This window comes from Petromyzon marinus, chromosome 78 (genome assembly GCF_048934315.1).
Source record: "Petromyzon marinus isolate PM22_M1 ecotype Great Lakes invasive population chromosome 78, UKy_Petmar_22M1.pri1.0, whole genome shotgun sequence".
Classification (NCBI taxonomy): domain Eukaryota; kingdom Metazoa; phylum Chordata; class Hyperoartia; order Petromyzontiformes; family Petromyzontidae; genus Petromyzon; species Petromyzon marinus.
This window is the reverse complement of record NC_133744.1, coordinates 1,556,070-1,628,158: the sequence shown is the minus strand read 5'-3', so window position 1 is coordinate 1,628,158 and position 72,089 is coordinate 1,556,070. Positions and strand designations below refer to the sequence as shown.

The following is a 72,089-nucleotide window of genomic DNA, read 5'->3' as shown; positions in this document are numbered from 1 at the left end:
CACTACAGTGACACTACAGTGAGAGTGACACTACAGTGACACTACAGTGAGAGTGACACTACAGTGACACTACAGTGAGAGCGACACTACAGTGAGAGTGACACTACAGTGACACTACAGTGAGAGTGACACTACAGTGACACTACAGTGACACTACAGGGAGAGTGACACTACAGTGACACTACAGTGACACTACAGTGAGAGTGACACTACAGTGACACTACAGTGAGAGTGACACTACAGTGACACTACAGTGAGAGTGACACTACAGTGAGGGTGACACTACAGTGAGAGTGACACTACAGTGACACTACAGTGACAGTGACACTACAGTGAGTGACACTACAGTGACACTACAGTGACACTACAATGAGAGTGACACTACAGTGACAGTGACACTACAGTGAGAGTGACACTACAGTGAGAGTAACACTACAGTGACACTACAGTGAGAGTGACACTACAGTGAGAGTGACACTACAGTGACACTACAGTGAGAGTGACACTACAGTGACACTACAGTGACACTACAGGGAGAGTGACACTACAGTGACACTACAGTGACACTACAGTGAGATAGACACTACAGTGACACTACAGTGAGAGTGACACTACAGTGACACTACAGTGAGAGCGACACTACATTGAGAGTGACACTACAGTGACACTACAGTGAGAGTGACACTACAGTGACACTACAGTGAGAGTGACACTACAGTGACAGTGACACTACAGTGAGAGTGACACTACAGTGACACTACAGTGAGAGTGACACTACAGTGAGAGTGACACTACAGTGACAGTGACACTACAGTGAGAGTGACACTACAGTGACACTACAGGGAGAGTGACACTACAGTGACACTACAGTGACACTACAGTGAGATAGACACTACAGTGACACTACAGTGAGAGTGACACTACAGTGACACTACAGTGAGAGTGACACTACAGTGAGAGTGACACTACAGTGACACTACAGTGAGAGTGACACTACAGTGACACTACAGTGAGAGTGACACTACAGTGACAGTGACACTACAGTGAGAGTGACACTACAGTGACACTACAGTGAGAGTGACACTACAGTGAGAGTGACACTACAGTGACAGTGACACTACAGTGAGAGTGACACTACAGTGACACTACAGTGAGAGTGACACTACAGTGAGAGTGACACTACAGTGACACTACAGTGACACTACAGTGAGAGTGACACTACAGTGACACTACAGTGAGAGTGACACTACAGTGACACTACAGTGACAGTGACACTACAGTGAGAGTGACACTACAGTGACAATACAGTGACAGTGACACTACAGTGAGAGTGACACTACAGTGAGAGTGACACTACAGTGACACTACAGTGACAGTGACACTACAGTGACACTACAGTGAGAGTGACACTACAGTGAGAGTGACACTACAGTGACAGTGACACTACAGTGAGAGTGACACTACAGTGACACTACAGTGAGAGTGACACTACAGTGACACTACAGTGACAGTGACACTACAGTGACACTACAGTGAGAGTGACACTACAGTGACACTACAGTGAAAGTGACACTACAGTGATAGTGACACTACAGTGACAGTGACACTACAGTGAGAGTGACACTACAGTGACAGTGACACTACAGTGACAGTGACACTACAGTGACACTACAGAGTGACACTACAGTGACACTACAGTGAGAGTGACACTACAGTGATAGTGACACTACAGTGAGAGTGACACTACAGTGACACTACAGTGAGAGTGACACTACAGTGACACTACAGTGAGAGTGACACTACAGTGACACTACAGTGAGAGTGACACTACAGTGACACTACAGTGAGAGTGACACTACAGTGACACTACAGTGACACTACAGTGAGAGTGACACTACAGTGACACTACAGTGACACTACAGTGAGAGTGACACTACTGTAACAGTGACACTACAATGAGAGTGACACTACAGTGACACTACAGTGAGAGTGACACTACAGAGTGACACTACAGTGATAGTGACACTACAGTGACACTACAGTGACACTACAGTGAGAGTGACACTACAGTGAGAGTGACACTACAGTGACACTACAGTGAGAGTGACACTACAGTGACACTACAGTGAGAGTGACACTACAGTGACACTACAGGGAGAGTGACACTACAGTGAGAGTGACACTACAGTGACACTACAGTGAGAGTGACACTACAGTGACACTACAGTGACACTACAGTGAGAGTGACACTACAGTGACAGTGACACTACAGTGAGAGTGACACTACAGTGACACTACAGTGACACTACAGTGAGAGTGACACTACAGTGAGAGTGACACTATAGTGACACTACAGTGAGAGTGACACTACAGTGACACTACAGTGAGAGTGACACTACAGTGAGAGTGACACTACAGTGACACTACAGTGACACTACAGTGAGAGTGACACTACAGTGACACTACAGTGAGAGTGACACTACAGTGACACTACAGTGAGAGCGACACTACAGTGAGAGTGACACTACAGTGACACTACAGTGAGAGTGACACTACAGTGACACTACAGTGACACTACAGGGAGAGTGACACTACAGTGACACTACAGTGACACTACAGTGAGAGTGACACTACAGTGACACTACAGTGAGAGTGACACTACAGTGACACTACAGTGAGAGTGACACTACAGTGAGGGTGACACTACAGTGAGAGTGACACTACAGTGAGAGTGACACTACAGTGACACTACAGTGACAGTGACACTACAGTGAGTGACACTACAGTGACACTACAGTGACAGTGACACTACAGTGAGAGTGACACTACAGTGAGAGTAACACTACAGTGACACTACAGTGAGAGTGACACTACAGTGAGAGTGACACTACAGTGACACTACAGTGAGAGTGACACTACAGTGACACTACAGTGACGCTACAGGGAGAGTGACACTACAGTGACACTACAGTGACACTACAGTGAGATAGACACTACAGTGACACTACAGTGAGAGTGACACTACAGTGACACTACAGTGAGAGCGACACTACATTGAGAGTGACACTACAGTGACACTACAGTGAGAGTGACACTACAGTGACACTACAGTGAGAGTGACACTACAGTGACAGTGACACTACAGTGAGAGTGACACTACAGTGACACTACAGTGAGAGTGACACTACAGTGAGAGTGACACTACAGTGACAGTGACACTACAGTGAGAGTGACACTACAGTGACACTACAGGGAGAGTGACACTACAGTGACACTACAGTGACACTACAGTGAGATAGACACTACAGTGACACTACAGTGAGAGTGACACTACAGTGACACTACAGTGAGAGTGACACTACAGTGAGAGTGACACTACAGTGACACTACAGTGAGAGTGACACTACAGTGACACTACAGTGAGAGTGACACTACAGTGACAGTGACACTACAGTGAGAGTGACACTACAGTGACACTACAGTGAGAGTGACACTACAGTGAGAGTGACACTACAGTGACAGTGACACTACAGTGAGAGTGACACTACAGTGACACTACAGTGAGAGTGACACTACAGTGAGAGTGACACTACAGTGACACTACAGTGACACTACAGTGAGAGTGACACTACAGTGACAGTGACACTACAGTGAGAGTGACACTACAGTGACACTACAGTGACACTACAGTGAGAGTGACACTACAGTGAGAGTGACACTATAGTGACACTACAGTGAGAGTGACACTACAGTGACACTACAGTGAGAGTGACACTACAGTGAGAGTGACACTACAGTGACACTACAGTGACACTACAGTGAGAGTGACACTACAGTGACACTACAGTGAGAGTGACACTACAGTGACACTACAGTGAGAGCGACACTACAGTGAGAGTGACACTACAGTGACACTACAGTGAGAGTGACACTACAGTGACACTACAGTGACACTACAGGGAGAGTGACACTACAGTGACACTACAGTGACACTACAGTGAGAGTGACACTACAGTGACACTACAGTGAGAGTGACACTACAGTGACACTACAGTGAGAGTGACACTACAGTGAGGGTGACACTACAGTGAGAGTGACACTACAGTGAGAGTGACACTACAGTGACACTACAGTGACAGTGACACTACAGTGAGTGACACTACAGTGACACTACAGTGACAGTGACACTACAGTGAGAGTGACACTACAGTGAGAGTAACACTACAGTGACACTACAGTGAGAGTGACACTACAGTGACACTACAGTGAGAGTGACACTACAGTGACACTACAGTGACGCTACAGGGAGAGTGACACTACAGTGACACTACAGTGACACTACAGTGAGATAGACACTACAGTGACACTACAGTGAGAGTGACACTACAGTGACACTACAGTGAGAGCGACACTACATTGAGAGTGACACTACAGTGACACTACAGTGAGAGTGACACTACAGTGACACTACAGTGAGAGTGACACTACAGTGACAGTGACACTACAGTGAGAGTGACACTACAGTGACACTACAGTGAGAGTGACACTACAGTGAGAGTGACACTACAGTGACAGTGACACTACAGTGAGAGTGACACTACAGTGACACTACAGGGAGAGTGACACTACAGTGACACTACAGTGACACTACAGTGAGATAGACACTACAGTGACACTACAGTGAGAGTGACACTACAGTGACACTACAGTGAGAGTGACACTACAGTGAGAGTGACACTACAGTGACACTACAGTGAGAGTGACACTACAGTGACACTACAGTGAGAGTGACACTACAGTGACAGTGACACTACAGTGAGAGTGACACTACAGTGACACTACAGTGAGAGTGACACTACAGTGAGAGTGACACTACAGTGACAGTGACACTACAGTGAGAGTGACACTACAGTGACACTACAGTGAGAGTGACACTACAGTGAGAGTGACACTACAGTGACACTACAGTGACACTACAGTGAGAGTGACACTACAGTGACACTACAGTGAGAGTGACACTACAGTGACACTACAGTGACAGTGACACTACAGTGAGAGTGACACTACAGTGACAGTGACACTACAGTGAGAGTGACACTACAGTGACACTACAGTGAGAGTGACACTACAGTGACACTAGAGTGACAGTGACACTACAGTGAGAGTGACACTACAGTGAGAGTGACACTACAGTGACACTACAGTGACACTACAGTGAGAGTGACACTACAGTGACACTACAGTGAGAGTGACACTACAGTGACACTACAGTGAGAGTGACACAACAGTGACACTACAGTGAGGGTGACACTACAGTGAGAGTGACACTACAGTGAGAGTGACACTACAGTGACACTACAGTGACACTACAGTGAGAGTGACACTACAGTGAGAGTGACACTACAGTGACACTACAGTGAGAGTGACACTACAGTGACACTACAGTGAGAGTGACACTACAGTGAGACTGACACTACAGTGAGAGTGACACTACAGTGACACTACAGTGACAGTGACACTACAGTGAGAGTGACATTACAGTGACACTACAGTGAGAGTGACACTACAGTGAGAGTGACACTACAGTGAGAGTGACAGTGACACTACAGTGACAGTGACACTACAGTGTGAGTGACACTACAGTGACACTACAGTGAGAGTGACACTACAGTGACACTACAGTGAGAGTGACACTACAGTGACACTACAGTGACACTACAGTGAGAGTGACACTACAGTGACACTATAGTGAGTGTGACACTACAGTGACACTACAGTGACACTACAGTGAGAGTGAAACTACAGTGAGAGTGACACTACAGTGACAGTGACATTACAGTGACAGTGACACTACAGTGACACTACAGTGAGAGTGACACTACAGTGACACTACAGTGACAGTGACACTACAGTGACACTACAGTGACAGTGACACTACAGTGAGAGTGACACTACAGTGACACTACAGTGACAGTGACACTACAGTGACACTACAGTGATAGTGACACTACAGTGAGAGTGACACTACAGTGACACTACAGTGATAGTGACACTACAGTGACAGTGACACTACAGTGACAGTGACACTACAGTGAGAGTGACACTACAGTGACACTACAGTGACAGTGACACTACAGTGACACTACAGTGACAGTGACACTGCAGTGAGAGTGACACTACAGTGACACTACAGTGACACTACAGTGACAGTGACACTACAGTGAGGGTGACACTACAGTGAGTGACACTACAGTGACACTACAGTGACACTACAGTGAGAGTGACACTACAGTGAGAGTGACACTACAGTGACAGTGACACTACAGTGACACTACAGTGAGAGTGACACTACAGTGAGAGTGACACTACAGTGAGAGTGACACTACAGTGACACTACAGTGAGAGTGACACTACAGTGAGTGTGACACTACAGTGACACTACAGTGAGAGTGACACTACAGTGAGAGTGACACTACAGTGACACTACAGTGAGAGTGACACTACAGTGAGAGTGACACTACAGTGACACTACAGTGAGAGTGACACTACAGTGAGAGTGACACTACAGTGACACTACAGTGAGAGTGACACTACAGTGAGAGTGACACTACAGTGACACTACAGTGACACTACAGTGAGAGTGACACTATAGTGACAGTGACACTACAGTGAGAGTGACACTACAGTGACAGTGACACTACAGTGACACTACAGTGACAGTGACACTACAGTGAGAGTGACACTACAGTGACACTACAGTGAGAGTGACACTACAGTGAGAGTGACACTACAGTGACACTACAGTGACACTACAGTGAGAGTGACACTACAGTGACACTACAGTGAGAGTGACACTACAGTGACACTACAGTGCGAGTGACACTATAGTGACAGTGACACTACAGTGACAGTGACACTACAGTGAGAGTGACACTACAGTGACAGTGACACTACAGTGACAGTGACACTACAGTGAGAGTGACACTACAGTGACAGTGACACTACCGTGACAGTGACACTACAGTGAGAGTGACACTACAGTGAGAGTGACACTACAGTGACAGTGACACTACAGTGACACTACAGTGAGTGACACTACAGTGACACTACAGTGACACTACAGTGAGAGTGACACTACAGTGAGAGTGACACTACAGTGACACTACAGTGACACTACAGTGAGAGTGACACTACAGTGAGAGTGACACTACAGTGACACTACAGTGAGAGTGACACTACAGTGAGAGTGACACTACAGTGACACTACAGTGAGTGACACTATAGTGACACTACAGTGACACTACAGTGAGAGTGACACTACAGTGACACTACAGTGAGAGTGACACTACAGTGAGAGTGACACTACAGTGACACTACAGTGAGAGTGACACTACAGTGACACTACAGTGACAGTGACACTACAGTGACACTACAGTGAGAGTGACACTACAGTGACACTACAGTGACAGTGACACTACAGTGACAGTGACACTACAGTGACACTACAGTGATAGTGACACTACAGTGAGAGTGACACTACAGTGACACTACAGTGATAGTGACACTACAGTGACAGTGACACTACAGTGAGAGTGACACTACAGTGACAGTGACACTACAGTGAGAGTGACACTACAGTGACACTACAGTGACAGTGACACTAAAGTGAGAGTGACACTACAGTGACAGTGACACTACAGTGAGAGTGACACTACAGTGACACTACAGTGACACTACAGTGACACTACAGTGACAGTGACACTACAGTGACACTACAGTGACAGTGACACTACAGTGACACTACAGTGACAGTGACACTACAGTGACAGTGACACTACAGTGACACTACAGTGACTCTACAGTGAGAGTTACACTACAGTGACACTACAGTGACACTACAGTGACAGTGACACTACAGTGACAGTGACACTACAGTGACACTACAGTGAGAGTGACACTACAGTGAGAGTGACACTACAGTGAGAGTGACACTACAGTGCACTACAGTGACACTACAGTGACAGTGACACTACAGTGAGGGTGACACTACAGTGAGTGACACTACAGTGACACTACAGTGACACTACAGTGAGAGTGACACTACAGTGAGAGTGACACTACAGTGACACTACAGTGAGAGTGACACTACAGTGACACTACAGTGACACTACAGTGCGAGTGACACTACAGTGACACTACAGTGACACTACAGTGCGAGTGACACTACAGTGATAGTGACACTACAGTGACAGTGACACTACAGTGACAGTGACACTACAGTGACACTACAGTGAGAGTGACACTACAGTGACAGTGACACTACAGTGACAGTGACACTACAGTGAGAGTGACACTACAGTGACAGTGACACTACAGTGAGAGTGACACTACAGTGAGAGTGACACTACAGTGACAGTGACACTACAGTGACACTACAGTGACAGTGACACTACAGTGAGAGTGACACTACAGTGACAGTGACACTACAGTGACAGTGACACTACAGTGAGAGTGACACTACAGTGACACTACAGTGACAGTGACACTACAGTGAGAGTGACACTACAGTGACACTACAGTGACACTACAGTGACAGTGACACTACAGTGAGGGTGACACTACAGTGAGTGACACTACAGTGACACTACAGTGACACTACAGTGAGAGTGACACTACAGTGAGAGTGACACTACAGTGAGAGTGACACTACAGTGACACTACAGTGACACTACAGTGAGAGTGACACTACAGTGAGAGTGACACTACAGTGACACTACAGTGAGAGTGACACTACAGTGAGAGTGACACTACAGTGACACTACAGTGAGTGACACTATAGTGACACTACAGTGACACTACAGTGAGAGTGACACTACAGTGACACTACAGTGAGAGTGACACTACAGTGAGAGTGACACTACAGTGACACTACAGTGAGAGTGACAATACAGTGACACTACAGTGACAGTGACACTACAGTGAGAGTGACACTACAGTGACACTACAGTGACAGTGACACTACAGTGACAGTGACACTACAGTGACACTACAGTGATAGTGACACTACAGTGACAGTGACACTACAGTGAGAGTGACACTACAGTGACACTACAGTGAGAGTGACACTACAGTGACACTACAGTGACAGTGACACTACAGTGACACTACAGTGAGAGTGACACTACAGTGACACTACAGTGACAGTGACACTACAGTGACACTACAGTGACACTACAGTGATAGTGACACTACAGTGAGAGTGACACTACAGTGACACTACAGTGATAGTGACACTACAGTGACAGTGACACTACAGTGAGAGTGACACTACAGTGACAGTGACACTACAGTGAGAGTGACACTACAGTGACACTACAGTGACAGTGACACTAAAGTGAGAGTGACACTACAGTGACAGTGACACTACAGTGAGAGTGACACTACAGTGACACTACAGTGACACTACAGTGACAGTGACACTACAGTGACAGTGACACTACAGTGACACTACAGTGACAGTGACACTACAGTGACAGTGACACTACAGTGACACTACAGTGACTCTACAGTGAGAGTGACACTACAGTGACACTACAGTGACAGTGACACTACAGTGAGGGTGACACTACAGTGAGTGACACTACAGTGACACTACAGTGACACTACAGTGAGAGTGACACTACAGTGAGAGTGACACTACAATGAGAGTGACACTACAGTGACACTACAGTGAGAGTGACACTACAGTGAGAGTGACACTACAGTGACACTACAGTGAGAGTGACACTACAGTGAGAGTGACACTACAGTGACACTACAGTGACACTACAGTGAGAGTGACACTACAGTGACACTACAGTGAGAGTGACACTACAGTGAGAGTGACACTACAGTGACACTACAGTGCGAGTGACACTACAGTGACACTACAGTGACACTACAGTGCGAGTGACACTACAATGATAGTGACACTACAGTGACAGTGACACTACAGTGACAGTGACACTACAGTGACACTACAGTGACAGTGACACTACAGTGACAGTGACACTACAGTGACAGTGACACTACAGTGACACTACAGTGACAGTGACACTACAGTGAGAGTGACACTACAGTGACACTACAGTGACAGTGACACTACAGTGAGGGTGACACTACAGTGAGTGACACTACAGTGACACTACAGTGACACTACAGTGAGAGTGACACTACAGTGAGAGTGACACTACAGTGACACTACAGTGAGAGTGACACTACAGTGAGAGTGACACTACAGTGACACTTCAGTGAGAGTGACACTACAGTGAGAGTGACACTACAGTGACACTACAGTGAGTGACACTATAGTGACACTACAGTGACACTACAGTGAGAGTGACACTACAGTGACACTACAGTGAGAGTGACACTACAGTGAGAGTGACACTACAGTGACACTACAGTGAGAGTGACACTACAGTGACACTACAGTGACAGTGACACTACAGTGACACTACAGTGAGAGTGACACTACAGTGACACTACAGTGACAGTGACACTACAGTGACAGTGACACTACAGTGACACTACAGTGATAGTGACACTACAGTGAGAGTGACACGACAGTGACACTACAGTGAGAGTGACACTACAGTGACACTACAGTGACAGTGACACTACAGTGACAGTGACACTACAGTGACACTACAGTGACAGTGACACTACAGTGACAGTGACACTACAGTGAGAGTGACACTACAGTGACAGTGACACTACAGTGAGAGTGACACTACAGTGACACTACAGTGACAGTGACACTAAAGTGAGAGTGACACTACAGTGACAGTGACACTACAGTGAGAGTGACACTACAGTGACACTACAGTGACACTACAGTGACAGTGACACTACAGTGACAGTGACACTACAGTGACACTACAGTGAGAGTGACACTACAGTGAGAGTGACACTACAGTGACACTACAGTGACACTACAGTGAGAGTGACACTACAGTGAGAGTGACACTACAGTGAGAGTGACACTACAGTGACACTACAGTGACAGTGACACTACAGTGACACTACAGTGATAGTGACACTACAGTGAGAGTGACACTACAGTGACACTACAGTTATAGTGACACTACAGTGACAGTGACACTACAGTGACAGTGACACTACAGTGACACTACAGTGACAGTGACACTACAGTGACACTACAGTGACAGTGACACTACAGTGACAGTGACACTACAGTGACACTACAGTGACAGTGACACTACAGTGAGGGTGACACTACAGTGAGTGACACTACAGTGACACTACAGTGACACTACAGTGAGAGTGACACTACAGTGAGAGTGACACTACAGTGACACTACAGTGAGAGTGACACTACAGTGAGAGTGACACTACAGTGACACTACAGTGAGAGTGACACTACAGTGAGAGTGACACTACAGTGACACTACAGTGAGAGTGACACTACAGTGAGAGTGACACTACAGTGACACTACATTGAGAGTGACACTACAGTGACAGTGACACTACAGTGACACTACAGTGACATTACAGTGAGAGTGACACTACAGTGACACTACAGTGAGAGTGACACTACAGTGAGAGTGACACTACAGTGACACTACAGTGCGAGTGACACTATAGTGACACTACAGTGACACTACAGTGACACTACAGTGCGAGTGACACTACAGTGATAGTGACACTACAGTGACAGTGACACTACAGTGACAGTGACACTACAGTGACACTACAGTGAGAGTGACACTACAGTGATAGTGACACTAAAGTGACAGTGACTCTACAGTGACAGTGACACTACAGTGACAGTGACACTACCGTGACAGTGACACTACAGTGAGAGTGACACTACAGTGAGAGTGACACTACAGTGACAGTGACACTACAGTGACACTACAGTGACACTACAGTGAGAGTGACACTACAGTGAGAGTGACACTACAGTGAGAGTGACACTACAGTGACACTACAGTGAGAGTGACACTACAGTGAGAGTGACACTACAGTGACACTACAGTGAGAGTGACACTACAGTGAGAGTGACACTACAGTGACACTACAGTGAGAGTGACACTACAGTGAGAGTGACACTACAGTGACACTACAGTGAGAGTGACACTACAGTGAGAGTGACACTACAGTGACACTACAGTGAGAGTGACACTACAGTGACACTACAGTGACACTACAGTGAGAGTGACACTATAGTGACAGTGACACTACAGTGAGAGTGACACTACAGTGACAGTGACACTACAGTGACACTACAGTGACAGTGACACTACAGTGAGAGTGACACTACAGAGTGACACTACAGTGAGAGTGACACTACAGTGAGAGTGACACTACAGTGACACTACAGTGAGAGTGACACTACAGTGAGAGTGACACTACAGTGACACTACAGTGACACTACAGTGAGAGTGACACTACAGTGAGAGTGACACTACAGTGAGAGTGACACTACAGTGACACTACAGTGAGAGTGACACTACAGTGAGAGTGACACTACAGTGACACTACAGTGAGAGTGACACTACAGTGAGAGTGACACTACAGTGACACTACAGTGAGAGTGACACTACAGTGAGAGTGACACTACAGTGACACTACAGTGAGAGTGACACTACAGTGAGAGTGACACTACAGTGACACTACAGTGAGAGTGACACTACAGTGAGAGTGACACTACAGTGACACTACAGTGACACTACAGTGAGAGTGACACTATAGTGACAGTGACACTACAGTGAGAGTGACACTACAGTGACAGTGACACTACAGTGACACTACAGTGACAGTGACACTACAGTGAGAGTGACACTACAGAGTGACACTACAGTGAGAGTGACACTACAGTGAGAGTGACACTACAGTGACACTACAGTGAGAGTGACACTACAGTGAGAGTGACACTACAGTGACACTACAGTGAGAGTGACACTACAGTGAGAGTGACACTACAGTGACACTACATTGAGAGTGACACTACAGTGAGAGTGACACTACAGTGACACTACAGTGACATTACAGTGAGAGTGACACTACAGTGACACTACAGTGAGAGTGACACTACAGTGAGAGTGACACTACAGTGACACTACAGTGCGAGTGACACTATAGTGACACTACAGTGACACTACAGTGACACTACAGTGCGAGTGACACTACAGTGATAGTGACACTACAGTGACAGTGACACTACAGTGACAGTGACACTACAGTGACACTACAGTGAGAGTGACACTACAGTGATAGTGACACTAAAGTGACAGTGACTCTACAGTGACAGTGACACTACAGTGACAGTGACACTACCGTGACAGTGACACTACAGTGAGAGTGACACTACAGTGAGAGTGACACTACAGTGAGAGTGACACTACAGTGACACTACAGTGACACTACAGTGAGAGTGACACTACAGTGAGAGTGACACTACAGTGAGAGTGACACTACAGTGACACTACAGTGAGAGTGACACTACAGTGAGAGTGACACTACAGTGACACTACAGTGAGAGTGACACTACAGTGAGAGTGACACTACAGTGACACTTCAGTGAGAGTGACACTACAGTGAGAGTGACACTACAGTGACACTACAGTGAGAGTGACACTACAGTGAGAGTGACACTACAGTGACACTACAGTGAGAGTGACACTACAGTGAGAGTGACACTACAGTGACACTACAGTGAAACTACAGTGAGAGTGACACTATAGTGACAGTGACACTACAGTGAGAGTGACACTACAGTGACAGTGACACTACAGTGACACTACAGTGACAGTGACACTACAGTGAGAGTGACACTACAGAGTGACACTACAGTGAAAGTGACACTACAGTGAGAGTGACACTACAGTGACACTACAGTGACACTACAGTGAGAGTGACACTACAGTGACAGTGACACTACAGTGAGAGTGACACTACAGTGACACTACAGTGAGAGTGACACTACAGTGAGAGTGACACTACAGTGAGAGTGACACTACAGTGACACTACAGTGACACTACAGTGACAGTGACACTACAGTGACACTACAGTGAGAGTGAAACTACAGTGAGAGTGACACTACAGTGACAGTGACACTACAGTGAGAGTGACACTACAGTGACACTACAGTGACAGTGACACTACAGTGACACTACAGTGAGAGTGACACTACAGTGACACTACAGTGAGAGTGACACTACAGTGAGAGTGACACTACAGTGAGAGTGACACTACAGTGACACTACAGTGAGAGTGACACTACAGTGACACTACAGTGAGAGTGACACTACAGTGACACTACAGTGAGAGTGACACTACAGTGAGAGTGACACTACAGTGACAATACAGTGAGAGTGACACTACAGTGAGAGTGACACTACAGTGACACTACAGTGAGAGTGACACTACAGAGTGACACTACAGTGAGAGTGACACTACAGTGACACTACAGTGAGAGTGACACTACAGTGAGAGTGACACTACAGTGACAATACAGTGAGAGTGACACTACAGTGAGAGTGACACTACAGTGACACTACAGTGACACTACAGTGACAGTGACACTACAGTGAGAGTGACACTACAGTGACACTACAGTGAGAGTGACACTACAGTGACACTACCGTGAGAGTGACACTACAGTGAGAGTGACACTACAGTGACACTACAGTGAGAGTGACACTACAGTGAGAGTGACACTACAGTGACACTACAGTGAGAGTGACACTACAGTGACACTACAGTGACAGTGACACTACAGTGACACTACAGTGACAATACAGTGAGAGTGACACTACAGTGAGAGTGACACTACAGTGACACTACAGTGACACTACAGTGAGAGTGACACTACAGTGACACTACAGTGACACTACAGTGAGAGTGACACTACAGTGACACTACAGTGAGAGTGACACTACAGTGAGGGTGACACTACAGTGACACTACAGTGATAGTGACACTACAGTGAGAGTGACACTACAGTGAGAGTGACACTACAGTGACACTACAGTGAGAGTGACACTACAGTGAGGGTGACACTACAGTGACACTACAGTGACAGTGACACTACAGTGAGAGTGACACTACAGTGAGAGTGACACTACAGTGACACTACAGTGACAGTGACACTACAGTGAGAGTGACACTACAGTGACACTACAGTGAGAGTGACACTACAGTGAGGGTGACACTACAGTGAGAGTGACACTACAGTGACAGTGACACTACAGTGACACTACAGTGACACTACAGTGAGAGTGACACTACAGTGACACTACAGTGAGAGTGACACTACAGTGAGAGTGACACTACAGTGACAATACAGTGAGAGTGACACTACAGTGAGAGTGACACTACAGTGACACTACAGTGACACTACAGTGACAGTGACACTACAGTGAGAGTGACACTACAGTGACACTACAGTGAGAGTGACACTACAGTGACACTACCGTGAGAGTGACACTACAGTGAGAGTGACACTACAGTGACACTACAGTGAGAGTGACACTACAGTGAGAGTGACACTACAGTGACACTACAGTGAGAGTGACACTACAGTGACACTACAGTGACAGTGACACTACAGTGACACTACAGTGACAATACAGTGAGAGTGACACTACAGTGAGAGTGACACTACAGTGACACTACAGTGACACTACAGTGAGAGTGACACTACAGTGACACTACAGTGACACTACAGTGAGAGTGACACTACAGTGACACTACAGTGAGAGTGACACTACAGTGAGGGTGACACTACAGTGACACTACAGTGATAGTGACACTACAGTGAGAGTGACACTACAGTGAGAGTGACACTACAGTGACACTACAGTGAGAGTGACACTACAGTGAGGGTGACACTACAGTGACACTACAGTGACAGTGACACTACAGTGAGAGTGACACTACAGTGAGAGTGACACTACAGTGACACTACAGTGACAGTGACACTACAGTGAGAGTGACACTACAGTGACACTACAGTGAGAGTGACACTACAGTGAGGGTGACACTACAGTGAGAGTGACACTACAGTGACAGTGACACTACAGTGACACTACAGTGACACTACAGTGAGAGTGACACTACAGTGACACTACAGTGAGAGTGACACTACAGTGAGGGTGACACTACAGTGAGAGTGACACTACAGTGACATTGACACTACAGTGACACTACAGTGACACTACAGTGACAGTGACACTACAGTGACACTACAGGGAGAGTGACACTACAGTGACACTACAGTGAGAGTGACACTACAGTGACACTACAGTGAGAGTGACACTACAGTGACACTACAGTGACACTACAGTGAGAGTGACACTACAGTTACACTACAGTGATAGTGACACTACAGTGACAGTGACACTACAGTGAGGGTGACACTACATTGAGAGTGACACTACAGTGAGAGTGACACTACAGTGACACTACAGTAACACTACAGTGAGAGTGACACTACAGTGAGAGTGACATTACAGTGAGAGTGACACTACAGTGACACTACAGTGAGAGTGACACTACAGTGAGAGTGACACTACAGTGAGAGTGACACTACAGTGACACTACCGTGACAGTGACACTACAGTGAGAGTGACACTGCAGTGACACTACAGTGAGAGTGACACTACAGTGAGGGTGACACTACAGTGAGAGTGACACTACAGTGACAGTGACACTACAGTGACACTACAGTGACACTACAGTGAGAGTGACACTACAGTGACACTACAGTGAGAGTGACACTACAGTGAGGGTGACACTACAGTGAGAGTGACACTACAGTGACAGTGACACTACAGTGACACTACAGTGACACTACAGTGACAGTGACACTACAGTGACACTACAGGGAGAGTGACACTACAGTGACACTACAGTGAGAGTGACACTACAGTGACACTACAGTGAGACTGAAACTACAGTGACACTACAGTGAGAGTGACACTACAGTGACACTACAGTGATAGTGACACTACAGTGACAGTGACACTACAGTGAGGGTGACACTACATTGAGAGTGACACTACAGTGAGAGTGACACTACAGTGACACTACAGTGACACTACAGTGAGAGTGACACTACAGTGAGAGTGACATTACAGTGACACTACAGTGAGAGTGACACTACAGTGAGAGTGACACTACAGTGACACTACAGTGAGAGTGACACTACAGTGACACTACAGTGACACTACAGTGAGAGTGACACTACAGTGACAGTGACACCACAGTGAGAGTGACACTACAGTGACAGTGACACTACAGTGAGAGTGACACTACAGTGAGAGTGACACTACAGTGACACTACAGTGACACTACAGTGAGAGTGACACTACAGTGACACTACAGTGAGAGTGACACTACAGTGAGAGTGACACTACAGTGACACTACAGTGAGAGTGACACTACAGTGAGAGTGACACTACAGTGACACTACAGTGAGAGTGACACTACAGTGAGAGTGACACTACAGTGACACTACAGTGACAGTGACACTACAGTGAGAGTGACACTACAGTGACACTACAGTGATACAACAGTGAGGGTGACACTACAGTGAGAGTGACACTACAGTGACACTACAGTGACAGTGACACTACAGTGAGAGTGACACTACAGTGACACTACAGTGAGAGTGACACTACAGTGAGAGTGACACTACAGTGAGAGTGACAGTGACACTACAGTGACAGTGACACTACAGTGTGAGTGACACTACAGTGACACTACAGTGACACTACAGTGAGAGTGACACTACAGTGAGAGTGACACTACAGTGACACTACAGTGAGAGTGACACTACAGTGAGGGTGACACTACAGTGACACTACAGTGAGAGTGACACTACAGTGAGAGTGACACTACAGTGACACTACAGTGACAGTGACACTACAGTGACAGTGACACTACAGTGACACTACAGTGAGAGTGACACTACAGTGAGGGTGACACTACAGTGAGAGTGACACTACAGTGACAGTGACACTACAGTGACACTACAGTGACACTACAGTGAGAGTGACACTACAGTGAGGGTGACACTACAGTGAGAGTGACACTACAGTGACAGTGACACTACAGTGACACTACAGTGACACTACAGTGACAGTGACACTACAGTGACACTACAGGGAGAGTGACACTACAGTGACACTACAGTGAGAGTGACACTACAGTGACACTACAGTGAGAGTGACACTACAGTGACACTACAGTGACACTACAGTGAGAGTGACACTACAGTGACACTACAGTGATAGTGACACTACAGTGACAGTGACACTACAGTGAGGGTGACACTATATTGAGAGTGACACTACAGTGAGAGTGACACTACAGTGACACTACAGTAACACTACAGTGAGAGTGACACTACAGTGAGAGTGACATTACAGTGAGAGTGACACTACAGTGACACTACAGTGAGAGTGACACTACAGTGAGAGTGACACTACAGTGACACTACAGTGACAGTGACACTACAGTGAGAGTGACACTACAGTGACACTACAGTGAGAGTGACACTACAGTGAGGGTGACACTACAGTGAGAGTGACACTACAGTGACAGTGACACTACAGTGACACTACAGTGACACTACAGTGAGAGTGACACTACAGTGACACTACAGTGAGAGTGACACTACAGTGAGGGTGACACTACAGTGAGAGTGACACTACAGTGACAGTGACACTACAGTGACACTACAGTGACACTACAGTGACAGTGACACTACAGTGACACTACAGGGAGAGTGACACTACAGTGACACTACAGTGAGAGTGACACTACAGTGACACTACAGTGAGAGTGAAACTACAGTGACACTACAGTGACACTACAGTGAGAGTGACACTACAGTGACACTACAGTGATAGTGACACTACAGTGACAGTGACACTACAGTGAGGGTGACACTACATTGAGAGTGACACTACAGTGAGAGTGACACTACAGTGACACTACAGTGACACTACAGTGAGAGTGACACTACAGTGAGAGTGACATTACAGTGACACTACAGTGAGAGTGACACTACAGTGAGAGTGACACTACAGTGACACTACAGTGAGAGTGACACTACAGTGACACTACAGTGACACTACAGTGAGAGTGACACTACAGTGACAGTGACACCACAGTGAGAGTGACACTACAGTGACAGTGACACTACAGTGAGAGTGACACTACAGTGAGAGTGACACTACAGTGACACTACAGTGACACTACAGTGAGAGTGACACTACAGTGACACTACAGTGAGAGTGACACTACAGTGAGAGTGACACTACAGTGACACTACAGTGAGAGTGACACTACAGTGAGAGTGACACTACAGTGACACTACAGTGAGAGTGACACTACAGTGAGAGTGACACTACAGTGACACTACAGTGACAGTGACACTACAGTGAGAGTGACACTACAGTGACACTACAGTGATACAACAGTGAGGGTGACACTACAGTGAGAGTGACACTACAGTGACACTACAGTGACAGTGACACTACAGTGAGAGTGACACTACAGTGACACTACAGTGAGAGTGACACTACAGTGAGAGTGACACTACAGTGAGAGTGACAGTGACACTACAGTGACAGTGACACTACAGTGTGAGTGACACTACAGTGACACTACAGTGACACTACAGTGAGAGTGACACTACAGTGAGAGTGACACTACAGTGACACTACAGTGAGAGTGACACTACAGTGAGGGTGACACTACAGTGACACTACAGTGACAGTGACACTACAGTGAGAGTGACACTACAGTGAGAGTGACACTACAGTGACACTACAGTGACAGTGACACTACAGTGACAGTGACACTACAGTGACACTACAGTGAGAGTGACACTACAGTGAGGGTGACACTACAGTGAGAGTGACACTACAGTGACAGTGACACTACAGTGACACTACAGTGACACTACAGTGAGAGTGACACTACAGTGACACTACAGAGAGAGTGACACTACAGTGAGGGTGACACTACAGTGAGAGTGACACTACAGTGACAGTGACACTACAGTGACACTACAGTGACACTACAGTGACAGTGACACTACAGTGACACTACAGGGAGAGTGACACTACAGTGACACTACAGTGAGAGTGACACTACAGTGACACTACAGTGAGAGTAACACTACAGTGACACTACAGTGACACTACAGTGAGAGTGACACTACAGTGACACTACAGTGATAGTGACACTACAGTGACAGTGACACTACAGTGAGGGTGACACTACATTGAGAGTGACACTACAGTGAGAGTGACACTACAGTGACACTACAGTGACACTACAGTGAGAGTGACACTACAGTGAGAGTGACATTACAGTGAGAGTGACACTACAGTGACACTACAGTGAGAGTGACACTACAGTGACACTACAGTAACACTACAGTGAGAGTGACACTACAGTGAGAGTGACATTACAGTGAGAGTGACACTACAGTGACACTACAGTGAGAGTGACACTACAGTGAGAGTGACACTACAGTGACACTACAGTGACAGTGACACTACAGTGAGAGTGACACTACAGTGACACTACAGTGAGAGTGACACTACAGTGAGGGTGACACTACAGTGAGAGTGACACTACAGTGACACTACAGTGACACTACAGTGAGAGTGACACTACAGTGACACTACAGTGAGAGTGACACTACAGTGACAGTGAAACTACAGTGACACTACAGTGACACTACAGTGAGAGTGACACTACAGTGACACTACAGTGAGAGTGACACTACAGTGAGGGTGACACTACAGTGAGAGTGACACTACAGTGACAGTGACACTACAGTGACACTACAGTGACACTACAGTGACAGTGACACTACAGTGACACTACAGGGAGAGTGACACTACAGTGACACTACAGTGAGAGTGACACTACAGTGACACTACAGTGATAGTGACACTACAGTGACAGTGACACTACAGTGAGGGTGACACTACATTGAGAGTGACACTACAGTGAGAGTGACACTACAGTGACACTACAGTGAGAGTGACACTACAGTGAGAGTGACATTACAGTGACACTACAGTGAGAGTGACACTACAGTGAGAGTGACACTACAGTGACACTACAGTGAGAGTGACACTACAGTGACACTACAGTGAGAGTGACACTACAGTGACAGTGACACTACAGTGAGAGTGACACTACAGTGAAAGTGACACTACAGTGAGAGTGACACTACAGTGAGAGTGACACTACAGTGACACTACAGTGATACTACAGTGAGAGTGACACTACAGTGACACTACAGTGAGAGTGACACTACAGTGAGAGTGACACTACAGTGACACTACAGTGAGAGTGACACTAGAGTGAGATTACAGTGACACTACAGTGAGAGTGACACTACAGTGAGAGTGACACTACAGTGACACTACAGTGACAGTGACACTACAGTGAGAGTGACACTACAGTGACACTACAGTGATACAACAGTGAGGGTGACACTACAGTGAGAGTGACACTACAGTGACACTACAGTGACAGTGACACTACAGTGAGAGTGACACTACAGTGACACTACAGTGAGAGTGACACTACAGTGAGAGTGACAGTGACACTACAGTGACAGTGACACTACAGTGTGAGTGACACTACAGTGACACTACAGTGACACTACAGTGAGAGTGACACTACAGTGACACTACAGTGACACTACAGTGAGAGTGACACTACAGTGCGAGTGACACTATTGTTGACACTACAGTGAGGGTGACACTACAGTGACAGTGACACTACAGTGACACTACAGTGAGGGTGACACTACAGTGACAGTGACACTACAGTGACACTACAGTGAGAGTGACACTACAGTGACACTACAGTGACACTACAGTGACAGTGACACTACAGTGACACTACAGTGAGAGTGACACTACAGTGAGAGTGACACTACAGTGACAGTGACACTACAGTGACACTACAGTGAGGGTGACACTACAGTGACAGTGACACTACAGTGAGAGTGACACTACAGTGACACTACAGTGACAGTGACACTACAATGAGAGTGACACTACAGTGAGTGACACTACAGTAATAGTGACACTACAGTGAGAGTGACACTACAGTGACACTACAGTGAGAGTGACACTACAGTGACAGTGACCCTACAGTGAGAGTGACACGACAGTGACACTACAGTGAGAGTGACACTACAGTGACACTACAGTGACAGTGACACTACAGTGAGAGTGACACTACAGTGACACTACAGTGAGAGTGACACTACAGTGACAGTGACCCTACAGTGAGAGTGACACGACAGTGACAGTGACACTACAGTGACACTACAGTGACAGTGACACTACAATGAGAGTGACACTACAGTGACAGTGACACTACAGCGACACTACAGTGAGAGTGGCACTACAGTGAGAGTGACACTACAGTGACACTACAGTGACAGTGACACTACAGTGACAGTGACACTACAGTGACACTACAGTGAGAGTGACACTACAGTGAGAGTGACACTACAGTGACACTACAGTGACAGTGACACTACAGTGAGAGTGACACTACAGTGACACTACAGTGATACAACAGTGAGAGTGACACTACAGTGAGAGTGACATTACAGTGAGAGTGACACTACAGTGACACTACAGTGAGAGTGACACTACAGTGAGAGTGACACTACAGTGACACTACAGTGACAGTGACACTACAGTGAGAGTGACACTACAGTGACACTACAGTGAGAGTGACACTACAGTGAGGGTGACACTACAGTGAGAGTGACACTACAGTGACACTACAGTGACACTACAGTGAGAGTGACACTACAGTGACACTACAGTGAGAGTGACACTACAGTGAGGGTGACACTACAGTGAGAGTGACACTACAGTGACAGTGACACTACAGTGACACTACAGTGACACTACAGTGACAGTGACACTACAGTGACACTACAGGGAGAGTGACACTACAGTGACACTACAGTGAGAGTGACACTACAGTGACACTACAGTGATAGTGACACTACAGTGACAGTGACACTACAGTGAGGGTGACACTACATTGAGAGTGACACTACAGTGAGAGTGACACTACAGTGACACTACAGTGACACTACAGTGAGAGTGACACTACAGTGAGAGTGACATTACAGTGACACTACAGTGAGAGTGACACTACAGTGAGAGTGACACTACAGTGAGAGTGACATTACAGTGACACTACAGTGAGAGTGACACTACAGTGAGAGTGACACTACAGTGACGCTACAGTGAGAGTGACACTACAGTGACACTACAGTGACAGTACAGTGAGAGTGACACTACAGTGACAGTGACACTACAGTGAGAGTGACACTACAGTGACAGTGACACTACAGTGAGAGTGACACTACAGTGAGAGTGACACTACAGTGACACTACAGTGACACTACAGTGAGAGTGACACTACAGTGACACTACAGTGAGAGTGACACTACAGTGAGAGTGACACTACAGTGACACTACAGTGAGAGTGACACTACAGTGAGAGTGACACTACAGTGACACTACAGTGAGAGTGACACTACAGTGAGAGTGACACTACAGTGACACTACAGTGACAGTGACACTACAGTGAGAGTGACACTACAGTGACACTACAGTGATACAACAGTGAGGGTGACACTACAGTGAGAGTGACACTACAGTGACACTACAGTGACAGTGACACTACAGTGAGAGTGACACTACAGTGACACTACAGTGAGAGTGACACTACAGTGAGAGTGACACTACAGTGACACTACAGTGAGGGTGACACTACAGTGACAGTGACACTACAGTGACACTACAGTGAGAGTGACACTACAGTGACACTACAGTGACACTACAGTGACAGTGACACTACAGTGACACTACAGTGAGAGTGACACTACAGTGAGAGTGACACTACAGTGACAGTGACACTACAGTGACACTACAGTGAGGGTGACACTACAGTGACAGTGACACTACAGTGAGAGTGACACTACAGTGACACTACAGTGACAGTGACACTACAATGAGAGTGACACTACAGTGAGTGACACTACAGTAATAGTGACACTACAGTGAGAGTGACACTACAGTGACACTACAGTGAGAGTGACACTACAGTGACAGTGACCCTACAGTGAGAGTGACACGACAGTGACACTACAGTGAGAGTGACACTACAGTGACACTACAGTGACAGTGACACTACAGTGAGAGTGACACTACAGTGACACTACAGTGACAGTGACACTACAGTGAGAGTGACACTACAGTGACACTACAGTGAGAGTGACACTACAGTGACACTACAGTGAGAGTGACACTACAGTGACAGTGACCCTACAGTGAGAGTGACACGACAGTGACAGTGACACTACAGTGACAGTGACACTACTGTGACACTACAGTGAGAGTGACACTACAGTGACAGTGACACTACAGTGACACTACAGTGACAGTGACACTACAATGAGAGTGACACTACAGTGACAGTGACACTACAGTGACACTACAGTGAGAGTGGCACTACAGTGAGAGTGACACTACAGTGACACTACAGTGACAGTGACACTACAGTGACAGTGACACTACAGTGACACTACAGTGAGAGTGACACTACAGTGAGAGTGACACTACAGTGACACTACAGTGACAGTGACACTACAGTGAGAGTGACACTACAGTGACACTACAGTGATACAACAGTGAGAGTGACACTACAGTGAGAGTGACATTACAGTGAGAGTGACACTACAGTGACACTACAGTGAGAGTGACACTACAGTGAGAGTGACACTACAGTGACACTACAGTGACAGTGACACTACAGTGAGAGTGACACTACAGTGACACTACAGTGAGAGTGACACTACAGTGAGGGTGACACTACAGTGAGAGTGACACTACAGTGACACTACAGTGACACTACAGTGAGAGTGACACTACAGTGACACTACAGTGAGAGTGACACTACAGTGAGGGTGACACTACAGTGAGAGTGACACTACAGTGACAGTGACACTACAGTGACACTACAGTGACACTACAGTGACAGTGACACTACAGTGACACTACAGGGAGAGTGACACTACAGTGACACTACAGTGAGAGTGACACTACAGTGACACTACAGTGATAGTGACACTACAGTGACAGTGACACTACAGTGAGGGTGACACTACATTGAGAGTGACACTACAGTGAGAGTGACACTACAGTGACACTACAGTGACACTACAGTGAGAGTGACACTACAGTGAGAGTGACATTACAGTGACACTACAGTGAGAGTGACACTACAGTGAGAGTGACACTACAGTGAGAGTGACATTACAGTGACACTACAGTGAGAGTGACACTACAGTGAGAGTGACACTACAGTGACGCTACAGTGAGAGTGACACTACAGTGACACTACAGTGACAGTACAGTGAGAGTGACACTACAGTGACAGTGACACTACAGTGAGAGTGACACTACAGTGACAGTGACACTACAGTGAGAGTGACACTACAGTGAGAGTGACACTACAGTGACACTACAGTGACACTACAGTGAGAGTGACACTACAGTGACACTACAGTGAGAGTGACACTACAGTGAGAGTGACACTACAGTGACACTACAGTGAGAGTGACACTACAGTGAGAGTGACACTACAGTGACACTACAGTGAGAGTGACACTACAGTGAGAGTGACACTACAGTGACACTACAGTGACAGTGACACTACAGTGAGAGTGACACTACAGTGACACTACAGTGATACAACAGTGAGGGTGACACTACAGTGAGAGTGACACTACAGTGACACTACAGTGACAGTGACACTACAGTGAGAGTGACACTACAGTGACACTACAGTGAGAGTGACACTACAGTGAGAGTGACACTACAGTGACACTACAGTGAGGGTGACACTACAGTGACAGTGACACTACAGTGACACTACAGTGAGAGTGACACTACAGTGACACTACAGTGACACTACAGTGACAGTGACACTACAGTGACACTACAGTGAGAGTGACACTACAGTGAGAGTGACACTACAGTGACAGTGACACTACAGTGACACTACAGTGAGGGTGACACTACAGTGACAGTGACACTACAGTGAGAGTGACACTACAGTGACACTACAGTGACAGTGACACTACAATGAGAGTGACACTACAGTGAGTGACACTACAGTAATAGTGACACTACAGTGAGAGTGACACTACAGTGACACTACAGTGAGAGTGACACTACAGTGACAGTGACCCTACAGTGAGAGTGACACGACAGTGACACTACAGTGAGAGTGACACTACAGTGACACTACAGTGACAGTGACACTACAGTGAGAGTGACACTACAGTGACACTACAGTGACAGTGACACTACAGTGAGAGTGACACTACAGTGACACTACAGTGAGAGTGACACTACAGTGACACTACAGTGAGAGTGACACTACAGTGACAGTGACCCTACAGTGAGAGTGACACGACAGTGACAGTGACACTACAGTGACAGTGACACTACTGTGACACTACAGTGAGAGTGACACTACAGTGACAGTGACACTACAGTGACACTACAGTGACAGTGACACTACAATGAGAGTGACACTACAGTGACAGTGACACTACAGTGACACTACAGTGAGAGTGGCACTACAGTGAGAGTGACACTACAGTGACACTACAGTGACAGTGACACTACAGTGACAGTGACACTACAGTGACACTACAGTGAGAGTGACACTACAGTGAGAGTGACACTACAGTGACACTACAGTGACAGTGACACTACAGTGAGAGTGACACTACAGTGACACTACAGTGATACAACAGTGAGAGTGACACTACAGTGAGAGTGACATTACAGTGAGAGTGACACTACAGTGACACTACAGTGAGAGTGACACTACAGTGAGAGTGACACTACAGTGACACTACAGTGACAGTGACACTACAGTGAGAGTGACACTACAGTGACACTACAGTGAGAGTGACACTACAGTGAGGGTGACACTACAGTGAGAGTGACACTACAGTGACACTACAGTGACACTACAGTGAGAGTGACACTACAGTGACACTACAGTGAGAGTGACACTACAGTGAGGGTGACACTACAGTGAGAGTGACACTACAGTGACAGTGACACTACAGTGACACTACAGTGACACTACAGTGACAGTGACACTACAGTGACACTACAGGGAGAGTGACACTACAGTGACACTACAGTGAGAGTGACACTACAGTGACACTACAGTGATAGTGACACTACAGTGACAGTGACACTACAGTGAGGGTGACACTACATTGAGAGTGACACTACAGTGAGAGTGACACTACAGTGACACTACAGTGACACTACAGTGAGAGTGACACTACATTGAGAGTGACATTACAGTGACACTACAGTGAGAGTGACACTACAGTGAGAGTGACACTACAGTGAGAGTGACATTACAGTGACACTACAGTGAGAGTGACACTACAGTGAGAGTGACACTACAGTGACGCTACAGTGAGAGTGACACTACAGTGACACTACAGTGACACTACAGTGAGAGTGACACTACAGTGACAGTGACACTACAGTGAGAGTGACACTACAGTGACAGTGACACTACAGTGAGAGTGACACTACAGTGAGAGTGACACTACAGTGACACTACAGTGACACTACAGTGAGAGTGACACTACAGTGAGAGTGACACTACAGTGACACTACAGTGAGAGTGACACTACAGTGAGAGTGACACTACAGTGACACTACAGTGAGAGTGACACTACAGTGAGAGTGACACTACAGTGACACTACAGTGACAGTGACACTACAGTGAGAGTGACACTACAGTGACACTACAGTGATACAACAGTGAGGGTGACACTACAGTGAGAGTGACACTACAGTGACACTACAGTGACAGTGACACTACAGTGAGAGTGACACTACAGTGACACTACAGTGAGAGTGACACTACAGTGAGAGTGACACTACAGTGAGAGTGACAGTGACACTACAGTGACAGTGACACTACAGTGTGAGTGACACTACAGTGACACTACAGTGACACTACAGTGAGAGTGACACTACAGTGACACTACAGTGACACTACAGTGAGAGTGACACTACAGTGCGAGTGACACTATAGTGACACTACAGTGAGGGTGACACTACAGTGACAGTGACACTACAGTGAGGGTGACACTACAGTGACAGTGACACTACAGTGACACTACAGTGAGAGTGACACTACAGTGACACTACAGTGACACTACAGTGACAGTGACACTACAGTGACACTACATTGAGAGTGACACTACAGTGAGAGTGACACTACAGTGACAGTGACACTACAGTGACACTACAGTGAGGGTGACACTACAGTGACAGTGACACTACAGTGAGAGTGACACTACAGTGACACTACAGTGACAGTGACACTACAATGAGAGTGACACTACAGTGAGTGACACTACAGTAATAGTGACACTACAGTGAGAGTGACACTACAGTGACACTACAGTGAGAGTGACACTACAGTGACAGTGACCCTACAGTGAGAGTGACACGACAGTGACACTACAGTGAGAGTGACACTACAGTGACACTACAGTGACAGTGACACTACAGTGAGAGTGACACTACAGTGACACTACAGTGAGAGTGACACTACAGTGACAGTGACCCTACAGTGAGAGTGACACGACAGTGACAGTGACACTACAGTGACAGTGACACTACTGTGACACTACAGTGAGAGTGACACTACAGTGACAGTGGCACTACAGTGACACTACAGTGACAGTGACACTACAATGAGAGTGACACTACAGTGACAGTGACACTACAGTGACACTACAGTGAGAGTGGCACTACAGTGAGAGTGACACTACAGTGACACTACAGTGACAGTGACACTACAGTGACACTACAGTGAGAGTGACACTACAGTGAGAGTGACACTACAGTGACACTACAGTGACAGTGACACTACAGTGAGAGTGACACTACAGTGACACTACAGTGATACAACAGTGAGGGTGACACTACAGTGAGAGTGACACTACAGTGACACTACAGTGACAGTGACACTACAGTGAGAGTGACACTACAGTGACACTACAGTGAGAGTGACACTACAGTGAGAGTGACACTACAGTGAGAGTGACAGTGACACTACAGTGACAGTGACACTACAGTGTGAGTGACACTACAGTGACACTACAGTGACACTACAGTGAGAGTGACACTACAGTGAGAGTGACACTACAGTGACACTACAGTGAGAGTGACACTACAGTGAGGGTGACACTACAGTGACACTACAGTGAGAGTGACACTACAGTGAGAGTGACACTACAGTGACACTACAGTGACAGTGACACTACAGTGACAGTGACACTACAGTGACACTACAGTGAGAGTGACACTACAGTGACACTACAGTGACACTACAGTGAGAGTGACACTACAGTGCGAGTGACACTATAGTGACACTACAGTGAGGGTGACACTACAGTGACAGTGACACTACAGTGACACTACAGTGAGGGTGACACTACAGTGACAGTGACACTACAGTGACACTACAGTGAGAGTGACACTACAGTGACACTACAGTGACACTACAGTGACAGTGACACTACAGTGACACTAAAGTGAGAGTGACACTACAGTGAGAGTGACACTACAGTGACAGTGACACTACAGTGACACTACAGTGAGGGTGACACTACAGTGACAGTGACACTACAGTGAGAGTGACACTACAGTGACACTACAGTGACAGTGACACTACAATGAGAGTGACACTACAGTGAGTGACACTACAGTAATAGTGACACTACAGTGAGAGTGACACTACAGTGACACTACAGTGAGAGTGACACTACAGTGACAGTGACCCTACAGTGAGAGTGACACGACAGTGACACTACAGTGAGAGTGACACTACAGTGACACTACAGTGAGAGTGACACTACAGTGACAGTGACCCTACAGTGAGAGTGACACGACAGTGACAGTGACACTACAGTGACAGTGACACTACTGTGACACTACAGTGAGAGTGACACTACAGTGACAGTGACACTACAGTGACACTACAGTGACAGTGACACTACAATGAGAGTGACACTACAGTGACAGTGACACTACAGTGACACTACAGTGAGAGTGACACTACAGTGAGAGTGACACTACAGTGACACTACAGTGACAGTGACACTACAGTGACAGTGACACTACAGTGACACTACAGTGAGAGTGACACTACAGTGACACTACAGTGACACTACAGTGAGAGTGACACTACAGTGCGAGTGACACTACAGTGACACTACAGTGAGAGTGACACTACAGTGACACTACAGTGACACTACAGTGAGAGTGACACTACAGTGAGAGTGACACTACAGTGACACTACAGTGAGAGTGACACTACAGTGACACTACAGTGACACTACAGTGAGAGTGACACTACAGTGCGAGTGACACTATAGTGACACTACAGTGAGGGTGACACTACAGTGACAGTGACACTACAGTGACACTACAGTGAGGGTGACACTACAGTGACAGTGACACTACAGTGACACTACAGTGAGAGTGACACTACAGTGACACTACAGTGACACTACAGTGACAGTGACACAACAGTGACACTACAGTGAGAGTGACACTACAGTGAGAGTGACACTACAGTGACAGTGACACTACAGTGACACTACAGTGAGGGTGACACTACAGTGACAGTGACACTACAGTGAGAGTGACACTACAGTGACACTACAGTGACAGTGACACTACAATGAGAGTGACACTACAGTGAGTGACACTACAGTAATAGTGACACTACATTGAGAGTGACACTACAGTGACACTACAGTGAGAGTGACACTACAGTGACAGTGACCCTACAGTGAGAGTGACACGACAGTGACACTACAGTGAGAGTGACACTACAGTGACACTACAGTGACAGTGACACTACAGTGAGAGTGACACTACAGTGACACTACAGTGAGAGTGACACTACAGTGACAGTGACCCTACAGTGAGAGTGACACGACAGTGACACTACAGTGAGAGTGACACTACAGTGACACTACAGTGACAGTGACACTACAGTGACAGTGACACTACTGTGACACTACAGTGAGAGTGACACTACAGTGACAGTGACACTACAGTGACACTACAGTGACAGTGACACTACAATGAGAGTGACACTACAGTGACAGTGACACTACAGTGACACTACAGTGAGAGTGACACTACAGTGAGAGTGACACTACAGTGACACTACAGTGACAGTGACACTACAGTGACAGTGACACTACAGTGACACTACAGTGAGAGTGACACTACAGTGAGAGTGACACTACAGTGACACTACAGTGAGAGTGACACTACAGTGACACTACAGTGACAGTGACACTACAGTGACACTACAGTGACAATACAGTGAGAGTGACACTACAGTGAGAGTGACACTACAGTGACACTACAGTGACACTACAGTGAGAGTGACACTACAGTGACACTACAGTGACACTACAGTGAGAGTGACACTACAGTGACACTACAGTGAGAGTGACACTACAGTGAGGGTGACACTACAGTGACACTACAGTGATAGTGACACTACAGTGACACTACAGTGAGAGTGACACTACAGTGAGAGTGACACTACAGTGACACTACAGTGACAGTGACACTACAGTGAGAGTGACACTACAGTGACACTACAGTGAGAGTGACACTACAGTGAGGGTGACACTACAGTGAGAGTGACACTACAGTGACAGTGACACTACAGTGACACTACAGTGACACTACAGTGAGAGTGACACTACAGTGACACTACAGTGAGAGTGACACTACAGTGAGGGTGACACTACAGTGAGAGTGACACTACAGTGACAGTGACACTACAGTGACACTACAGTGACAGTGACACTACAGTGACACTACAGGGAGAGTGACACTACAGTGACACTACAGTGAGAGTGACACTACAGTGACACTACAGTGAGAGTGACACTACAGTGACACTACAGTGACACTACAGTGAGAGTGACACTACAGTGACACTACAGTGATAGTGACACTACAGTGACAGTGACACTACAGTGAGGGTGACACTACAGTGAGAGTGCCACTGCAGTGAGAGTGACACTACAGTGACACTACAGTGACACTACAGTGAGAGTGACACTACAGTGAGAGTGACATTACAGTGACACTACAGTGAGAGTGACACTACAGTGAGAGTGACACTACAGTGACACTACAGTGAGAGTGACACTACAGTGACACTACAGTGACACTACAGTGAGAGTGACACTACAGTGACAGTGACACTACAGTGAGAGTGACACTACAGTGACAGTGACACTACAGTGAGAGTGACACTACAGTGAGAGTGACACTACAGTGACACTACAGTGACACTACAGTGAGAGTGACACTACAGTGACACTACAGTGAGAGTGACACTACAGTGAGAGTGACACTACAGTGACACTACAGTGAGAGTGACACTACAGTGACACTACAGTGAGAGTGACACTACAGTGAGAGTGACACTACAGTGACACTACAGTGACAGTGACACTACAGTGAGAGTGACACTACAGTGACACTACAGTGAGAGTGACACTACAGTGACACTACAGTGAGAGTGACACTACAGTGAGAGTGACACTACAGTGACAGTGACACTACAGTGACACTACAGTGAGGGTGACACTACAGTGACAGTGACACTACAGTGACACTACAGTGACAGTGACACTACAGTGACAGTGACACTACAGTAACACTACAGTGACACTACAGTGAGAGTGACACTACAGTGACACTACAGTGAGAGTGACACTACAGTGACACTACAGTGACACTACAGTGAGAGTGACACTACAGTGAGGGTGACACTACAGTGACAGTGACACTACAGTGACACTACAGTGAGAGTGACACTACAGTGACAGTGACACTACAGTGACACTACAGTGAGAGTGACACTACAGTGACACTACAGTGAGAGTGACACTACAGTGACACTACAGTGACACTACAGTGACAGTGACACTACAGGGAGAGTGACACTACAGTGACACTACAGTGAGAGTGACACTACAGTAAGAGTGACACTACAGTGACACTACAGTGACAGTGACACTACAGTGAGAGTGACACTACAGTGACACTACAGTGAGGGTGACACTACAGTGACAGTGACACTACAGTGACACTACAGTGAGAGTGACACTACAGTGACAGTGACACTACAGTGACACTACAGTGAGAGTGACACTACAGTGAGAGTGACACTACAGTGACAGTGACACTACAGTGACACTACAGTGAGGGTGACACTACAGTGAGAGTGACACTACAGTGACACTACAGTGACAGTGACACTACAGTGACAGTGACACTACAGTGACACTACAGTGAGGGTGACACTACAGTGACACTACAGTGAGAGTGACACTACAGTGACAGTGACACTACAGTGACAGTGACACTATAGTGAGAGTGACACTTCAATGACACTACAGTGAGAGTGACACTACAGTGACACTACAGTGAGAGTGACACTACAGTGACACTACAGTAACAGTGACACTACAGTGACACTACAGTGAGGGTGACACTACAGTGACACTACAGTGAGAGTGACACTACAGTGACAGTGACACTACAGTGACAGTGACACTACAGTGACACTACAGTGACAGTGACACTATAGTGACACTACAGTGAGTGACACTACAGTGACACTACAGTGACACTACAGTGAGAGTGACACTACAGTGACACTACAGTGACAGTGACACTACAGTGACACTACAGTGAGAGTGACACTACAGTGACACTACAGTGAGAGTGACACTACAGTGACACTACAGTGACACTACAGTGACACTACAGTGAGAGTGACACTACAGTGACACTACAGTGAGAGTGACACTACAGTGACACTACAGTGAGAGTGACACTACAGTGACACTACAGTGAGAGTGACACTACAGTGAGTGACACTACAGTGAGAGTGACACTACAGTGAGAGTGACACTACAGTGACAGTGACACTACAGTGACACTACAGTGACAGTGACACTACAGTGACACTACAGTGAGAGTGACACTACAGTGACACTACAGTGACACTACAGTGACAGTGACACTACAGTGACACTACAGTGACACTACAGTGAGAGTGACACTACAGTGACACTACAGTGAGAGTGACACTACAGTGACACTACAGTGAGAGTGACACTACAGTGACACTACAGTGACAGTGACACTACAGTGAGAGTGACACTACAGTGACACTACAGTGAGGGTGACACTACAGTAACAGTGACACTACAGTGACAGTGACACTACAGTGAGAGTGACACTACAGTGACACTACAGTGAGAGTGACACTACAGTGAGAGTGACACTACAGTGAGAGTGACACTACAGTGACACTACAGTGAGAGTGACACTACAGTGACACTACAGTGAGAGTGACACTGCAGTGACACTACAGTGAGAGTGACACTACAGTGACACTACAGTGACACTACAGTGAGAGTGACACTACAGTGACACTACAGTGACACTACAGTGACAGTGACACTACAGTGACACTACAGTGAGAGTGACACTACAGTGACACTACAGTGACACTACAGTGACAGTGACACTACAGTGACAGTGACACTACAGTGACACTACAGTGAGAGTGACACTACAGTGACACTACAGTGACACTACAGTGACAGTGACACTACAGTGAGAGTGACACTACAGTGACACTACAGTGACACTACAGTGACAGTGACACTACAGTGAGGGTGACACTACAGTGAGAGTGACACTACAGTGACAGTGACACTACAGTGACACTGACACTACAGTGACACTACAGTGACACTACAGTGAGAGTGACACTACAGTGACACTACAGTGAGAGTGACACTACAGTGACACTACAGTGACACTACAGAGTGACACTACAGTGACACTACAGTGACACTACAGTGACAGTGACACTACAGTGACAGTGACACTACAGTGACACTACAGTGAGAGTGACACTACAGTGACAGTGACCCTACAGTGAGAGTGACACTACAGTGACAGTGACACTACTGTGACACTACAGTGACAGTGACACTACAGTGACACTACAGTGACAGTGACACTACAATGAGGGTGACACTACAGTGACAGTGACACTACAGTGACACTACAGTGACACTACAGTGAGAGTGACACTACAGTGAGAGTGACACTACAGTGACAGTGACACTACAGTGACACTACAGTGACAGTGACACTACAGTGACACTACAGTGAGAGTGACACTACAGTGACACTACAGTGACAGTGACACTACAGTGACAGTGATACTACAGTGACACTACAGTGAGAGTGACACTACAGTGAGAGTGACACTACAGTGAGAGTGACACTACAGTGACACTACAGTGAGAGTGACACTACAGTGACACTACAGTGACAGTGACACTACAGTGACACTACAGTGACACTACAGTGAGAGTGACACTACAGTGACACTACAGTGAGAGTGACACTACAGTGAGGGTGACACTACAGTGAGAGTGACACTACAGTGACACTACAGTGACACTACAGTGAGAGTGACACTACAGTGACACTACAGTGAGAGTGACACTACAGTGAGAGTGACACTACAGTGACACTACAGTGAGAGTGACACTACAGTGACACTACAGTGACAGTGACACTACAGTGACACTACAGTGAGAGTGACACTACAGTGAGAGTGACACTACAGTGACAGTGACACTACAGTGAGAGTGACACTACAGTGAGGGTGACACTACAGTGAGAGTGACACTACAGTGACACTACAGTGACAGTGACACTACAGTGACACTACAGTGAGAGTGACACTACAGTGACACTACAGTGAGAGTGACACTACAGTGACACTACAGTGACACTACAGTGAGAGTGACACTACAGTGACACTACAGTGAGAGTGACACTACAGTGAGGGTGACACTACAGTGAGAGTGACACTACAGTGACAGTGACACTACAGTGACACTACAGTGACACTACAGTGAGAGTGACACTACAGTGACACTACAGTGAGAGTGACACTACAGTGAGAGTGACACTACAGTGACACTACAGTGAGAGTGACACTACAGTGACACTACAGTGACAGTGACACTACAGTGACACTACAGTGAGAGTGACACTACAGTGAGAGTGACACTACAGTGACAGTGACACTACAGTGAGAGTGACACTACAGTGAGGGTGACACTACAGTGAGAGTGACACTACAGTGACACTACAGAGTGACACTACAGTGAGGGTGACACTACAGTGAGAGTGACACTACAGTGACACTACAGTGACAGTGACACTACAGTGAGAGTGACACTACAGTGAGAGTGACACTACAGTGACAGTGACACTACAGTGACAGTGACACTACAGTGACACTACAGTGACACTACAGTGAGAGTGACACTACAGTGAGGGTGACACTACAGTGAGAGTGACACTACAGTGACACTACAGTGACAGTGACACTACAGTGACACTACAGTGAGAGTGACACTACAGTGAGAGTGACACTACAGTGACACTACAGTGAGAGTGACACTACAGTGAGGGTGACACTACAGTGAGAGTGACACTACAGTGACAGTGACACTACAGTGACACTACAGTGACACTACAGTGAGAGTGACACTACAGTGACACTACAGTGAGAGTGACACTACAGTGAGAGTGACACTACAGTGACACTACAGTGAGAGTGACACTACAGTGACACTACAGTGACAGTGACACTACAGTGACACTACAGTGAGAGTGACACTACAGTGAGAGTGACACTACAGTGACAGTGACACTACAGTGAGAGTGACACTACAGTGAGGGTGACACTACAGTGAGAGTGACACTACAGTGACACTACAGAGTGACACTACAGTGAGGGTGACACTACAGTGAGAGTGACACTACAGTGACACTACAGTGACAGTGACACTACAGTGAGAGTGACACTACAGTGACAGTGACACTACAGTGAGGGTGACCGGGTTTGACACCGATTCGGCCAGCCGTGACGGAAATCAGCGTGCGCGGTGACTGCACGCGATGACGTCATCTCGCTTGTCGTTCACTCTGACGTCACCGAGCAGCGTGGGGCCTATCCGCGCGTGGGGACGTCACGCGCGTTGCGAGCGAAACGTCATCGCGCTCTCTGTCCTTCGCGCGCGAAGACGTCATCGCGAGATTAATGATGACGTCAACGCGCAAGCGACCCTTCCGTTCGCGAGCCGGCATCGTGCGGGGTTCGTGACGTCACCGCGCACGGGCTCCACCGTTTCCGCGGCGACGTCACGAAAGGAGCGCGTGCGCGATTACGTCATCGCGTACGACTAGCGAGATGACGTCATTACGCACTGCCTCTTCCGTGCGCTGTGACGTCGGCGCGCGCTGAGTAATGGTGGCTGCGTGAAGGCCGCAACATCATCAGCAACATCATTAGCAACAGCATCATCAGCAACAATATCATCAGCAACAATAACATCAGCAACAATAACATCATCAAGAACGCCATCACTACCATCACCACACCATCATCACCACCATCACCACCGCCATCACCACCATCATCACCACCACCATCATCACCACCACCATCACCCCGCCATCACGATGATCGTGACGCTGAAGACGCTCCAGCAGCAGACATTCCGTGTGGAGATCGAGGGGACGAGAACGGTGAGAGGATGGCATCGTTACCACCACCATTAACATCACTACCACCACCATCAACATCACTACCACCACCATCAACATCACTACCACCACCATCATTAACATCACTACCACCACCATCATTAACATCACTACCACCACCATCATCAACATCACTACCACCACCATCATCAACATCACTACCACCATCAAGATCACTACCACCACCACCATTAACATCACTACCACCACCATCATTAACATCACTACCACCACCATCAACATCACTACCACCATCATTAACATCACTACCACCACCACCATCAACATCACTACCACCACCATCAACATCACTACCACCACCATCAACATCACTACCACCACCATCAACATCACTACCACCATCACTACCACCACCATCAACATCACTACCACCACCATAATTAACATCACTACCACCACCATCAACATCACTACCACCATCACTACCATCATTAACATCACTACCACCACCATCAACATCACTACCAGCACCATCATCACTACCACCACCATCAACATCACTACCACGACCATCAACATCACTACCACCACCATCATCACTACCACCATCACTACCACCATCACTATCAACATCACTACCACCATCAACATTACTACCACCATCACTATCAACATCACTACCACCATCACTATCAACATCACTACCAACATAACTACCAACATAACTATCAACATTACAATCAACATCACTACCACCACCATCAACATCACTACCACCACCATCAACATCACTACCACCATCATTAACATCACTACCACCATCATCAACATCACTACCACCACCATCAACATCACTACCACCATCATTAACATCACTACCACCATCAACATCACTACCACCACCATCAACATCACTACCACCACCATCAACATCACTACCACCATCACTACCACCACCATAAACATCACTACCACCACCATAATTAACATCACTACCACCACCATCAACATCACTACCACCATCACTACCATCATTAACATCACTACCACCACCATCAAGATCACTACCACCACCATCAAGATCACTACCACCACCATCATCACTACCACCACCATCAACATCACTACCACCACCATCAACATCACTACCACCACCATCATCACTACCACCATCACTACCACCATCACTATCAACATCACTACCACCATCAACATTACTACCACCATCACTATCAACATCACTACCACCATCACTATCAACATCACTACCAACATAACTACCAACATAACTACCAACATAACTATCAACATTACAATCAACATCACTAACACCATCATTAACATCACTACCAACATCACAATCAACATCAACATCACTACCACCATCATTAACATCACTACCACCATCACTATCAACATCACGACCACCATCAGCATCAACATAACTACCACCATTAACATCACTACCAACATTAACATCACTACCACCCACATCACTACCACCATCAACATCACTACCACCATCAACATCACTACCACCATCACTATCAACATCACTACCACCATCAACATCAATATCGCTACCACCACAATCAACACAACCATCACAATCAACATCACCGTCAACATCACTACCACCATCAACACCTTCATCATCACCATCAACATCACTACCATCAACATCAACACCAACATCACTATCACCATTAACACCATCACCACCTACATCATCATCAACATCATCACCATCAACATCACTGCCATCATCATCTATATCATCACCATCTCCATCACTACTACCACCATCAACACCTACATCATCACCACCACCACTTCCATCATCAACATCACTAGCATGAATATTATCACTAGCAGCATAAACATCATCAATAACATCACCACTAACATTAACATGTAACTAACATAACTACAATCAATATCACCATCAATACCATCATCAATATAGTTCGAATCACGTGCGCAGTAATCATGCATAACATCATCAGCCAAATATAGACACAGACACTCACACTTCTCACACACAGACACTCACACACAGACACTCACACACACTCACTCTCACAGACATTCACACAGACAGACACTCACACACACAGACACTCTCACAGACACTCACACACACAGACACTCACACAGACACACACACACAGACACTCTCACAGACACTCACACACAGACACACACACAGACACTCACACAGACACTCACACAGACACTCACACACACTCACTCTCACAGACATTCACACACACAGACACTCACACAGACACTCACACACACAGACAGACACACAGACACTCACACAGACACTCACACACAGACACTCACACAGACACTCACACACACAGACACAGACACTCACACACACTCATACACACAGACACTCACACACACAGACACTCACACACACAGACACTCACACAGACACACACACAGACACTCACACACACAGACACTCACACACACAGACACTCACACAGACACTCACACAGACACTCACTCTCACACACACACTCACACACAGACACTCACACATAGACACTCACTCTCACAGACACACACACACAGACACTCACACACACACTCATACAGACACTCGCACACAGACTCACACAAAGGCACAGATACACACACAGACACAACAACAACAACAACCGCCATTCGCCACTAAGTGGCGGTGACGTCACCACGACGCTTGTGCCAGGCCACACACACACACAGACACTCAGACACTCACACACAGACACTCACACAGACACTCACACACAGACTCACACACAGGCACAGATACACACACACACACAGACACTCCCACAGACAATCACAAACTCACACAGACACTCACACACTCACACAGACACTCACACTACTCACACAGACACTCACACACTCACACAGACTCACACACACAACAACAACCGCCATTCGCCACTAAGTGGCAGTGACGTCAGCACGGCGCTTGTGCCAGGCTATGTGCACATTGAGGCCACGTGGAGTGTCGAACGCCCGCTGGCAGGAGATCACGGGGCAGACCCAGGTGCCACGGGTCGACTGACTGAGATGACTGGCTGATGCACCACCTGTGCCCCCTACTGTGCCAACCTGCTGTGCTTTAGCCACCCGGCGCTCCGCTCGTTGTTGTGAGCGTCGCTTCTCCGCCCTCCGTTGTTGTTGGAGGGCGACTGCCTCCAACTGCCCAGCAGCGTCCTTCACGAGCCTCCTCCACAGAGGCTGATCTTGACACCGCTGGTACCAGTCATCGGCAAGTCCACTCAGCTTCACGTCTTCCTGTACCACGTCACTCCATCTCTTCTGTAGCCCGTGCCGCGCCCGTTTCGCCCCCTCGATCCGGCCGAACAAAAGCTGTTTAGGCAAGTGTTGACTGGGCATGTGGGCTACATGACCCAGCCAACGCAGCCTTGCCTGTCGGAGGAGCTCACCGATGGAACTTTAAAGGACTTGTGAACTCTTCACACAATCCAGCCTGGTTAAACCCAGGATGAATTCTAGGCAAGCCAGCCTAAATATTTCTAACTGGCGATGATGTTTCATTATGGGGGTCTACGTTTCGCAAGCATAGAGAAGGTAGAGAATGACCGTGGCCGAAAAGACCCGAAGCTTTGTGTATAGTGAGAGACCCCAGGTAGCTTCCACACAGCGTTACGCAGCCGATGAAAATATAATGCCGCTCGACTGATTAGGAGTGAGACCTCTGCTGTCAAACCGGAGCCGGTCATGATCACACTGCCAAGGTATGGGGAAACTCTCCACTTTCTCCACAACTGCCCCATCACCGATTGGGAGTTGTGGGGGTGGAGTGTCCGATGGTACAAAATACCCAGGCAGGTGCTTAGTTTTGGTGGGGCTGATTGTAAGGCCCCATCTGTTAGTGGCAAGCTCCAGTCTCGGCAGCAGTGCCTCCAACTCAGCAATCACCAGATGATCCACATACGATCAGCGTGGTTGACCAATAGGGAGCAATCCCTTGACCGCACCCGGGCATCGATCAGCCTCCCATTGCTTTTGTGCCTAATGGAAATTCCTCCGGTACAGCCATAGAAGGCATCAGAAACTATGTGGTCGAAAGAGATATTTAATAATGTGGGAGCCAGAGGACATCCCTGTCGCACCCCAAGGTGTACAGGGAATGGCCCTGACTCCCGGCCACGTAAATTTACCCGGGCCCGCCTGCCATCATGAAGGTCCTTAATGATTGTGAGCAAAGAGTCAGGGACTCAAAGCATGAAGAACAACCCGGTGCCCAGACCTACTGATGGCATCATAGGTCTTGATCAGGTCAATAAAGCAGAGATGTAGGTCTTTGTAGTAGATGGACAGAAAATGGCACGCACTTACACCACATTGGTGCTCCACAAACCTCTCCTCAGCATGCCTGGCATGGCAATGTTGAATAATTATTGCCAGGACCTTTCCCGGCACACCGAGGAGTGAGATGCCCCTTTAGTTGTTACAGTCTGTGTGGTCCCCCTTCTTTTAGAAGAGGACCACCAGGGAATCCTTCCAATCCTGCGGAACCCGTCAAGTAGTCCAGACTGTTATTATGATGTCATGTAGGGCAGTCTGTACACAAACGTCACCCTTAGCATTTCGCTTGGGAGATCATCTCTGCCCAGTGCCTTGCCTGGTCTCAGACTCTGGATCGCTTTCAGTACTGCCTCAACAGATGGTACCTCAGCCAGCCACTCACAGGGGGTGAATTCTAATATTTGAGGCACCGCAGCCTCAGCAGGGTCATCCCCACTTTGTCCCACGATGTTTTCCCGGCTGAGGCATTTCCCCTGCCCCAGGACCTCACAGAAATGCTCAGCAAATCTGTAAACCTGTTCTTGGGGGGTCGGAGATGTTATCACCGTTCTGATGGAGTTTGAGTGATTTGTGATTGCGGGCCATTGAGGCAGACTCCATCTCAGAAACCCGTGACCACCACCCATCCTTGCAGCGCCTCACGGCCCTCCGAACCTCCGAGCGAAGGCTGCGGTAAGCCTCATAGTTCTCTGACATGGGATGCTGCAGATGATGAGAGTGGGACTGTCACTTTTTCTCAGCCAATCTGAACACCTCTTCTGTCAGCCAGGGTCTCTGAGGAGGTGTGGACCATGCACCCAATGCAGCCATTGCAGCTGCATGAGCTGCAGTCGTAAACCTCGCCCATTTCCCCTCAACATCAGGAGGAGTGGGGGACGATGCCAACCCCAGCTGCAAGCGATGATGAAATTATTGCTTGCAACTTTCATCAGCTAGCTGAGACCAGGGCACTATGGGTTTGAATGGAGTCCTGGGTGTACACCCACCACTGGGAGTGCAAGAATGGCAGACGCATCTTACAGATGACAAGTTTATGGGCAGATCAGCTCCACGGTAGGTCCTGGTGTCAAGGATATCGGCCTTGCTGCTGTTCTGTCACTAGATAGTCCAGCAGATGTTCTTGCTTGGACCCAGCATGCATCCATGATGTTGTGTGGATGTGCCGATGCCAGAACAGCGTGTTGGTAATTACAAGCCCATTCATTGGCTGCACAAAAATCTAGCAGCCTCCTACCATTGTTATTGAGCTGATCTGGCCCATGCCTTCCAATCACTCCAGACCAGGTGCCAGCATCATGACTAACTCGGGCATTGAAGTCACCCAACAAAATGACTCTATCCCTAGTGGCCACTTTAGCCAGCACCTGTGACAGGAGGTCATAGAAGGTATCTGACTCATCGTCCTTGCCTGCATCCCTCCAATGATTTTCTTCGGTGGGGGCAGAAGTAACCATGACCACCACTCCTTACCTCTGGTTGATGGGAAGGCAAGCCCAAAGTAGCCTGGGGCTAACAGCTTCCCACACCTCACCGCCACGCTCCCACGCTGCCTTCATTCTTTCGTTGAAAATAAGAGCCACACCCTGTTGTTTGGCAGTCTCCTGCCCCGAGTAGAGGACTGTCCACCCCTCATGGTGGCAGGAGCCAGAGCCGCTCCACCGGACCTCCAGAATGCCACAGAGATCCAGGCAGTACCGGTCAAGCTCCTGACAGAGGAGTGGCAGCCTCTCCTCCGAAGTGAGCGTTCGAACATTCCACGTGGCCACCCGCAGTGGCTTTTTGCTGTTTCTAGAGGAACCCCAGGGGTAAAGATTCAATCTCCTGGCTCCGCCAAATGGGGTTTGGCCAGGAGACATCATAGATTCCTGTCCCCCCGAGGCCTCAGGCACAGGCTTAGTTGGATATTTTTTTCGTGGTAATTTATTGAATGTGGGGGGATTAACGGCCCCTCGCACCCGTCCAGAGCCCCCTTTGGCCGCTGTGGTGGCTACAAACGCCAAGAGGGGAATGGCCAATCCAAATAGGCCCTCCATGGCACTGCTCACCACAGCATTACCGTCCAGCACCAATGAGGAGGTCGGGGGTTGTTTTGCCGGACACAACAACAACCGCCATTCGCCACTAAGTGACGGTGACGTCACCACGACGCTTGTGCCAGGCCACGTGCACCTTGAGGCCACGTGAAGTGTCGAACGCCCGTGGGCAGGAGGTCACAGGGCAGATCCAGCAGGTGCCACGGGTCGACTGACTGAGATGACTGGCTGATGCACCACCTGTGCACCCTACTGTGCCAACCTGCTGTGCTTTAGCCACCCGGCGCTCCGCTCGTTGTTGTGAGCGTCGCTGCTCCGCCCTCCGTTGTTGTTGGAGGGCGACTGCCTCCTACTGCCCAGTAGCGTCCTTCACGAGCCTCCTCCACAGAGGCCGATCTTGACACCGCTGGTACCAGTCATCGGCAAGTCCACTCAGCTCCACTTCCTCTTGTACGACGTCACTCCATCTTTTCTCTTGCCCGTACCGTGCCCGCTTGGCCCCCTCGATGCGGCCGAACAAAAGCTGTTTAGGCATGCGGTGGCTGGGCATGCGGGCTACATGACCCAGCCAACGCAGCCTTGCCTGCCGGAGGAGCTCACCGATGGGACTTTGTCCAGATCTTTCAAGGATTTGTGAGCTCCTCACACAATCCAGCCTGGTTAAACCCAGGCTGGATCGTAGGCAGGCCTGCCTAATTGTTTCCTACCTGGCGATGATGCTCCATTAGGGGGGTCCACGTTTCGCAAGCGTAGAGAAGGGAGGGAATGACCGTGGCCGAGAAGACCTGAAGCTTAGTGCGGAGCGACAGACCAGGTAGCTTCCACACAGCGTTACGCAACCGATGAATAGATATTGCCGCTCGACTGATTCGGAGTGAGACCTCTGCTGTTAAACTGGAGCCAGTCATAAGCACACTGCCCAGGTATGGGAAACTCTCCACTCTCTCCACAACTGCCACATCACCTATTGGAGTTGTGGGGGCGGAGTGTCCGATGGTACAAAATACCCAGGCAGCTGATTAGTTTTGGTGGGGCTGATGGTAAGGCCCCACCTCTTAGTGGCACACTCCAGTCTCAGCAGCAGCGTCTCCAACTCCTCCTCTGACTGAGCAGCTATTACCAAATCATCAGCATACATAACGTGGTTGAGCAATAGCCTGTACCACACACACGCACAGCCTGTACCACACACACGCACAGCCTGTACCACACACACGCACACACAGCCTGTACCACACACACACACAGCCTGTACCACACACACACACAGCCTGTACCACACACACACACAAGCTGTATTACACACACACACACACAGCCTGTACCACACACACACACACAGCCTGTACCACACACACACACACAGCCTGTACCACACACACACACAGCCTGTACCACACACACACACAAGCTGTATTACACACTCACACACACAGCCTGTACCACACACACACACAGCCTGTACCACACTCACACACAAGCTGTATTACACACTCACACACAGCCTGTACCACACACACACGCACAGCCTGTACCACACACACACGCACAGCCTGTACCACACACACACGCACAGCCTGTACCACACACACACACACAGCCTGTACCACACACACACACAAGCTGTACCACACACACACACAGCCTGTACCACACACACACACAGCCTGTACCACACACACACACACAAGCTGTACCACACACACACACAGCCTGTACCACACACACACACAGCCTGTACCACACACACACACAGCCTGTACCACACACACACACACAGCCTGTACCACACACACACACAAGCTGTACCACACACACACACAGCCTGTACCACACACACACACAGCCTGTACCACACACACACACAGCCTGTACCACACACACACACACAGACTGTACCACACACACACAAGCTGTATTACACACTCACACACAGCCTGTTCCACACACTCACACACAGCCTGTACCACACACACACACACAAGCTGTACCACACACACACACACAAGCTGTATTACACACACACACACAGGCTGTACCACACACACACACAGCCTGTACCACACACACACACAGCCTGTACCACACACACACACAAGCTGTATTACACACTCACACACAGCCTGTACCACACACACACACAAGCTGTATTACACACACAGCCTGTACCACACACACACACACAGCCTGTACCACACACACACAGGCTGTATTACACACACACACACAGCCTGTACCACACACACACACACAAGCTGTATTACACACACACACATAAGCTGTATTACACACTCACACACAGCCTGTACCACACACACACACACAGCCTGTACCACACACACACACAAACTGTACCACACACACACACAGCCTGTACCACACACACACACAGCCAGTACCACTCACACACACACGGCCTGTACCACACACACACACAAGCTGTATTACACACTCACACACAAGCTGTATTACACACTCACACACAGCCTATACCACACACACACACACAGCCTGTACCACACACACACACAGCCTGTACCACACTCACACACAGCCTGTACCACACACACACACACACAGGCTGTATTACACACACACACACAGCCTGTACCACACACACACACACAGCCTGTACCACACACACGCACACACAGCCTGACCACACACACACACAGCCTGTACCACACACACACACACACAGCCTGTACCACACACACACACAGCCTGTACCACACACACACACAAGCTGTATTACACACTCACACACAGCCTGTACCACACACACTCACACACAGCCTGTACCACACACACACACAAGCTGTACCACACACACACACACATAGCCTGTACCACACACACACACAAGCTGTACCACACACACACACACAAGCTGTACCACACTCACACAAAGCCTGTACCACACACACGCACAGCCAGTACCACACACACACACAGCCTGTACCACACTCACACACAGCCTGTACCACACACACACACAGCCTGTACCACACACACACACACAAGCTGTATTACACACACACAAGCTGTATTACACACACACACAAGCTGTATTACACACTCACACACAGCCTGTACCACACGCACACACAGCCTGTACCACACACACACACACAGCCTGTACCACACACACACACACAGACAGTACCACACACACACACAAGCTGTATTACACACTCACTCACAAGCTGTATTACACACTCACACACACAGCCTGTACCACACACACACACACAGGCTGTATTACACACACACACAGCCAGTAACACACACACACACACACAGGCTGTATTACACACACACACAGCCAGTACCACACACACACACACAGCCTGTACCACACACACACACAGCCTGTACCACACACACACACAAGCTGTACCACACACACACACAAGCTGTACCACACACACACACAAGCTGTATTACACACACACACACACAAGCTGTACCACACTCACACACAGCCTGTACCACACACCCACACACACAGCCTGTACCACACTCACACACAGCCTGTACCACACACCCACACAAGCTGTATTACACACACACACACAGCCTGTACCACACTCACACACAGCCTGTACCACACTCACACACAGCCTGTACCACACACACAGCCTGTACCACACACACACACAGGCTGTATTACACACACACACACAGCCTGTACCACACACACACACACACAAGCTGTACCACACACACACACAGCCTGTACCACACACACACACAGGCTGTATTACACACACACACACACAAGCTGTATTACACACACACACACACAGCCTGTACCACACACACACACAGCCTGTACCACACACACACACACACAAGCTGTACCACACACACACACACAAGCTGTACCACACTCACACACAGCCTGTACCACACACACAGCCTGTACCACACACACACACAGCCTGTACCACACACACACACAGCCTGTACCACACACACACACAGCCTGTACCACACACACACACAGCCTATACCACACACACACACACAAGCTGTACCACACACACACACACAGAGACCCACATCCTCACCACTGCTCACTGCCGCTCCCCCCAGGTGCGGGAGCTGAAGGTGAGGATTGAGGAGGAGCGAGGCAGTGAGGCCTTCCCAGCCGACTCCCAGAAGCTCATCTACGCCGGTACCACCTACTCACCTGCCTACTCACCTACCTACTCACCTACCTACTCACCTACTCACCTACCTACTCACCTACCTACTCACCTGCTCACCTAACTGCTCACCTACTCACCTACCTACTCACCTACTCACCTGCTCACCTACCTACTCACCTAACTGCTCACCTACCTACTCACCTGCTCAACTACCTACTCACCTACCTACTCACCTACCTACTCACCTGCTCACCTAACTGCTCACCTACCTACTCACCTACTCACCTACCTACTCACCTACCTACTCACCTACCTACTCACCTACTCACCTGCTCACCTACCTACTCACCTACCTACTCACCTACCTACTCACCTGCTCACCTAACTGCTCACCTACCTACTCACCTACCTACTCACCTACCTACTCACCTACTCACCTACCTACTCACCTGCTCACCTAACTGTTCACCTACCTACTCACCTACCTACTTACCTACTCACCTGCTCACCTACCTACTCACCTAACTGCTCACCTACCTACTCACCTACTCACCTGCTCACCTACCTACTCACCTACCTACTCACCTACCTATTCACCTGCTCACCTAACTGCTCACCTACTTACTCACCTACCTACTCACCTACTCACCTGCTCACCTACCTACTCACCTATCTACTCACCTACCTACTCACCTACTCACCTGCTCAGCTACCTACTCACCTACCTACTCGCCTACCTACTCACCTACTCACCTGCTCACCTAACTGCTCACCTACCTACTCACCTACCTACTCACCTACTCACCTGCTCACATACCTACTCACCTACTCACCTGCTCACATAACTACTCAGCTGCTCACCTACCTACTCACCTAACTGCTCACCTACTCACCTGCTCACCTACCTACTCACCTGCTCACATACCTACTCACCTAACTGCTCACCTACTCACCTGCTCACATACGTACTCACCTGCTCACATACCTACTCACCTGCTCACATACCTACTCACCTAACTGCTCACCTACCTACTCACCTGCTCACATACCTACTCACCTACCTACTCACCTGCTCACATAACTACTCACCTGCTCACCTACCTACTCACCTAACTACTCACCTACCTACTCACCTGCTCACCTAACTGCTCACCTACCTACTCACCTGCTCACATAACTACTCACCTGCTCACCTACCTACTCACCTAACTGCTCACCTACCTACTCACCTACCTACTCACCTACTCACCTACCTACTCACCAACCTACCGCCTACTCACCTGCTCACATACCTACTCACCTACCTACTCGCCTGCTCACGTAACTACTCACCTGCTCACCCACCTACTCGCATACCTACTCACCTACCTACTCACCTAGCTACCCACCTACTCACCTGCTCACCTACCTACTCACCTAACTGCTCACCTACCTACTCACCTGCTCACATACCTACTCACCTACCTACTCACCTGCTCACATACCTACTCACCTACCTACTCACCTACCTATTCACCTACCTACTCACCTACCTACTCACCTACCTACTCACCCACCTACTCACCTACCTACTCACCTACTCACCTACCTACTCACCTGCTCACCCACCTACTCACCTGCTCACATACCTACTCACCTGCTCACCCACCTACTCGCATACCTACTCACCTACCTACTCACCTACCTACTCACCTACCTACTCACCCACCTACTCACCTACCTACTCACCTACTCACCTACCTACTCACCTACCTACTCACCTACTCACCTACCTACTCACCTACCCACCTACCTACTCACCTACTCACCTACCTACTCACCTACTCACCTACCTACTCACCTACCTACCGCCTACTCACCTGCCTCCGTACTCACCCACTCGCTTACCCACTCACTGATCTACTCACCTACCTCCGCACCTACGCACCAACCCACCCACTCACCTACCCACTCACCTACCCACTCACCCACCCACTCACCCACCCACTCACCCACCCACTCACCCACCCACTCACCCACCCACTCACCTACCCACTCACCCACCCACTCACCTACCCACTCACCCACCCACTCACCTACCCACTCACCCACTCACCTACCCACTCACCTACCCACTCACCCACCCACTCACCTACCCACTCACCTACCCACTCACCCACCCACTCACCCACCCACTCACCTACCCACTCACCCACTCACCTACCCACTCACCTACCCACTCACCCACCCACTCACCTACCCACTCACCCACTCACCTACTCACTCACTCACCTACCCACTCACCCACTCACCTACCCACTCACCTACCCACTCACCCACTCACCTACCCACTCACCTACCCACTCACCCACCCACTCACCCACCCACTCACCTACCCACTCACCCACTCACCTACCCACTCACCTACCCACTCACCCACCCACTCACCTACCCACTCACCTACCCACTCACCCACTCACCTACCCACTCACCTACCCACTCACCCACCCACTCACCTACCCACTCACCTACCCACTCACCCACCCACTCACCCACCCACTCACCTACCCACTCACCCACTCACCTACCCACTCACCTACCCACTCACCCACCCACTCACCTACCCACTCACCCACTCACCCACCCACTCACCTACCCACTCACCTGTCCCCCCTGTTCGCCTCTAGCAGGCTGTAGGGGCAGGTTCTGTAGTGAGACACCGGCAGTGAGACACCAGCAGTGAGACACCAGCAGTGAGACAGCAGACACCAGCAGTGAGACACCGGCAGTGAGACACCAGCAGTGAGACACCGGCGGTGAGACACCAGCAGTGAGACACCAGCGGTGAGACACCAGCAGTGAGACACCAGCAGTGAGACACCAGCGGTGAGACACCGGCGGTGAGACACCAGCAGTGAGACACCGGCAGTGAGACACCAGCAGTGAGACACCAGCAGTGAGACACCGGCAGTGAGACACCAGCAGTGAGACACCGGCAGTGAGACACCAGCGGTGAGACACCGGCAGTGAGACACCAGCGGTGAGACACCAGCAGTGAGACACCAGCGGTGAGACACCGGCAGTGAGACACCGGCGGTGAGACACCAGCGGTGAGACACCAGCGGTGAGACACCAGCGGTGAGACACCAGCGGTGAGACACCAGCGGTGAGACACCAGCAGTGAGACACCAGCAGTGAGACACCAGCAGTGAGACACCAACAGTGAGACACCAGCAGTGAGACACCAGCGGTGAGACACCAGCGGTGAGACACCAGCGGTGAGACACCAGCAGTGAGACACCAGCAGTGAGACACCAGCAGTGAGACACCAGCAGTGAGACACCAGACACCAGCGGTGAGACACCAGCAGTGAGACACCAGCAGTGAGACACCGGCAGTGAGACACCAGCGGTGAGACACCAGCAGTGAGACACCAGCAGTGAGACACCAACAGTGAGACACCGGCGGTGAGACACCAGCAGTGAGACACCAGCGGTGAGACACCAGCAGTGAGACACCGGCAGTGAGACACCAGACACCAGCAGTGAGACACCATCAGTGAGACACCAGCAGTGAGTCACCAGCAGTGAGACACCAGCAGTGAGACACCAGCAGTGAGACACCATCAGTGAGACACCAGCAGTGAGACACCGGCAGTGAGACACCAGCAGTGAGACACCAGCAGTGAGACACCAGCAGTGAGACACCGGCAGTGAGACACCAGCAGTGAGACACCAGCAGTGAGACACCAGCAGTGAGACACCAGCGGTGAGACCCCAGCGGTGAGACACCGGCAGTGAGACACCAGCAGTGAGACACCAGCAGTGAGACACCAGCAGTGAGACACCAGCAGTGAGACACCAGCAGTGAGACACCAACAGTGAGACACCAACAGTGAGACACCAGCAGTGAGACACTAGCAGTGAGACACCAGCGGTGAGACACCGGCAGTGAGACACCAACAGTGAGACACCAACAGTGAGACACCAGCAGTGAGACACCAGCGGTGAGACACCAGCGGTGAGACACCAGCAGTGAGACACCAGCGGTGAGACACCAGCAGTGAGACACCAGCAGTGAGACACCAGCAGTGAGACACCAGCGGTGAGACACCAGCAGTGAGACACCAGCGGTGAGACACCAGCAGTGAGACACCAGACACCAGCAGTGAGACACCAGCAGTGAGACACCAGCGGTGAGACACCAGCAGTGAGACACCAGCAGTGAGACACCAGACACCAGCAGTGAGACACCAGCGGTGAGACACCAGACACCAGCGGTGAGACACCAGCAGTGAGACACCAGCAGTGAGACACCAGCAGTGAGACACCAGCGGTGAGACACCAGCGGTGAGACACCAGTGGTGAGACACCAGCAGTGAGACAGCAGCAGTGAGACACCAGCAGTGAGACACCAACAGTGAGACACCAACAGTGAGACACCAGACACCAGCAGTGAGACCCCAGCAGTGAGATACCAGCAGTGAGACACCGGCAGTGAGACACCAGCAGTGAGACACCAGCAGTGAGACACCGGCAGTGAGACACCAGCAGTGAGACACCAGCAGTGAGACACCAGCAGTGAGACACCGGCAGTGAGACACCGGCGGTGAGACACCAGCAGTGAGACACCAGCAGTGAGACACCGGCAGTGAGACACCAGCAGTGAGACACCAGCAGTGAGACACCGGCAGTGAGACACCGGCGGTGAGACACCAGCAGTGAGACACCAGCAGTGAGACACCAGACACCAGCAGTGAGACACCAGCAGTGAGACACCAGCAGTGAGACACCAGCGGTGAGACACCGGCGGTGAGACACCGACGGTGAGACACCAGCGGTGAGACACCAGCAGTGAGACACCAGCGGTGAGACACCAGCGGTGAGACACCAGCAGTGAGACACCAGCGGTGAGACACCAACAGTGAGACACCAGCAGTGAGACACCAGCAGTGAGACACCAACAGTGAGACAGCAGCAGTGAGACACCAGCAGTGAGACACCAGCAGTGAGACACCAGCAGTGAGACACCAGACACCAGCAGTGAGACACCAACAGTGAGACAGCAGCAGTGAGACACCAGCAGTGAGACACCAGCAGTGAGACACCAGCAGTGAGATACCAGCAGTGAGACACCAGACACCAGCAGTGAGACACCAGCAGTGAGACACCAACAGTGAGACAGCAGCAGTGAGACACCAGCAGTGAGACACCAGCAGTGAGACACCAGCAGTGAGACACCAGCGGTGAGACACCAGCGGTGAGACACCAGACAGCAGCAGTGAGACACCAACAGTGAGACACCGGCAGTGAGACACCAGACACCAGCAGTGAGACACCAGCAGTGAGACACCAGCAGTGAGACACCAGCAGTGAGACACCAGCAGTGAGACACCAGCAGTGAGACACCAGCAGTGAGACACCAGCAGTGAGACACCAGACACCAGCAGTGAGACACCAGCAGTGAGACACCAGCAGTGAGACAGCAGCAGTGAGACAGCAGTGCGTACCCCTGATGTCTCTCTCTCTCTGTCTCTCTGTGTGTGACCCCAGGTAAGATTCTGAGCGATGAGTCTGCAGTCTGTGACTACAACATTGACGAGAAGAGCTTCGTGGTTGTCATGGTAACCAAGGTGAGGTACCCATAGCAACCGGGATGAAGTTACCCATAGCAACCGGGGTGTGGTCCCATTAGCAACCGGGGTGTGGTCCTCATAGCAACCCGGGTGAGTTACCCATAGCAACCGAGATGAGGTACCCATAGCAATCAGAATGTGGTCGCATTGGCAACCGGAGTGTGGTCCCATGAGCAACCGGGGATGTCCCCATAGCAACCGAGGTGAGATACCCATAGCAACCGGGGATGTCCCCATAGCAACCGAGGTGAGATACCCATAGCAACCGGAATGAGGTACCCATAGCAACCGGGGAAGTCCCCATAGCAACTGAGGTGAGATACCCATAGCAACCGGGATGAGGTACCCATAGCAACCGGGGTGTGGTCCTCACAGCAACCGGGGAAGTCCCCATAGCAACCGAGGTGAGATACCCATAGCAACCGGGATGAGGTACCCATAGCAACCGGGGTGTGGTCCTCATAGCAACCGGGGATGTCCCCATAGCAACCGAGGTGAGATACCCATAGCAACCGGGATGAGGTACCCATAGCAACCGGGGTGTGGTCCTCACAGCAACCGGGATGAGTTACCCATAGCAACTTCAATGTGGTCCCATTAGCAACCGGAGTGTGGTCCTCATAGCAACCGGGGTGAGGGACCCTTAGCAACCGGGGTGAGGTGTCCATAGCAACCGGGTTAAGGTATGTGTAGATGGTGTCCATGGTAATGTTGACCGTGATGTTGATATTGATGGTGACGATGATGGTCATGTTCATGGTGGTGATGGTGGTGGTGATGATGATGTTGATAGTGGTGATGTTGATGGTGGTGATGATGTTCATGGTGGTGATGATGATGTTCATGGTGGTGATGATGATGATGATGTTCATGGTGGTGATGATGATGATGATGTTCATGGTGGTGATGTTGATGGTGACGATGATGGTCATGTTGATGGTGATGATGTTGATGGTGGTGATGTTGATGGTGGTGGTGGTGATGATGATGTTGATAGTGGTGATGTTGATGGTGGTGATGTTCATGGTGGTGATGTTGATGATGGTGGTGATTATGATGATGTTGATGGTGGTGATGTTGATGGTGGTTATGTTTATGGTGGTGATGATGATGTTGATGGTGGTGATGTTGATGACGGTGGTGATGATGTTCATGGTGATGATGATGATGTTGATTATGTTGATGGTGGTGATGATGATGTTCATGGTGGTGATGTTGATGGTGACGATGATGGTCGTGTTGATGGTGGTGATGTTGATGGTGGTGATGATGATGTTAATGGTGGTGATGATGATGTTGATGATGATGGTGGTGACGATGATTATGGTGATGATGATTGTGGTGATGATGATGTTGATGGTGGTGATGTTCATGGTGGTGATGTTCATGATGGTGATGATGTTGATGGTGGTGATGATGGTGGTGGTGGTGGTGATGATGGCGGTGGTGATGATCATGATGGTGGTGGTGTTGATGATGATGGTGGTGTTCATGATGATGATGGTGGTGATGATCATGATGGTGGTGTTGATGATGGTGGTGATGTTGATGGTGGTGATGATGATGGTGGTGATGATGTTGGTGATGATGATGATGATGTTGATGATGGTGGTGATGATGATGATGTTGATGGTGGTGATGATGATGATGTTGATTGTGGTGATGTTGATGGTGGTGATGTTGATGGTGGTGATGGTGGTGATGTTGATGGTGATGATGTTGATGATGGTGGTGATGTTGATGGTGGTGATGGTGGTGATGATGATGTTGATGGTGGTGATGATGTTGATTGTGGTGATGATGATGATGATGTTGATGGTGGTCATGATGATGTTGATTGTGGTGATGTTGATGGTGGTGATGTTGATGGTGGTGATGGTGGTTATGTTGATGATGGTGGTGATGTTGATGGTGGTGATGATAATGATGTTCATGGTGGTGATGATGATGTTGATGGTGGTGATGATGATGATGTTGATTGTGGTGATGATGATGTTGATTGTGGTGATGTTGATGGGGATGATGTTGATGGTGGTGTTCGTGGTGATGTTGATTGTGGTGATGATGATGATGATGTTGATAGTGGTGATGTTGATTGTAGTGGTGATGTTCATGGTGGTGGTGATGATGATGATGATGGTGGTGATGATAATGATGTTGATGGTGGTGATGATGATGTTGATGGTGGTGATGATGATGATGTTGATTGTGGTGATGATGATGTTGATTGTGGTGATGTTGATGGTGGTGATGTTGATGGTGGTGATGATGATGGTGATGATGATGATGGTGATGATGATGATGGTGGTGATGGTGGTGATGTTGATGATGTTGATGGTGGTGGTGATGATGATGTTGATGGTGGTGGTGATGAGGATGGTGATGATGATGGTGATGATGATGGTGATGATTGTGGTGATGATGATGGTGGTGATGATGGTGATGATGATGATGATGGTGATGATGATGGTGATGATGATGGTGATGATGATGGTGGTGATGATGGTGATGATGATGATGGTGATGATGATGGTGATGATTGTGGTGATGATGATGGTGGTGATGATGGTGATGATGATGATGGTGATGATGATGGTGATGATGATGGTGATGATGATGGTGATGATGATGATGGTGATGATGGTGATGATGATGGTGATGATGTAGATGATGATGTAGATGATGATGGTGATGATGTAGATGATGGTGATGATGGTGATGATGGTGATGATGATGATGGTGATGATGATGGTGATGATGATGGTGATGATGATGGTGATGATGTCTCCTCTTCCCCCTCCCTCCCCCCTCAGCCCAAGCCAGCCCCTCCCCCCATCCCCCCGGCTCCCACCGAAGCCCCTCCCCCCATCCCCCCAGCCCCGGCAACCACCCCGGCAACCACCCCCCCAGCCACGCCCACCCCTGGGCCGGCCACGCCCACCACGCCCATGCAAGGGCAGGCCACGCCCACCGTGGCCACGTCCACCTCCAACCCAGCCACGCCCTCCGCTACCCTAGAAGAAAAAGAGGCAGGGCCCGAAGTGGTGGAGGCCACGCCCACGGGGGAGGGGCCCGGGGTGACGGAGACCACGCCCCCAGGGGAGGAGGCCACGCCCACAGCAGAGGAGGAGCAGGAAGTGGCTGCGAGGTGAGGCCTCATTACTATTAATGTGGGCGTGGTCAAGCTTCATTTATATTCATGAGGGTTGGGCGTGGTCAATTGTTATTAATATTCATGAAGGTGGGAGTGTTGATGGTGATGTTGATGGTGATGTTAATGTTGATAGTGATGGTGATAGTGGTCGTGATAGCGATGGTGTTTTTGATGGTAATGTTGTTGATGTTGATAGTGATGGTGATGTTGTTGATGGTGATTGTGATGTTGATGGTGATGTTGATGTTGCAGTGATATTGGAAATCAAAACCTGGCAAAGGAGGCTGCATCGGCTCTGGGTAAAATTAATAACATCACCATCATCAACATCACCATCATCAACATCACCATCACCACCACCATCATCACCACCACCACCACCATCATCACCACCACCATCAACATCACCATCCACACCATCAAAATCAACGTCACCATCAACAACACCATCATCAACAACATCACCACCATGATCATCATCACCACCACCATCACTACTGTCTGCGTGTGTCTCTGTGAGTGTCTCTGTGTGTGTCTCTGTGTATCTCTGTGTGTGTCTCTGTGAGTGTCTCTGTGTATCTCTGTGTGTCTCTGTGTATCTCCGTGTGTCTGTGAGTGTTTCTGTGTATCTCTGTGTGTCTCTGTGTATCTCTGTGTGTCTCTGTGTATCTCTATGTGTCTCTGTGTATCTCCGTGTGTCTGAGTGTTTCTGTGTATCTCTGTGTGTCTCTGTATCTCTGTGTCTTTGTGTATCTCTGTGTGTCTGTGTGTCTCTGTGAGTATCTCTGTGTATCTCTGTATGTCTGTGTCTCTGTGGCTCTGTAAGTGTCTCTGTGTGTTTGTGGGTGTCTCTTTGTGTCTGTGTCTGTGTGTGTCTCTGTGGCTCTGTGAGTGTCTCTGTGTATCTCTGTGTGTCTCTATCTCTGTGTGTCTTTGTGTATCTCTGTGTGTCTCTATCTCTATGTGTCTTTGTGTATCTCTGTGTGTCTGTGTGTCTCTGTGAGTATATCTGTGAGTATCTATGTGTATCTCTGTATGTCTGTGTCTCTGTAAGTGTCTGTGTGTTTGTGAGTGTCTGTGTGTGTCTCTGTGGCTCTGAGTCTCTGTCTATTTCTGTGTGTCTCTGTATTTCTGTGTGTCTTTGTGTATCTCTGTGTGTCTGTGTGTCTGAGTATCTCTGTGAGTATCTGTGTGTCTGTGTGGCTCTGTGAGTGTTTCTGTGTATCTCTGTGTCTCTATATCTCTGTGTGTCTTTGTGTATCTCTGTGAATATCTCTGTGTCTGTGTCTCTGTGGCTCTGAAAGTGTCTCTGTGTGTCTCTGTGTGTTTTGTGAGTGTCTCTGTGTGTCTGTCTGTGTCTCTGTGGCTCTGTGAGTGGTTATGTGTATCTCTGTGTGTCTCTGTATCTCTGTGTGTCTTTGTGTGTCTGTGTGTCTCTGTGAGTATCTCTATCTCTGTGAATATCTCTGTATCTGTGTCTCTGTCGCTCTGAAAGTGTCTCTGTTTGTCTCTGTGTTTGTGAGTGTCTCTGTGTGTGTCTCTGTGGCTCTGTGAGGGTTCTGTGTATCTCTGTGTGTCTCGGTATCTCTGTGTGTCTTTGTGTATCTCTGTGTGTCTCTGTATCTCTGTGTGTCTGTGTGTCTCTGTGAGTATCTCTGTGAGTATCTCTGTGTATCTCTGTATGTCTGTGTCTCTGTGGCTCTGTAAGTGTCTTTGTGTGTCTCTCTGTGTTTGTGAGTGTCTCTGTGTGTGTCTCTGTATCTCTGTTTGTCTTTGTGTATCTCTGTGTGTCTCTGTGGCTCTGTGAGTGTTTCTGTGTATCTCTGTGTGTCACTGTACCTCTGTATGTCTGTGTGTCTCTGTGAGAGTATCTTTGAGTATCTCTGTGTATCTCTGTGTGTCTGTGTCTTTGTAAGTGTCTCTGTGTGTCTATGTGTGTTTGTGAGTGTCTCTGTGTGTCTCTGTGTGTCTGTGAGTGTTTCTGTGTATATCTGTGTCTCTGTATTCCTGTGTGTCTTTGTGTATCTCTGTGTGTCTTGTGAGTATCTCTGTGAGTATCTCTGTGTGTCTCTGTCTCTGTGGCTCTGTAAGTGTCTCTGTGTGTTTGTGAGTGTCTCTGTGTGTCTGTGTGTGTCTCTGTGGCTCTGTGTATCTCTGTGTCTCTGAGTATCTCTGTGAGTATCTGTGGCTCTGAAAGTGTCTCTGTGTGTCTGCGTGTGTCTCTGTGGCTCTGTGAGTGTCTCTTGTGTGTCTGTGTATGTCTCGGCGAGTGTCTGCGTGTGTCTCTGTGTCTCCCTTTGTCTCTCTGTCTCTGCGAGTGTTTGTGTCTCTGCAAGTGTCTCTACGAGTGTCTGTGTGCCTCCGTGTGGCTCCGTGTGTCTCTGTGCGTCTCTGCAAGTGTCTCTGTGTTTCTCTTTGTGAGTGTCTCTGTGTATATCTGTGTGTCTTTGTGTGTCTCTGTGTGGGTATGTGTGTTTCTGCGTCTCTGTGTGTCTCAGTGACTGGCCAGGCCTATGAACAGATGGTACAAGAGATGGTGTCTATGGGATATGAAAGATCCAAAGTCGTTTCTGCTCTGAGGGCAAGCTACAACAACCCAGACAGAGCGGTGGAATACCTGCTAACGGTACTCACTCGCTGATAGACTCACTCGCTCATAGACTCACTCGCTCATAGACTCACTCGCTCATAGACTCACTCGCTCATAGACTCACTCGCTCATAGACTCACTCGCTCATAGACTCACTCGCTCATAGACTCACTTACTCACTCATACACGCACAGAAACGCCCAATAACTTAGCCGTCGACTCACTCGCTCATAGACTCACTCGCTCATAGACTCACTCATAGACTCACTCATAGACTCACTCACTCATAGACTCACTCACTCATAGACTCACTCACTCGTAGACTTACTCACTCATAGACTCACTCACTCAGACTCACTCACTCATAGACTCACTCACTCATAGACTCACTCACTCATAGACTCACTCACTCATAGACTCACTCGCTCATAGACTCACTCGCTCATAGACTCACTCGCTCATAGACTCACTCGCTCATAGACTCACTCGCTCATAGACTCACTCACTCATAGACTCACTCACTCATAGGTTCACTCACTCATAGGTTCACTTACTCATAGACTCACTCACTCATAGACTCACTCACTCATAGACTCACTCACTCATCGGTTCACTCACTCATAGGCTCACTCATAGACTCACTCATAGACTCACTCACTCATAGACTCACTCACTCATAGACTCACTCACTCATAGACTTACTCACTCATAGACTCACTCACTCATAGACTCACTCACTCATAGACTCACTCACTCATAGACTCACTCACTCATCGACTCACTCACTCATAGACTCACTCACTCACTCATAGACTCGCTCACTCATAGACTCACTCACTCACTCATAGACTCACTCACTCATAGACTCACTCACTCATAGACTCGCTCACTCATAGACTCGCTCACTCATAGACTTACTCACTCATAGACTCACTCACTCATAGACTCACTCACTCATAGACTCACTCACTCATAGACTCACTCACTCATAGACTCACTTACTCATAGACTCACTCACTCATAGACTCACTCACTCATAGACTCACTCACTCATAGACTCACTCACTCATAGACTCACTTACTCATAGATTCACTCACTCATAGACTCACTCACTCATAGACTCACTTACTCATAGATTCACTCACTCATAGACTTACTCCATCATGGACTCACTCACTCATGGAACTCACTCACCCATAGACTCACTCACTCATAGACTCACTCACTCATGGGCTCACTCACTCATAGACTTACTCACTCATAGACTCACTCATAGACTCACTCACTCATAGACTCACTCACTCATAGACTCACTCATAGACTCACTCACTCATAGATTTACTCACTCATAGACTCACCCATAGACTCACTCACCCATAGACTCACTGACTCATGGACTCACTCACCCATAGACTCACTCACCCATAGACTCACTCACTCATAGACTCACTCACTCATCGACTCACTCATGGGCTCACTCACTGAGACTCACTCACTCATAGACTCACCCATAGACTCACTCACTCATAGACTCACTCATAGACTCACTCACTCATAGAATCTCTCACTCATAGACTCACTCACTCATAGACTCACTGACTCATAGACTCACTCACGCATAGACTCACTCACTCACTCATAGACTCACTCACTCATAGACTCACTCATAGACTCACTCACTCATAGACTCACTCACTCACCCATAGACTCACTCACTCATAGACTCACTCACTCATAGACTCACTCACTCATAGACTCACTCACTCATAGACTCACTCACTCATAGACTCACTCACTCATCGGTTCACTCACTCATAGGCTCACTCATAGACTCACTCATAGACTCACTCACTCATAGACTCACTCACTCATAGACTCACTCACTCATAGACTCACTCACTCATAGACTCACTCGCTCGTGACTCCCCTTGTCTCCCCGAGTCTCCCCGTGACTCCCCAAGTCTCCCCGTGTCTCCCCGTGTCTCCCCGAGTCTCCCCGAGTCTCCCCGTGTCTCCCCGTGACTCCCCGAGTCTCCCCGTGACTCCCCGAGTCTCCCCGTGTCTCCCCGTGTCTCCCCGAGTCTCCCCGTGACTCCCCGAGTCTCCCCGTGTCTCCCCGTGTCTCCCCGTGTCTCCCCGAGTCTCCCCGTGACTCGCTGAGTCTCCCCGTGACTCCCCGAGTCTCCCCGTGTCTCCCCGAGTCTCCCCGAGTCTCCCCGAGTCTCCCCGAGTCTCCCCGTGACTCCCCGAGTCTCCCCGTGACTCCCCGAGTCTCCCCGTGTCTCCCCGAGTCTCCCTGAGTCTCCCCGTGACTCCCCGAGTCTCCCCGTGTCTCCCCGTGTCTCCCCGTGTCTCCCCGAGTCTCCCCGTGACTCGCTGAGTCTCCCCGTGACTCCCCGTGTCTCCCCGAGTCTCCCCGAGTCTCCCCGAGTCTCCCCGTGTCTCCCCGTGACTCCCCGAGTCTCCCCGTGACTCCCCGAGTCTCCCCGTGTCTCCCCGAGTCTCCCTGAGTCTCCCCGTGACTCCCCGAGTCTCCCCGTGTCTCCCCGTGTCTCCCCGTGTCTCCCCGAGTCTCCCCGTGACTCGCTGAGTCTCCCCGTGACTCCCCGAGTCTCCCCGTGTCTCCCCGAGTCTCCCCGAGTCTCCCCGAGTCTCCCCGTGTCTCCCCGTGACTCCCCGAGTCTCCCCGAGTCTCCCCGTGACTCCCCGAGTCTCCCCGAGTCTCCCCATGTCTCCCCGAGTTCCCCTGAGTCTCCCCGTGTCTCCCCGCGACTCCCCGAGTCTCCCCATGTCTCCCCGAGTCTCCCTGAGTCACCCCGTGTCTCCCCGAGTCTCCCCGTGACTCCCTGAGTCTCCTCGCGTCCGCAGGGCATCCCAGGTTCTTCGGGATCAGCTCCGGAATCCGTTCATGCTGGGGCTCCGTCTCTTACCGTGGATGTCCCCACGGATCCCACCACCACCTCCTCCACCTCCACTACCACCACCACCACCTCTTCCTCAACCACCTCCTCAACCCCCTCAACCACCACCACCACCACCACCTCCTCAACCTCAACGCCTGCAGCAGCAGCAGCAGCTTCACAGCCTTCACCCCAACGGAGACAGAACACAGGTGATGGTGGTGTTGATGGTGGTGTTGATGGTGGTGTTGATGGTGGTGTTAATGTTGATGGTGGTGTTGATGTTGATGGTGTTAATGTTGATGGTGGTGTTAATGTTGATGGTGGTGTTAATGTTGATGGTGGTGTTAATGTTGATGGTGTTAATGTTGATGGTGTTAATGTTGATGGTGGTGTTGATGTTGATGGTGTTAATGTTGATGGTGGTGTTAATGTTGATGGTGGTGTTAATGTTGATGGTGTTAATGTTGATGGTGGTGTTGATGTTGGTGGTGTTAATGTTGATGGTGGTGTTAATGTTGATGGTGGTGTTAATGTTGATGGTGGTGTTAATGTTGATGGTGTTAATGTTGATGGTGTTAATGTTGATGGTGGTGTTGATGTTGATGGTGTTAATGTTGATGGTGGTGTTAATGTTGATGGTGGTGTTAATGTTGATGGTGGTGTTAATGTTGATGGTGGTGTTGATGTTGATGGTGTTAATGTTGATGGTGTTAATGTTGTTAATGTTGATGGTGGTGTTGATGTTGATGGTGTTGATGTTGTTAATGTTGATGGTGGTGTTGATGGTGGTGTTAATGTTGATGGTGTTGATAGTGGTGATGGTGGTGGTGGTGATGGTGGTTATGTTGATAGTGATGTTGATGGTGGTTATGTTGATGGTGGTGATGGTGGTGGTGATGTGTGTTTGGTGTCTTTGTGTGAGTGGTACTGGCTGTGTGTGTCTGTCCTTGACCCTCTGCTCACGATCATTAAGGACCTTAATGATGGTGAGCGGGCCCGGGCTAAACTACGTGGCCGGGAGTCAGAGCCATTCCCTGTACACCTTGGGGTGTGACAGGGATGTCCTCTGGCTCCCACATTATTTAACATCTATTTTGACCACGTTCGTGAAGCCTTCAATAGCTGTACCGGGGGAATCTCCATTTGGTACAGATATAATGGGAAGCTGATCGATGCCCGGGTGCGGTCCAGGGATGGCTCCCTATTGCTCAACCATGTTATGTATGCCGATGATCTGGTAATTGCTGCTCACTCAGAGTAGGAGTTGGAGGCGCTGCTGCTGAACCTGGAGCTTGCCACCAAGAGGTGGGGCCTTACCATCAGCCCCACCAAAACTAAGCACCTGCCTGGGTATTTAGTACCATCAGACACTCCACCCCCACAACTCCCAATTGGTGATAGGGCAGTTGTGGAGAGAGTGGAGAGTTTCCCATACCTGGGCAGTGTGCTCATGACCGGCTCCGGTTTAACAGCAGAGGTCTCACTCCGAATCAGTCGAGCGGCATTATCTTTTCATCGGTTGCGTAACGCTGTGTGGAAGCTACCTGGTCTATCGCTCCACATGAAGCTTCAGGTCTTCTCGGCCACGGTCATTCCCTTCCTTCTCTACGCTTGCGAAACGTGAACCCCCCTAATGGAACATCTTCACCGGTTAGAAACATTTAGGCTGGCCTGCCTATGATCCATCCTGGGTTCAACCAGGCTGGATTGTGTGAGGAGCTCACAAATCCTTGAAAGATCTGGACAAAGTCCCATCGGTGAGCTCCTCCGGCAGGCAAGGCTGTGTTGGCTGGGTCATGTAGCCCACATGCCCAGCCACCGCATGCCTAAACAGCTTTTGTTCGGCTGGATCGAGGGGACTAAGCGGGTGCGGCACAGGCTAGAGAAGAGATGGAGTGGTATGGGAGGATGTGGAGCTGAGTGGACTTGCCGATGACTGGTACCAGCGGTGTCAAGATCGGCCTCTGTGGAGGAGGCTCGTTAAGGACGCTACTGGGGAGTTGGAGGCAGTCGTCCTCCAACAACAACGGAGGGCGGCGGAGGAGCGACGCTCACAACAACGAGCGGATGCCCTCTGGCTCCCACATTATTTAACATCTATTTCAACCACGTAGTTCGTGAAGCCTTCTATGGCTGTACCAGAGGATTTTCCATCTGGTAAAGATACAATGGGAGGCTGATCGATGCCCGGGTGCGGTCAAGGGATTGCTCCCTATTGGTCAACCACGCTGATCGTATGTGGATCATCTGGTGATTGCTGCATTGGAGGCGCTGCTGCTGAACCTGGAGCGTCCCACTATGAGGTGGGGCCTTACCATCAGCCCCACCAAAACTAAGCACCTGCCTGGGGAGTTTGTGCCATCAAACACTCCACCCCAACAACTCCCAATTGGTGATGGGCCAGTTGCGGAGAGAGTGAAGAGTTTTACTTACCTGGGCAGTGTGCTCATGACCGGCTCCGATTTGACAGCAGAGGACTCCAAATCAGCTAAGCAGCATTATATTTTCATCGGCTGCGTAATGCTGTGTGGAAGCTACCTGGTATGTCGCTCCACACTAAGCTTCGGGTCTTCTCCGCCACGGTCATGCCCTCTCTTATCTACGCTTGCGAAACGTGGTCCCCTCTAATGGAACATCTGCGCCGGTTAGAAACATTAAAGCTGGCATTCCTACAATCCATTCTGCATTTAACCAGGCTGGATTGTGTGAGGAGCCCAAAAAAATCCTTGAAAGATCTGGACACATTCCCATCATTAAGCTGCTCCGGCAGGCAAGGTTGTGTTGGCTGGGTCATGTTGCCCGCATGCCCAGCTACCGCATGCCCAGCTACCGCATGCCCAAGCAGCTTTTGTTCGGCCGGATCGAGGTGGCTAAACGGGCACGCCACGGGCTAGAGAAGAGATGGAGTGATGTGGTACAGGAGGATGTGGAGCTGAGTGGACTTGCCGACGACTGGTACCAGCGGTGTCAAGATCCGCCTCTGTGGAGGAGGCTCGTGAAGGACGCTACTGGGCAGTTGGAGGCAGTCACCCTCCAACAACATCGGAGGGCGGAGGAACAACGCCCACAATAACGAGCAGAGCGCCGGGCGGCTAAAACACAGCAAGTTGGCACAGTAGGGAGCACAGCTGACGCATCTACCAGTCATCTCACTCAGTCAACCCATGGCACCTGCAGGGTCTGTCCCGTGATCTCCTGTTACACTTCACGTAACCTCAAAGTGCACCAGGCCCTGTCACAAGTGGTGCCATCACCATCACTTGGTGGCGATTGGCGGGTATTGGTTGTGGTGGTGATGATGGTGGTGGTGTTGGTGATATTGATGGTGATGTTGATGGTGTTGATGTTGAAGGTGGTAGTGGTGATGGTGGTGTTGGTGATGATGTTGATTTTGGTGGTGGTCATGGTGTTGACGTCCCACTCTAGCCGCATCGAATCCTCTGGAGTTCCTGCGCTCCCAGCCCCAGTTTCAGCAGATGAGGGTGGTCCTGCAGCAGAATCCCTCCCTGCTCCCCGCTCTGCTGCAACAGCTGGGACGGGAAAATCCCCAACTCCTGCAGGTACCCTGCCCCAGTCTCCCCGAGTTTCACCGAATCTCCCCGAGTCTCCCCGCGTCTCCCCGAGTCTCACCGTGTCTCCCCACGTCGCCCCACATTTCCCCCGAGTCTCCTCGTGTCTCACCGTGTCTCCCCACGTCGCCCCACATTTCCCCGAGTCTCCCCGTGTCTCACCGTGTCTCCCCACATCGCCCCACATTTCCCCGAGTCTCCCCGTGTCTCACCGTGTCTCCCCACGTCGCCCCACATTTCCCCGAGTCTCCCCGTGTCTCACCGTGTCTCCCCACGTCGCCCCACATTTCCCCGAGTCTCCCCGTGTCTCACCGTGTCTCCCCACGTCGCCCCACATTTCCCCGAGTCTCCCCGTGTCTCCCCGAGTCTCACCGTGTCTCCCCACGTCGCCCCACATTTCCCCGAGTCTCCCCGTGTCTCACCGTGTCTCCCCACGTCGCCCCACATTTCCCCCGAGTCTCCCCGAGTCTCACCGTGTCTCCCCACGTCGCCCCACATTTCCACGAGTCTCCCCGTGTCTCACCGTGTCTCCCCACGTCGCCCCACATTTCCCCGAGTCTCCCCGTGTCTCACCGTGTCTCCCCACGTCGCCCCACATTTCCCCCGAGTCTCCCCGAGTCTCACCGTGTCTCCCCACGTCGCCCCACATTTCCCCGAGTCTCCCCGAGTCTCACCGTGTCTCCCCACGTCGCCCCACATTTCCCCCGAGTCTCCCCGAGTCTCACCGTGTCTCCCCACGTCGCCCCACATTTCCCCGAGTCTCCCCGTGTCTCACCGTGTCTCCCCACGTCGCCCCACATTTCCCCGAGTCTTCCCGTGTCTCACCGTGTCTCCCCACGTCGCCCCACATTTCCCCGAGTCTCCCCGTGTCTCCCCGTGTCTCCCCGTGTCTCCCCGAGTCTCCCCGCACCTCTCCGCCATAAAGGAGAGGAGGCTCCAGCTCTGTTGCATGCAAATCAGTGACGAGGACAATGTGTGCATCATCGTCATCTATCCTCTATAGAAATACGCTCGGAGACTTTTTTTTACCTGTAACTCTCCGCCCCTCCTAATTGGCTGGTTGGTCGTGGTGACGTCACGCGCTGCAACCAATCGGCGCTTTCGACGTGTGTCTACCTTAACGCAATTTCACTGAGCGACCATCGCGCAGGCTGGCTGGCTCCTTGCTGAGCGTTCCGTCACCTAGTACACATGACCCGTGAACGCGGCGATACAAACTTACGATGGCAAAACAAAGGCGAGACACCCTGTCCGTGCGATAAACCCCCCCCCCGGTGCCGAAAAATGCAACGGTATTTGCCACGCGCCACCATCATCGCTCATTACGGCCGGTCCCCACCTTACGAGCGGGTTCTGTGCCCCCGGAGAGGGGGGCCCGTTGATTGGTCCAAACTGATGACCGTGAGTCGACAAACACCCATTGGGCGAAAGCGCTCCCCCCCCCACCCCCCCTGCCAAACGCCAATAAGCAACGTGCGAACGCCTGCTCGCTCCGACCAAACGAACCGCCCAACTCAGTTGTTTTTATTTTAGTTTTTTTAGCGGAGGGATCCTGGAATGAGTCCTCGCCTCACCGCTGGGAGGCGCGCCTTGTGGCGAGCGGTTTTTGCGTACGCGCGAGTATGTGTAGCGAGCCGAACTGAGTCGCAGGCATTGTCTTGGGAGCTTAACACATTTTATTTCACCAAACTCGACTCAACGTAACGTAACGTAACGTGTAACCTAACCTGCACTTGGGCGTTGAATGCTCATCGAGCCGCGCAGCGCCAGAACTAGACGCGGCTCATTCTGGAGTGGAAGTTTCCGCGACTGCAAATTGATCCGCACTCTTGGGCTCTTTCGGTAAAGTCCGCGGCAGGGTTAAAAAAAGATTAAAAAAAGAAAGTTGATCAAATCTTCGACACAAGCTTCCGTCATCCGGTGGCAAGGTTGTCTCCCATCCCACTCTTACCCCCGCCCCGCGCTGCCCTCCCCCCCCCCCCCATCCGTGGTGCTTTGACTACCATGCCCATGAGCTTCTCTAATCCCCGTCCCCCACTACTCATCCACACCACCACCACCACCCTGCATCCGTCCTCCCTGGCTCCTCCTCCCCCGTTCTTACCCTATATAATCTCACGTCACAATTAGCTCTCTCTCTCTGTCTCTCTCTACTCACCACAGTAATTTTGCTGTGACTGTTGCCACCTGTGACGGAGGCTTCTTGTGTCGCGGTTCGATTGACTTAATTTTTATTTATTTATTTCACCCACGTGACTCTTCCCGAAAGAGCCAAAGCGTAAAGGCCCGGTTCGCTATCCCGGCCCGGGCCACGAGCTGGGTCCCGGGCCGCGTGGCTGGAGGGTTCTGTTACCCGACACGTGGATCTTCTTCCCCAGCGGCACGAAGTTCCCCGAGCCCCTCACGGGGCCCCCCCCCCGTTCTATCGGCCCGGGCTGGGGCCGGCTCCGCCCCTCGCCCCGCCCACCTTCTAGATCTCTCCGGCTGTTATTATTTCATTCTCATTCTACGTGGTTGGTGACTTTTACCGAAAGAACCAAAGAAGATGAATCATTGCAGTCACGAAAGCTTCAAATCGAAAACATTTAAAATCTCTCCGGCTCTTTCCCCGAAGGCTCCCGAGAGCTCCTTTTAGACCACGTGACCGCCCAGCGGCCCCCAGTCCACCGGTGGTCCCCCTCCCAATATCGTCCGGCCACGTGTCAGCAGGTCGAACCAGCGTGTCGTGCCCCAACGTAACCCTGGCTGGCTGACGCTCCCTCTGGCTCCATCACCGGGAGCCCGGCCACCGCACGCCGCTCGTGGTGCCTCCGCGCTGACCAGCGCCCGCCCAAGCCCCCCGCTAGGGCCCGGTGCCACGCCCAGTAAGCGGGCTGCACGTAATTCGCCATTCTGGCGAATTGCCCGATGATGATGCTGGTGATGTATTTACCAGCGAAACGTCACAGTACAACTCAAACTGTAAATGTTGTGGATTAACTCTTCAACACACCGGTGGGCTGAAGTAGTGAATTATTTTGTGTCTTTTGTCAACGTGACACTTTTTTTTTGCTGATTGGCCGTGTCGGGTGGTGGAGGGTTACGACACATTTGTAAATAAACGCGATCTAACCCAAAAACCTTTATTATGAATGGCAACACATTATCCACCGCCGTGGCTTCGTAAGCCCGGCACCACACGGTGACAATCACAGTCACTGCATCTGTGAGCGTGTTTGTGATTTGTGTCTTGTGTCAGGAGCGGTAGTGTAGTGGTTAGCGCTACGCTGCGCTATGAACCTGGCGACCCGGGTTCGATTCCCGCTCACGGCCAACACCAAGTGACGATTATCTGAACCGGTCCCGGGCTTCCCCTAGGTCGACTCGGCCTCAAATGAGTACCTGGTGCGGTGTGTAGTAAACATCGCTACTAGAGAGACAAAGGCGGTCGGGCGTGGTGCTGGACACCCACCACCTCGTGTGCTTTGCCGGCCTTCATTAGGGGCTGCTCGCTAAACAGCGCTTTGCCTCAACAGTCTGCTCAGGCGAGACGGGGGATCTTTGTGTGTGTGTGTGAAAGTGTCTGTGTGTGTGTGTGTCTTTGGAGCGATAGTGTAGTAGCGGTTAGCGCTACGCTGTGCTATGAACCCGGCGACCCGGGTTCGATTCCCGCTCATGGCCAACACCAAGTGACGATTATCTGAACCGGTCCCGGGCCTCCCCTAGGTCGACTCAGCCTCAAATGAGTACCTGGTGCGGTGTGTAGTAAACATCGTCACTGGGGAGACAAAGGCGGCCGGGCGTGGTGCTGGCCACCCACCCCCTCGTGTACCGTTACCGGCTTTCGTAGGTGCTCGCTAACAGCACTTGCCCCTACAGTCTTGTTAAGGCTATACGAGGGATCTTTGTCTTTGGAACAGACCCCCTTGGTAAAATCCTCGCTGGAGGTCCACGAGTTCCTGCTCGTTATCATCATCATCACAGCGCATTGTCCTTGTCCTGGATGCCACTCGGCATAGTTCTCGGGTCTAACTCCCCGCTGTCTCCGCCCATAGCAAATCTCCCAGCACCAGGAGCAGTTCATCTCCATGCTGAACTCTCCCAGCGAAGGGGGCGGCGGTGATGGCGACGATGGCGACGATGGCGACGATGGCGGTGATGGCGATGGGCTGGGAGGTGCGGCGGGGAGTGGAGGCGGTGGAGTGAATTACATCCAAGTCACGCCCCAGGAGAAAGCGGCGATCGAGAGGGTAAGAGACTTGCCGGTGACACTCGGGGAGACTCGGGGATGGTAATGACACTGATGTTGGTAATGTTAATGTTGCATGCTTGACCCCTCTCTCTAGCTGCGGTGTAGGTCAGGCTACCTGGGTGAGTAATACCTTTACCCGTGTGGAACGGTGTGTGGTGTGGTGAGCAGCTGAAGGATATCTGGGCTTCCCAGAGGGACTCGTAGTCCAGGCCGTACTTCACTCATTCACTCTACCGATGTGTGTGGTGTGGTACGGCGTGGTGTGGTACGGTGTGTGGTGCGGTGTGGTGCGGTGTGGTGTGGTGAGCAGCTGAAGGATCTGGGCTTCCCAGAGGGACTCGTAGTCCAGGCGTACTTCGCCTGTGAGAAGAATGAGAACATGGCCGCCAATTTCCTGCTCCAGCAGCAGGGAGATGGTGATGACTAGCGGGGTGCTTAGAGGGGTGCTTAGAGGGGATAGAGGGTGGGACTCTTAAGGGTACTTATGGGGGACTGGGGGGCGGAGGAGAGAGAGGGGGAGAGAATTACCCCCTCTAAAGACCCCTATACCCCCCTACAGAAACCCCTAAATAGACCGCTACAGAGACCCCTATACCCCCCTACAGAGACCCCTATACCCCCCTACAGAGACCCCTATACCCCCCTACAGAGACCCCTATACTCCCCTACATAGACCGCTACAGAGACCCCTGTCCTCCCCTACAAGGACCCCTACAGAGACACCTACAGGGACCCCTATATTCCCCTACAGAGACCCCTACAGGGACCCCTAAGGACCCCCTAGAGTGATGCCCATGGATGATTTGAGACTCCTAGACCCCTGTAGATCTCCACAGGGACCCCTATGGATAGCCCCATCACTGTGGTTACCATCACTATGGTTTCCATCAACGTGGTTGCCATCTCCATGGTTACCATTGACGTGGTTACCTTAAGTGTGGTTATGAGTGGGGTCCTTGGATTGTTAATCACCATGACAACCACAACAACAACCACGACAAAAAAATACCATCACCACAACCACCAAAACCACAACCACACCAACCACTAAAACTACTGCAGCCACCACAACAACCACCACAACCACCAAAACCCCAAGAACCCACAACTACAACCACCCCACCACAACTACCACAACAACAACTACCACCACAGCCACGAAAAACACCAAAAACAAAACCACCACAACCAACAACAACCGACACAACCACCACAACAACCATTGATGATGATGGGTGTATGAGTAGTAGTGGTTGTGATGGTGGCGATGATAAGTGGTAGTAGTGGTGATTGTAGTTATTGTGGTGGTGGTGATGATAATAGTAGTGGTTGTGGTAATAGCGGTAGTAGTGGCTGTCACAATGCATGTTGATTCTCGTGCCTGTGAAGTTCAAAACGATTTTAATAAAAATATTCACCCCGTGTCTTCTTGGGTCTCTGTGTATCTCTATGGGTCTCTGTGGGTCTCTATGGGTCTCTGTGTCTCACGGTGTCTTTATGGGTGTCTGTGTGTTTGTCTGTCTATCTCTGGAAGCTACCTGGTCTGTCGCTCCGCACGAAGCTTCAGGTCTTCTCGGCCACAGTCATTCCCTCCCTTCTCTACGCTTGCGAAACGTGGACCCCCCTAATGGAGCATCTT

General features: G+C 49.6%; 1 protein-coding gene across 1 annotated transcript; it reads left to right on the top strand.

Annotated features, from left to right (window-relative positions):
* The first annotated feature begins 37,542 nt into the window (after positions 1-37,542).
* Positions 37,543-71,874, top strand: LOC116957596 (UV excision repair protein RAD23 homolog B-like). Its single transcript, XM_032979838.2, has 10 exons — positions 37,543-37,875; positions 48,333-48,414; positions 53,920-53,999; positions 56,816-57,150; positions 57,409-57,455; positions 59,655-59,782; positions 62,616-62,859; positions 66,077-66,210; positions 70,254-70,448; positions 70,761-71,874. The coding sequence occupies exons 1-10, from the start codon at positions 37,810-37,812 to the stop codon at positions 70,875-70,877; spliced, it is 1,428 nt and encodes a 475-aa protein (XP_032835729.1). The 5' UTR covers positions 37,543-37,809; the 3' UTR covers positions 70,878-71,874.
* The last annotated feature ends 215 nt before the right edge of the window (positions 71,875-72,089 follow it).

Bases quoted from the DNA above. Each gene is read 5' to 3' on its own strand.
- LOC116957596 (XM_032979838.2), top strand. From the start codon at position 37,810: ATGATCGTGACGCTGAAGACGCTCCAGCAGCAGACATTCCGTGTGGAG. The intron at 48,415-53,919 runs GTACCACCTACT...GTGTGACCCCAG, and splicing joins CCAGAAGCTCATCTACGCCG to GTAAGATTCTGAGCGATGAG. The intron at 54,000-56,815 runs GTGAGGTACCCA...CTCCCCCCTCAG, and splicing joins TGGTTGTCATGGTAACCAAG to CCCAAGCCAGCCCCTCCCCC.